Source organism: Lithobates pipiens, unplaced genomic scaffold, assembly GCF_037356315.1.
Source record: "Lithobates pipiens isolate NorthernLeopardFrog02 unplaced genomic scaffold, aLitPip1_a1.2 Scaffold_10, whole genome shotgun sequence".
NCBI lineage: Eukaryota > Metazoa > Chordata > Amphibia > Anura > Ranidae > Lithobates > Lithobates pipiens.
The window spans coordinates 93,480,045-93,552,133 of NW_027507686.1; positions in this window are offsets into that span (position 1 = coordinate 93,480,045).

The following is a 72,089-nucleotide window of genomic DNA, read 5'->3' on the forward strand; positions in this document are numbered from 1 at the left end:
ACGATTGAGCGGGAGTTGGAACAATTTTTTTTATTGAATGATACCCCAGAAATATCTAGTTCAATATTATGGGAAACACATAAGGCCGTAATAAGAGGGGTATTAATAGGGATTGGAGCAGGGAAAAAGAAAGTAAGGGAGAAAAGGAAAATCCAATTACACGACGAAATCAGGACACTAGAGCAGTGTACGAGACCAAAAGGGATCCTGGAAAGACAGGATTTGATAATAAAAAGGAAGGAACTAGAAGATTACCTAGATCAGGAGAGGAAAGCCACCTACCATATTCTCAGCAAGGATAGCTATCAATGGGGAAACAAGTCAGGTAAATGGATGGCAAGAAGGGTAAAGGAAAAAAAGAACAGAACTTTTATCTCAAAAGTAAGAGACATGGAAGGGGGGGTACAAATTACATCACCAAACATAGCAAAAACATTTCATGCATATTATAGCGCCCTTTATAATATAGGACAAACAGTTAAAGGGGAGGGTGGTTCACGAAAGGAAATAAGGGAGTATTTGAGGTTGTTAGATCTACCTAGGATCACGCAAGAAGAAATGGAAGCGTTAGAAGTCCCTATATTAAGAGAGGAAGTGGAGAGAGCAATTAAAAATACAGCTCCAGGCCCTGATGGGTTCCTCATTCTATATTACAAGAAGTTTTGCAAGCAGTTAGTACCTAAATTGTGTGACTATTTTAATGCAGTAGGGAAAGGAGAAATGTTCAGAGAAGAGACACTCCTGGCACATATAGCTTTGATCTTGAAAGAAGCAAAGGATCCCATGGCAGTTGAAAGCTATAGACCAATTTCATTACTGAACTCTGATGTCAAATTGTTTGCAAAAATTATCGCAGAACGATTGAAGCTCTATCTGCCGGAATGGATACAGAACGACCAGGTGGGGTTTATTCAAGGGAGAGAGGGGAGAGATAATGCACTTAAGTCTATAATGTTGATACAGGAAGCCACCAGGCAGGGTAACCCTACTGTCCTTATTAGTGATGGACGAACTTCCGACGGGACGTTTCGCGAACGCGAAACGCGAACGGGCACAAACGTTCGCGAAAACGACCGTTCGCCGCGGGCTCCATTGACTTCAATGGGAGGCGAATTTCGCAAACCTTTAGGTCGAATTTGCGGCCACGGGGTAATTATTAGGGGGTAGCACGTAGTCCCACCACCTGGACAATAGCATAATACATGTATGAGGTGAATTTGGGATCGATAACTACAAGCATTTTTTTTTTATTTGGGAAATTGTTCTGACAATTCAGGACTATGGAGCTAATGAAGGCAATGGAGGAGAGGGAAGGTCAGGGACCAGGGTAGGCAAACAAGAGGGTGCAGGAGATACAGAGCACTGACAGCAGCACCGTAATACAGAGCACTGACATCAGCACCGTGACATACAGCGCTGACAGCAGCTCCGTGACATACAGCGCTGACAGCAGCTCCGTGACATACAGCGCTGACAGCAGCTCCGTGACATACAGCGCTGACAGCAGCTCCGTGACATACAGCGCTGACAGCAGCTCCGTGACATACAGCGCTGACAGCAGCACCGTGACATACAGCGCTGACAGCAGCTCCGTGACATACAGCGCTGACAGCAGCTCCGTGACATACAGCGCTGACAGCAGCTCCGTGACATACAGCACTGACAGCAGCTCCGTGACATACAGCGCTGACAGCAGCTCCGTGACATACAGCGCTGACAGCAGCACCGTGACATACAGCGCTGACAGCAGCTCCGTGACATACAGCGCTGACAGCAGCTCCGTGACATACAGCGCTGACAGCAGCTCCGTGACATACAGCACTGACAGCAGCTCCGTGACATACAGCGCTGACAGCAGCTCCGTGACATACAGCGCTGACAGCAGCACCGTGACATACAGCGCTGACAGCAGCTCCGTGACATACAGCGCTGACAGCAGCTCCGTGACATACAGCGCTGACAGCAGCTCCGTGACATACAGCGCTGACAGCAGCACCGTAAGCAGCCCCAGGAGGAAGTCAGCACAGCACAGGGATGGTGTGATCCCCTCATAATAAGAACCCCCAGGAGGAAGTCAGCACAGCACAGGGATGGTGGGAGCCCCTCATAATAAGAACCCCCAGGAGGAAGTCAGCACAGCACAGGGATGGTGGGAGCCCCTCATAATAAGAACACCCAGGAGGAAGTCAGCACAGCACAGGGATGGTGGGAACCCCTCATAATAAGCAGCCCCAGTAGAAATATGACACCGCTCAACCTCTTCAAAGAGGAGGGTAGGGGCATATAGTACGGTGTGCTTTTTTGGGTCAGGGAAGTGAGCCAAATGAATTAAGAAGGTCTGTGTGCTTGATTCCAAAAATTGTTTATAGACATATACATGGTCTACTGATCACATGTGTTGAATTCCTCCGAGATCCATGCCTCATTCATTTTTAGAAATGTGAGGTAGTTAACACTGTCGTGAGCTAGGCGAGTACGCTTATCGGTCACAATCCCCCCTGCTGCGCTGAACGTCCTTTCGGACAGGACACTGGATGAGGGGCAAGCCAACAGTTCGATTGCAAATTGGGCAAGCTCTGGCCAGAGGTCAAGCCTGCCCACCCAGTAGTCTAGGGGTTCATCACTCCTCAGAGCGTCCACATCGGCCGTTAACCCAATGTAGTCGGACACCTGACGGTCTAGGCGTTCCCTGATGCTGGATCCGGATGACACCTGTCGATGGGTCGGCTGAAAGAATGACCTCATATCCGAAGTCACCAACACATCTTCAAACCGGCCTCTTCTTGCAGGCGCTGTTGGATTGGTACCCGCAAATCCTTCTCTGGGAGTGGGAATTGCTCCTCTGCCAGCGCACGCAAAAGCAGAATGCAGCATTTCTCGAAGCAAGGCCTGGAAGTGCTGCATTCTGACAGCCCTCTGCGACGGCGGTAACATTTCCGCCATTTTGTGTTTGTACCGGGGATCTAAGTACGTTGCCACCCAGTACTGGTCCTTGACCCTCATGCTTTTTATACGGGGGTCCCTATTAAAACACTGGAGCATGAAGGCCCCCATTTGCACTCAAGCGGAAGGTATGTGGTGGTGGTGGTGTTGTTGGTGGTAGTGTCTTTGGGGGTGCACATAGCAGAGAGTGAAGAAGAGGGTGCAGATCGAGAGGATGAGGAGGGTGCAGAAGAATAAGGCTGAGTGAGCCACTCAACCAAGTCTGGTGCGTCCTTTAAAGTAATTGAACGCACCTTCTGCAACTTCCCACTTTGGCTCAAGGCTGTTGCTCCTGCCCTACCCCTACCACCCCTGCGGAAGGGCCTGCCTCTTCCTCTGCCTGTCATTTTTTAAATCACCCTGTGACAAAACTCTTAGTCCCTATACCGCTGAAGGACTGCTGCAGTATAGGGCAGCGGTCAGCAGTAGTGCACGTCAACCCTATGTATTGTGGACCGATAGCGGTCCTTACAGAACAGCAGACTGTACTGCACTCAGGCCTATGTACCGTAGCACCCTATACCAAGTTACCAGTCCTTATAAGAACTTTTGTGGACCAAGCAGGTTGTGTGTTAGTGATTAGCAGACTGTACGTCAGTCCCTATACCAATGAAGGACTGCTGCAGTATAGGGCAGCGGTCAGCAGTAGTGCACGTCAACCCTATGTATTGTGGACCGATAGCGGTCCTTACAGAACAGCAGACTGTACTGCACTCAGGCCTATGTACCGTAGCACCCTATACCAAGTTACCAGTCCTTATAAAAACTTTTGTGGACCAAGCAGGTTGTGTGTTAGTGATTAGCAGACTGTACGTCAGTCCCTATACCAATGAAGGACTGCTGCAGTATAGGGCAGCGGTCAGCAGTAGTGCACGGCAACCCTATGTATTGTGGACCGATAGCGGTCCTTACAGAACAGCAGACTGTAACGCACTCAGGCCTATGTACCGTAGCACCCTATACCAAGTTACCAGTCCTTATAAGAACTTTTGTGGACCAAGCAGGTTGTGTGTTAGTGATTAGCAGACTGTACGTCAGTCCCTATACCAATGAAGGACTGCTGCAGTATAGGGCAGCGGTCAGCAGTAGTGCACGGCAACCCTATGTATTGTGGACCGATAGCGGTCCTTACAGAACAGCAGACTGTACTGCACTCAGGCCTATGTACCGTAGCACCCTATACCAAGTTACCAGTCCTTATAAGAACTTTTGTGGACCAAGCAGGTTGTGTGTTAGTGTTTAGCAGACTGTGCGTCAGTCCCTATACCGCTGAAGGACTGCTGCAGTATAGGGCAGCGGTCAGCAGTAGTGCACGGCAACCCTATGTATTGTGGACCGATAGCGGTCCTTACAGAACAGCAGACTGTAACGCACTCAGGCCTATGTACCGTAGCACCCTATACCAAGTTACCAGTCCTTATAAGAACTTTTGTGGACCAAGCAGGTTGTGTGTTAGTGATTAGCAGACTGTACGTCAGTCCCTATACCAATGAAGGACTGCTGCAGTATAGGGCAGCGGTCAGCAGTAGTGCACGGCAACCCTATGTATTGTGGACCGATAGCGGTCCTTACAGAACAGCAGACTGTAACGCACTCAGGCCTATGTACCGTAGCACCCTATACCAAGTTACCAGTCCTTATAAGAACTTTTGTGGACCAAGCAGGTTGTGTGTTAGTGATTAGCAGACTGTACGTCAGTCCCTATACCAATGAAGGACTGCTGCAGTATAGGGCAGCGGTCAGCAGTAGTGCACGGCAACCCTATGTATTGTGGACCGATAGCGGTCCTTACAGAACAGCAGACTGTACTGCACTCAGGCCTATGTACCGTAGCACCCTATACCAAGTTACCAGTCCTTATAAGAACTTTTGTGGACCAAGCAGGTTGTGTGTTAGTGTTTAGCAGACTGTGCGTCAGTCCCTATACCGCTGAAGGACTGCTGCAGTATAGGGCAGCGGTCAGCAGTAGTGCACGGCAACCCTATGTATTGTGGACCGATAGCGGTCCTTACAGAACAGCAGACTGTAACGCACTCAGGCCTATGTACCGTAGCACCCTATACCAAGTTACCAGTCCTTATAAGAACTTTTGTGGACCAAGCAGGTTGTGTGTTAGTGATTAGCAGACTGTACGTCAGTCCCTATACCAATGAAGGACTGCTGCAGTATAGGGCAGCGGTCAGCAGTAGTGCACGGCAACCCTATGTATTGTGGACCGATAGCGGTCCTTACAGAACAGCAGACTGTAACGCACTCAGGCCTATGTACCGTAGCACCCTATACCAAGTTACCAGTCCTTATAAGAACTTTTGTGGACCAAGCAGGTTGTGTGTTAGTGTTTAGCAGACTGTGCGTCAGTCCCTATACCGCTGAAGGACTGCTGCAGTATAGGGCAGCGGTCAGCAGTAGTGCACGGCAACCCTATGTATTGTGGACCGATAGCGGTCCTTACAGAACAGCAGACTGTAACGCACTCAGGCCTATGTACCGTAGCACCCTATACCAAGTTACCAGTCCTTATAAGAACTTTTGTGGACCAAGCAGGTTGTGTGTTAGTGATTAGCAGACTGTACGTCAGTCCCTATACCAATGAAGGACTGCTGCAGTATAGGGCAGCGGTCAGCAGTAGTGCACGGCAACCCTATGTATTGTGGACCGATAGCGGTCCTTACAGAACAGCAGACTGTAACGCACTCAGGCCTATGTACCGTAGCACCCTATACCAAGTTACCAGTCCTTATAAGAACTTTTGTGGACCAAGCAGGTTGTGTATTAGTGTTTAGCAGACTGTGCGTCAGTCCCTATACCGCTGAAGGACTGCTGCAGTATAGGGCAGCGGTCAGCAGTAGTGCACGGCAACCCTATGTATTGTGGACCGATAGCAGTCCTTACAGAACAGCAGACTGTACTGCACTCAGGCCTATGTACCGTAGCACCCTATACCAAGTTACCAGTCCTTATAAGAACTTTTGTGGACCAAGCAGGTTGTGTGTTAGTGTTTAGCAGACTGTGCGTCAGTCCCTATACCGCTGAAGGACTGCTGCAGTATAGGGCAGCGGTCAGCAGTAGTGCACGTCAACCCTATGTATTGTGGACCGATAGCGGTCCTTACAGAACAGCAGACTGTAACGCACTCAGGCCTATGTACCGTAGCACCCTATACCAAGTTACCAGTCCTTATAAGAACTTTTGTGGACCAAGCAGGTTGTGTATTAGTGTTTAGCAGACTGTGCGTCAGTCCCTATACCGCTGAAGGACTGCTGCAGTATAGGGCAGCGGTCAGCAGTAGTGCACGGCAACCCTATCTATTGTGGACCGATAGCGGTCCTTACAGAACAGCAGACTGTACCGCACCCAAGCCTATGTACCGTAGCACCCTAGACAGACCAAGTTACCAGTCCTTATAAGAACTTTTGTGGAACAAGTGAGTTGTGAATGATTAGCAGACTGCAGCAGAAGGGCAGCAGTCAAGTATAATATTCTTTCTATATTTGGAAGAAAGAATATTATACGTGTACAAGCCTATTACCGTACCACTGATACCAGTCCTGAAAAGAACCTTTGTGGAACTAATAGTAACAGCAAGTCTTTAAAATTATCCTCACTGCCTGACACACTGCTTCCTGCCTGTCCCTATACAAATTGGCAAAAAAGAGTAGGCTGGAACGATTAGCTGGAACAGCTCTTTTGTGGACCTGATAGTAACAGCTAATGATGATGATGATGATGATGATGAAGAAAGACTAATCTGGCTGAGCTGTCCCTAAAATAGCAGCATACAGCGCTCTGTCCCTTTATCTAAACTGACAAAAGAAACTCAGGCTGCTGACCTAACACCTATACCAGTCCTGAAAAGAACTTTTGTGTACCAAATAGCTAGCGTTTTCTCTGTCCCTACTCCACACAGGATCCTTTCCCTACAGTGACAGAAGAAAGAATGTAAAATGGCCACCGGATCGGGTGTATTTATAGGTTAGGGGGAATGTCCAAGTGTCCATGAGCTGTCATGTCTCAATTGGTTGTCCTGTAACACATGATAAACGTGTCACGAAAGGTTAAAGTTCTTGTATACATTAAACACGTAAGTCCGCCGGGGCGAACGACGGAAAAAGGCGTTCGAACCCGCGGACGGCGAAAGTCGGAAATTCGCCGCGAAACGACCGCCGGGCGAACCGTTCGGCCATCACTAGTCCTTATGTCAATAGACGCTGAAAGGGCATTTGACAGGGTCAGTTGGGAGTTCCTCTTTGTGACCCTGAAACAACGGGGGATTGGAAAGAGGATGATGGGGTGGATCAAAGGCCTCTACTCCCGTCCCAAAGCTAGAATAAGAATTAATGGGACCTTGTCCGACCCCCTCGATCTTTTTAATGGGACAAGACAGGGTTGCCCACTATCCCCGCTCTTGTTTATATTGACGTTAGAACCCCTTCTGGCAGCAATAAGGAGGAATCAAGATATTCAAGGAATATGGGTTGAAGGGAGAGAGTTTAAGAATGCCCCCTTTGCTGACTATCTGTTGCTCTATATCTCCAACCCCAGAATTTCCATACCGGTAATTATGAAGGAGTTGATAGAATTTGGAAAATTCTCAAATTTTAAAGTAAATATGGCTAAATCCGAGATATTAAATTTAAACTTACCCAAAGAAGATCAGAGGGCAATCCAAACTAAACTCCCTTTTAGGTGGTGCAAGGGAGAACTCGGATACCTGGGAATAAAGTTGACAGCAAGAATGGAACAACTATTCAAGGCTAATTACATTCCCCTTCTGAATAAAATTAAAAAGCAATTAAGTAAGATTCAATACAAATCCCTTTCCTGGGTCAGGAAAATAAATGCAGTCAAGATGTTTATATTACCAATATTTACATATACATGTCAAATGGTGCCAATCCCTCTCCCACAATCGTACTTAAATAAATTAAAATCGTTGACTATAAGATTTATCTGGGGAGGTAAACGCGCACGGATCGCATTTAATACAATAGCTAGAGGAAAGGACAGAGGAGGTCTGGCAGCACCCGACTTCAAAAAATACTATGAGGCCATAGTCGTGTCTAGAATAATAGATTGGACTTTTAACAAAAAGGGTAAGGATTGGGTAGAACTAGAAATTAATTTAAGTAGAGCAAAAACAGGGGGTGCTATATGGGTACCAGCACGATTTAGGGATCTAGGACCCAACACAAGTATTCTGACAAAAAATTCACTTCAGGTATCGGATGTAATAAACAAGAGACACAAGTGGGACTACAACTCACCATTCGATTAGTTACTCGACACAAAAATTTTCAGACCAGGGAAAGAAGAGTATATGTATTTTAGTAGGTGGGCTAAAAAAGATAATATAAGGTTATTAGATGTTATGAAAGGTAATAGATTATGCACATATGAGGAAATTATAGAGGAATGGGGGCACAACGCACTTGATAAATGGAGATATGCACAACTACACTATTTCATTCAGTCCCTACCACAACCTCTGAGAGGAAAGGAACAGCTTAGACCCCTGGAGAAGTTATTGGAGACCCCTCAAAGTTTGGAAAAAAAGATATCAAAAATATACAAAATTTTGTCAGGGGAGAATATAAATACCCTGCGTATTTAGAAAAGTGGGAAAGAGAGATAGGACCCTTAAGTAATGATGAACATAAGAACAAGATTATAAGGCGAATTTATTCAGTGGCTAAGGACACCCAAACAAGAGAAATGTCATATACCGTATATACTCGAGTATAAGCCGAGATTTTCAGCCTCTTTTTTGAGGCTGAAAGTGCCCCCCTCGGCTTATACTCGAGTCATCGCTGTCTGTCTGCCCGATCAGCGTGTCGAGCAGACAGACAGCGGCCATTCTAGGATTCAAAGGCCGCGCCTCCGTCGGTGATAGGCGGAACACTGAATTTCCCAGCAGTCTGTGTTCCGCCTATCACGGACATCCTCTCATCCTCGTCCGTAGTATGAGGATGAGCGGACGTCCATGATAGGCGGACCACTGACTGCTGGGAAATTGAGTGTTCCGCCTATCACGGACATCCGATAGGCGGAACACTCAATTTCCCAGCAGTCAGTGGGAAATTGAGTGTTCCGCCTATCACCGACGGAGGCGCGGCTTTTGAATCCTAGAATGGCCGCCGACGAAGAGCTGAAGGACGGAGGCTCGGCTCGGGACGGGCCGGGACGGGACGCAGGCTGGACGGGACGCAGGCTGGACGGGACGCAGGCTGGACGGGACGCAGGCTGGATGGGACACAGGCTGGACGGACACGCAGGCTGGACGGACACAGGCTGGACGGACACAGGCAGGCTGGACACAGGTAGGCTGCACGGACACACACACACACACACACACACACACACACACACGGATGCATGCACATACACACACACACACACAGGGATGGATGGACACACACACACACGGATGCATGGACACACACACACACACACACACACACACGGATGCATGGACACACACACACACACACGGATGCATGGACACACACAGGGATGGATGGACCCACAGGGATGGACAGGCATGTCTCACCCTCGGCTTATACACGAGTCAATAATTTTTTCCAGTTTTTTGGGGGTAAATTGGGGGCCTCGGCTTATATTCGGGTCGGCCTATACTCAAGTATATACGGTAAGCTTCTAGCTAGGTGGTATGTAACTCCACAAAGAGGGAATAAAATTAGTGGAGAAAATCCCTCCACATGTTGGAGAGGTTGCCCTGTATTGGGGACGTTCTCACATCTGTAGTGGGAATGCCCCAAAATGCAGACCTTCTGGGAGAAAATAATTGAAGCTTGCCTTAAGGTAACAGGAGTTAAGATTACGAAATGCCCTTGGGTTTGCCTGTTTCATGACTCAGAGAAGGGGGAGAAGCAATATAGGAACTCCTTGGTACCCTGTCTATTGAACTCCGCGAAAGCGCTGATACCTCGAAGATGGAAAACACAGGAAGCTCCATTAATGAAAGAGTGGATAGAAAAAGTAGAAAGAACAAGAAATATTGAAGAGGCAATTTACAAGGCAGAGGAAGCAGAGGAGAGTTACCAAAGAAAGTGGCAACAGTGGCTACAGTTTAGAAAAACGGAAAGTTACCTGGGGTTAATGGATTGTTAGAGGGTCCTGATGAAGCAGGGAGCAAGTGAGTAAGAGGGACGCAGAAAGGCAACAGGAGCCCCTGCTTCCCTTTTTTTCTCTTCTTCTTTTTTTTTTTTTTTTTTGGGAGGGAAGGGGGGAGGTTTATGGGGTAAATGTAATTCATTGATGTAAAGATATGTTATTGTAAAGATGGTAATTTGTAATATTTAAAAAAATGTTTGGAAAAATAAAGAATATAAAAAAAAAAAAAGTCTGCATCTAGGGCTATGTTGTCCTTGGTAATGGCCAGACGGGCTCTCTAGCTCAAACCCTGGGCGGCAGATCCTGCTTCCAAGTCCAAATGGTGCTGCATCCTGTATGATGGCGAGAACCTTTTCCGCGCAAAATTGGACTCTGCTATTTCTAAGGTCACTGGCGGAAAATCAGGGCTTATCCCCTCGGATAGAAAGCCAAAGCTTCAGAGGCCTCCTCCCTTTAAGCGTAACCTCCCGGAAAGGTACAGGGATGCCAAATCCTACAGGCCTGGTAGGGAGTACAGAATGAACTGGAAGGCCCCTCAAACGTCCTTCCTGAAGTTCCAGAAGCCCAGGACCCCGGCATCTACTGACCAGAAGTCCTTTTGAAGGTGCGTCCACCCAGCCAGCAGTGGTGGGGGCCAGACTCTCAAAGTTCACGCTGGTCTGGGCGGAAACAATAAGCGACCCCTGGACGTTAACCACCGTTTGTGTCGGGCACAGACGGTCATTCAGGTGACTTCCCCTGGGGGACCATTTTTGCCCAACAAACCTCCCGTCATCCGGCAAAAGAGGTTAGCCTTGACCCGATACGTTCAGGATCTGCTCCAAAAGAAAGCAATTACCGAGGTGCCCCTATCCCAAAGAGGTCGGGGGTTCTATTCCCCTCTATTTCTAGCAAAAAAGAAATCAGGGGACCTATGTCCGGTCCTGGATCTAAACTTAAACCGCTCTATCCAGGTAGAAGCATTCAAAATGGAGAGCCTCCAGGCCATAAATCTGGGGGACTGGATGCTCTCCATAGATCTACAGGATGCTACCTCCATATCCCTATCCATTCAGAACTCTAAAAGTTCCTCAGTTTTTCGCTAAAGCACAAACACTTTCAGTTCTGAAGTCTTCTGTTTGGAATTTCTACGGCTCGCAGGACCTTTACAAAGGTCCTTCTTCCCGTTATCACGCATCTGAGGGAGAGGGGGCTGCGAGTTCACCCTTATCTGGATGATATTCTCCTCCTCTCAGACGGCCGGGAGTCGCTGTTACAGCATCGAAAGATCCTCGTCTCCACTCTGCAGAATCTGGTATGGCTCATAAACTGGGGGAAGAGCCAGACTCGGCCCACCCAGAGAATGATCTTCTTAGGAGCCTAACTAGATACCCAGTTGAATACAGTGCAGCTGCCTCTGGAGGAGTCTTCCCTGTTGGTCCGGAAGGTGAAGAAGGCCATTCTAGCAAGATCCCTGTCGGCCAGAGTATGCCTCAGCCTTCTAGGTTCCCTATCAGTGACCATTCCTATGGTCTGTTGGGCTCAGTGGCACACCAGACCTCTGCAGAGCTCCTTCCTACATCAGTGGGATGGTCCATCCATGACCCAGACGATCCGGATCTCGGAGACAGTCAGGCGCTCATTACGTTGGTGGGCTCGTCCCCACAACTTAAACAATTGCAAACACATAGTCATCCCTCCTCAGGGAGGTAGTGACCACGGACGCCAGTCTAGAAGGTTGGGAAGCCCACTACCAGTCCCATGCAGCGCAGGGCCGCTGGCCTTTCGAAGTACGGGACTCGGTATCGAACGTGCTGGAGATGAGGGCGGCCCTCCAGGCTCTCCTGGCCTTCAGCTCCTTTTTAAGGGGGAAGCAGGTCCTCTTAAGGATGGACAACAAGGTTGCTGTCACCTACATAAACAGACGGGGGGACCAGGAGTCCCTCCATGATGCAGGAAGTTCTCCCTGTGATTGAAGGGGCACAGTTGAACCTGTCAGACCTGAGGGCGACCTACATCCCGGGGGTTGAGAACATCTTAGCCGACACGCTCAGCAGGGAGTTCGCCTCCAACAACGAGTGGTCCCTGAGCCCTCAGGCCTTCTCCCTCATCTGCCAGACCTGGGGTCAACCAGACATAGACCTTGCTGCGACTCCGGCAAACTCCAAATGGCGAAGGTTCCTGTCGAGGTTTCCCTTTCACTTAGCGAAGGGGACAGATTGCCTCCAGCATCCCTGGAACTTCTATCTTGGGTATATCTTCCCTCCGACTCCCCTGATAGCGAGATTTCTCTTAAGGCTCAAGAGATCAACGGCATTGGTGATAGCGGTGATTCCTTTTTGGCCCAGGAGGCCATGGTTCACCACCCTCCTACAACTGAGCACGGCAGACCCTCTTGCTCTTTCCCTGTCAGCCGACTTGCTCTTCCAGGGCCAGCTACTACATCCAGATTCGGGGAAGCTGCACTTGATGGCTTGGGGGCTGAGAGGGCTAGGTATCTATGTCAGGGCTGCTCCCAGAAGGTAGCTGATACCCTGCTCCAGGCCAGAAAACCTACCACCAACTGCACCTACCGCAGGGTCTGGGAGAAGTTTGTTGCCTTCTCTCAGGACCTTGGCCGGGATCTGTCCTCCCTTTCGGGTCCTCTGATCCTAGAGTTCCTGCAATAAGGCTTAGACAAAGGTCTTAGCTCTAGTACTCTGAAAGTTCAGGTGTCAGCTCTATCCGCCCTGACAGGGGTTAAATGGGCCAACGATCCCCTTGTTATGCAATTTCAGAAGGCCTGTCTTAAACTAAGACCACCTAGGAAGCCTTCCTTTCCAACATGGGACCTATTAGTCATCTTAGAGGTACTATCCAAAGAACCCTGTTTTCCGCTGGAAAACATCTCCCTCTGGCACCTGACACTAAAAGTCACCTTCCTGGTCACAATCACATCAGCGAAGAGAGTTTCAGAGATGCAAGCATTACTGATTAAGGAGCCGTATCTGATCATTCATCCGGACAGGGTAGTTCTAAGAACCTTGGATCACTTTATCCCAAAGGTGGCATCCTCTTTTCACTTCAACCAGGAAATCAACTTGCCAGCTCTTAACACAGACCAGGGTGACCCTCATCCTCTGGATGTAAGGGGCAACATCATAAAATATCTTTCCCTGTCCAAATCCTTTAAAAGATCGGAGAACCTCTTCATCATTTCCTATGGCCTTAGGAGAGGTCAAGCAGCGTCGGCCCAAACCATTGCCTCCTGGTTGGTGAAGGCCTACTTGCTGAGTGAGTTGCAAATTCCTGAAGACCTGAGGGCTCATTCCACCAGAGCAGTGGCCACCTCCTGGGCAGCGTATTGTAGGGTCTCAGCGGAAACCATCTGCACAGCGGCCACTTGGTCCTCCAGGAACACCTTTATCTCTCACTACAAGGTGGACTATCAACAGAAATTGGGAAAGTCCATTATTCAAGCCAACTCTTCTATTCCTTGCTAATAAACGTTTACCTTTGCATCTCCCACCCAGTCTGCGAGTTAATCCCCAGAGTGTATGCTGCCATGATGCGACAGGAAACCGGAAAATTGTATAGTTACCTTTCCGTAATTTTCCTTTCCTGTCGCATCTTCATGGCAGCATACAATATCCCACCCACAAAGGTGATTCATATATACAGAGAATACCGGGCGGGGGGAGTATCTTCATCTTATAGCTATGTGGTCCTATCAGGTTGTGGGGGCGGAGTCACAACCCAGAGTGTATGCTGCCATGAAGATGCGACAGGAAAGGAAAATTACGGAAAGGTAAGTATACAATTTTCAGTTTTTTCACTTACTTAGGGGAACAATATTATGGCCATTTATTTGGTTGAATATACATGCCTTTCTCCCGGTGAGGCTGAGTTTGCATTATGTAGATTCACCACTAATGAACCTGATGAGAGATCAGGGATTAATACATATTTATACATATTTCTAAATAATTCAGTTAGATGTTTGTGATATATATTTTTAGGTCTTTTTGCTGCTTTAGAAGTCCCCTCATTATGCTTTATATATTTATGGATTTTTGAACGCATCCATTGGATATAATTTTACAAATAGGTATCCAATGCCCATAACTATGATGGCGCTGAATATCTTTTGTATGGCAATTTTCTTTTCTAGTCATTTGGTTTATATTTGCCGCTTTGTTATGTCTCAGAATGAGGTCTGGCTCTATATAAGGTGGTGTGTCATTGCGTTGCCCGATCCCCATTGAAAACGTCACCTATGACGAAACGCATCTGAGGGGGGGAACTCATTGACATCACTACGCTGTTCGAGAGGAGGAGGGGCTCCTGTGTTTGCCAGGCAGCATTTGTTTTATGCAAATCAATAATACACTCAATAATGCCCTTTCACCTGTGTATTTACCACTGCGCTTCCAGCAAAAGAACCCTTCCCCACTAAGCAGCCACTTAAAATAATGTGTAATTTCTGTGTATTTGTTCCTATTATAAATAATTGAAACACGTGGCGCTAAACCAAGTGACTATTACACCACTAAATATTATACTACAAAGTGCATCAGATAAAGCTAAAAAAAAAAATTGTATACATAAATTAAAAATTAAAAAATTCTTAATAGTAAATAAACATTAAATACAAATAAATAACCCAGTGAATAAGTGATAGTTCACACTATACATTTAAACACTCCCCAGGGAGTATTGCAGAGCATATGCAGTGTTCATACAATGTTGCAAAAGTCCGTGAGTCTCCAAAACATATTTCACTTTAACAAGCAATATTGATCCGTGTTTTTCTCTCTCTCAAACCGCCTTTCCTTCACCACACCGCTGTGAAATGTGATTCCTCTCCCCCTTATGTGAATTAACTCACCGACTAAATCAGCCTCACACTCAACGTGTTTGGCAGAAAAGCGCTTTCCAAACCCTTTTTGTAGGAATGTGGATGACAGGCATACAATCCTTCACTTCAGCAGGAGAAAGGCTGACCCAATTGACACTTTCATAGACAGTGCTCTCATGAAATAGAAAAAAGGAAATGCTCCCATAGCGTGATACCGTAAAAAAAACGTTTAATCACGCATAAGAAGATCCTTCGCGAGGCTTCTTAATAGGGCACAAAAGACACACCAATCCTGTCAGCTCAGCCCACTGGAGTGTCCTGGGCTGTTTTTTCGGATTAAAGCGGTCCACGGATGCCCGAGTTTTGCAGACCTCCGGACACTCGTGGCCGCCGCCATCTTGCCTCCCTAAGGTCTCCCAGAGAAACTAATCTAAAAAAGTCCCCTCCCGCCACCCAACTACCAGTCTGGGGCATTCCAGGGGTTGTGCGGGGCCTCCGTGACGTTCGTGGAGACCGTGGCCAGGCCCAGCCTGGTGCGGCCTAGTGGGGCCTGTGGATCCCCGGTGTTTCCTGAGGCCGCTACCCGCCGGAGAGCTCCACTGAGGTTCCGGCCTACCGACGGGGCTATGTATCAACTATTTCCACCAGTTTGGTCGCCTATTCAAGGCCCTGCAGCGTTGGAGGGGGCTGCGGGGTATTTACTGATAGTGATGGACGAACTTCCGACGGGACGTTTCGCGAACGCGAAACGCGAACGGACACAAACGTTCGCGAAAACGACCGTTCGCCGCGGGCTCCATTGACTTCAATGGGAGGCGAATTTCGCAAACCTTTAGGTCGAATTTGCGGCCACGGGGTAATTATTAGGGGGTAGCACGTAGTCCCACCACCTGGACAATAGCATAATACATGTATGAGGTGAATTTGGGATCGATAACTACAAGCATTTTTTTTTTATTTGGGAAATTGTTCTGACAATTCAGGACTATGGAGCTAATGAAGGCAATGGAGGAGAGGGAAGGTCAGGGACCAGGGTAGGCAAACAAGAGGGTGCAGGAGATACAGAGCACTGACAGCAGCACCGTAATACAGAGCACTGACATCAGCACCGTGACATACAGCGCTGACAGCAGCTCCGTGACATACAGCGCTGACAGCAGCTCCGTGACATACAGCGCTGACAGCAGCTCCGTGACATACAGCGCTGACAGCAGCTCCGTGACATACAGCGCTGACAGCAGCTCCGTGACATACAGCGCTGACAGCAGCACCGTGACATACAGCGCTGACAGCAGCTCCGTGACATACAGCGCTGACAGCAGCTCCGTGACATACAGCGCTGACAGCAGCTCCGTGACATACAGCACTGACAGCAGCTCCGTGACATACAGCGCTGACAGCAGCTCCGTGACATACAGCGCTGACAGCAGCACCGTGACATACAGCGCTGACAGCAGCTCCGTGACATACAGCGCTGACAGCAGCTCCGTGACATACAGCGCTGACAGCAGCTCCGTGACATACAGCGCTGACAGCAGCTCCGTGACATACAGCGCTGACAGCAGCTCCGTGACATACAGCGCTGACAGCAGCTCCGTGACATACAGCGCTGACAGCAGCTCCGTGACATACAGCGCTGACAGCAGCTCCGTGACATACAGCGCTGACAGCAGCTCCGTGACATACAGCGCTGACAGCAGCTCCGTGACATACAGCGCTGACAGCAGCTCCGTGACATACAGCGCTGACAGCAGCTCCGTGACATACAGCGCTGACAGCAGCTCCGTGACATACAGCGCTGACAGCAGCTCCGTGACATACAGCGCTGACAGCAGCACCGTAAGCAGCCCCAGGAGGAAGTCAGCACAGCACAGGGATGGTGTGATCCCCTCATAATAAGAACCCCCAGGAGGAAGTCAGCACAGCACAGGGATGGTGGGAGCCCCTCATAATAAGAACCCCCAGGAGGAAGTCAGCACAGCACAGGGATGGTGGGAACCCCTCATAATAAGCAGCCCCAGTAGAAATATGACACCGCTCAACCTCTTCAAAGAGGAGGGTAGGGGCATATAGTACGGTGTGCTTTTTTGGGTCAGGGAAGTGAGCCAAATGAATTAAGAAGGTCTGTGTGCTTGATTCCAAAAATTGTTTATAGACATATACATGGTCTACTGATCACATGTGTTGAATTCCTCCGAGATCCATGCCTCATTCATTTTTAGAAATGTGAGGTAGTTAACACTGTGGTGAGCTAGGCGAGTACGCTTATCGGTCACAATCCCCCCTGCTGCGCTGAACGTCCTTTCGGACAGGACACTGGATGAGGGGCAAGCCAACAGTTCGATTGCAAATTGGGCAAGCTCTGGCCAGAGGTCAAGCCTGCCCACCCAGTAGTCTAGGGGTTCATCACTCCTCAGAGCGTCCACATCGGCCGTTAACCCAATGTAGTCGGACACCTGACGGTCTAGGCGTTCCCTGATGCTGGATCCGGATGACACCTGTCGATGGGTCGGCTGAAAGAATGACCTCATATCCGAAGTCACCAACACATCTTCAAACCGGCCTCTTCTTGCAGGCGCTGTTGGATTGGTACCCGCAAATCCTTCTCTGGGAGTGGGAATTGCTCCTCTGCCAGCGCACGCAAAAGCAGAATGCAGCATTTCTCGAAGCAAGGCCTGGAAGTGCTGCATTCTGACAGCCCTCTGCGACGGCGGTAACATTTCCGCCATTTTGTGTTTGTACCGGGGGTCTAAGTACGTTGCCACCCAGTACTGGTCCTTGACCCTCATGCTTTTTATACGGGGGTCCCTATTAAAACACTGGAGCATGAAGGCCCCCATTTGCACTAAAGTGGAAGCGGTGTGGTGGCCTGGCTCCTGCTCATCATCCAGGATAATGTCGTCCTCTTCATTCTCCTCTCCCCATCCTCGCACAACAGGGATCCCAGAAAGGTTTAAAGCATGCTCTTCTTGCTCCTGCTCATCCGCCCCGGCACCATCCTCCTCTGACTCCTCATCAGACTCCTGTTGTTGACTTGTCTCAGATAGAGTAGCCCCCCCTGGGAATTCATCCAGCATTGCGACTTCCTCATCTTCCCGCTCCTGCTCCTCCACAGCCTGATCAATGACACGACGCAATGCACGCTCCAGAAAGAAGGCATAAGGTACCATGTCACTGATGGCGCCATGGCTGCGACTGACCAGTTTGGTGATCTCCTCAAATGGCCGCAGAAGTCTGCATGTGTCGCGCATGAGCAGCCACTGGCGCGGTGAAAAAAAACCCAGCTCCCCAGAACCGTTTCTTTCGCAGAGTTCATACAGGTAGACGTTAACTGCACGTTTCTGCTGGAGCAGCCTATCAAGCATATAGAAGGTTGAGTTCCATCGCGTCGGGCAATCGCAAATAAGACGTCTGACCGGCAGATGGTGTCGCCGCTGAATGTCAGCAAGGCGAGCCATGGCCGTGTAAGATCTTCTGAAATGGGCCGAGATTTTCCTTGCCTGCCGCAAGATGTCCTGGACCCCAGGGTATTTGACAAGGAATCGCTGCACGACCAAGTTTAAGACGTGTGCCATGCACGGCACGTGCGTGATTTTGCCCTGTTTCAATGCGCTAAGCAGATTGGCACCGTTGTCACACACCACTTTACCAACTGTCAAATTGAGCGGTGTTAGCCACTCATCTGCCTGTGAACGCAAAGCTGAAAGGAGTGCCGGGCCAGTGTGGCTCTTTGCTTCCAGGCACAACAGACGCAGCACGGCATGGCAACGTCTCACCTGGCATGTGGAATAGGTTCTGGGGAGCTTGGGCGGTGCAGTGGAAGAGACGCTAGCAGCGGAAAAGGAGGAGGCAGCTGAGGAGGAGAGGGAGGAGGATGGAGTAGGAGGAGGAGAAGAAGAGTCAGGCCTGCATGCAATCCGTGGCGGTAAAACCAAATCTACACGGGTGCCACGGGTTACATGCTTGACGGCCGTCAGAAGGTTCACCCAGTGGGCAGTAAAACTGATATACCTTCCCTGCCCGTGTTTGCTAGACCACGTGTCTGTGGTCAGATGTATCTTGGCACCGACACTGTGTGCCAGAGATACATTCACTTGCCGCTGAACATGGCCATATAGCTCTGGGATGCCCTTCTCTGAGAAATACTTCCTTCCTGGGACCTTCCATTGTGGTGTTCCAATGGCCACAAATTTGCGAAAGGCCTCCGAGTCCACCAGTTTATATGGCAGTAGTTGGCGGGCTATGAGTTCTGACAAGCCAGCCGCCAACCGTTGGGCAAGAGGGTTATCCGGCGTCATCATTTTTTTACGCTCAAACATTAGGCCCACGGAAGCCTGCCTTTTTGCAGAAAAATGTGAGCTTGGCGTGATGGAAGGTGGAGTGGAGGACAATTGTGAGGAGAGAGGAGAAGGAGAAGTAGAAGACGAGGCTGGACGGTGAGAGCCTGCAGTGTGGCTTTGTGTGTTCCGTTGCTCCCACTGGGCTCGGTGATGGCTGCTCATGTGCCTTCTTAAGGCGGTCGTCCCTAGGTGAGTATTGGGCTTACCGCGACTAACGCGTTGACTGCAAAGATTGCAGATGGCAACGCTATTGTCAGCAGCGGACACGTTAAAAAAAGCCCACACTGCGGAGCCATGTGCCGGTGTCCTGGGAGCGCCAGATGTGACCGTACATGGTCGATGACTCGCTCCTGATACATTTGCAGTCTGCTTTGTCCCTGCTGTGCAATGTAAGTCATTGCTGCTTCTCCTCCCTATCTGCTGGTCCATATCTCCCTCTGAACTCCCCTCCTCTTCCTCTCTTGTGGGCACCCACGTGACATCACTAGACACGTCATCATCAACGTCACCTTCCCCACCGCTATAAGTAGAGTAGGCAGCAACACCGGGGACCAACCTCCTCCTTGGGCTGATCTGGGTACTGGCGTCAGACTGCTGAGTAGCGCTTGTTGCTACCTCCTCTTCCTGATCCAATACCAAGAGTGGCTGCGCATCAGAAATGTCCTCTTGATATGGATCGGAAAATAATTCCAGTGACTCAAGCGGAAGGTATGTGGTGGTGGTGGTGGTGGTCGTGTTGTTGGTGGTAGTGTCTTTGGGGGTGCACATAGCAGAGAGTGAAGAAGAGGGTGCAGATCGAGAGGATGAGGAGGGTGCAGAAGAGTAAGGCTGAGCGAGCCACTCAACCAAGTCTGGTGCATCCTTTAAAGTAATTGAACGCACCTTCTGCAACTTCCCACTTTGGCTCAAGCCTGTTGCTCCTGCCCTACCCCTACCACCCCTGCGGAAGGGCCTGCCTCTTCCTCTGCATGTCATTTTTTAAATGACCCTGTGACAAAACTCTTAGTCCCTATACCGCTGAAGGACTGCTGCAGTATAGGTGAGCGGTCAGCAGTGGTGCACGTCAACCCTATCTATTGTGGACCTATAGCGGTCCTTACAGAACAGCAGACTGTACCGCACTCAAGCCTATGTACCGTAGCACCCTATACCAAGTTACCAGTCCTTATAAGAACTTTTGTGGACCAAGCAGGTTGTGTATTAGTGTTTAGCAGACTGTACGTCAGTCCCTATACCGCTGAAGGACTGCTGCAGTATAGGGCAGCGGTCAGCAGTGGTGCACGTCAACCCTATCTATTGTGGACCGATAGCGGTCCTTACAGAACAGCAGACTGTACCGCACTCAAGCCTATGTACCGTAGCACCCTATACCAAGTTACCAGTCCTTATAAGAACTTTTGTGGACCAAGCAGGTTGTGTATTAGTGTTTAGCAGACTGTACGTCAGTCCCTATACCGCTGAAGGACTGCTGCAGTATAGGGCAGCGGTCAGCAGTGGTGCACGTCAACCCTATCTATTGTGGACCGATAGCGGTCCTTACAGAACAGCAGACTGTATCGCACTCAAGCCTATGTACCGTAGCACCCTATACCAAGTTACCAGTCCTTATAAGAACTTTTGTGGACCAAGCAGGTTGTGTATTAGTGTTTAGCAGACTGTACGTCAGTCCCTATACCGCTGAAGGACTGCTGCAGTATAGGGCAGCGGTCAGCAGTGGTGCACGTCAACCCTATCTATTGTGGACCGATAGCGGTCCTTACAGAACAGCAGACTGTACCGCACTCAAGCCTATGTACCGTAGCACCCTATACCAAGTTACCAGTCCTTATAAGAACTTTTGTGGACCAAGCAGGTTGTGTATTAGTGTTTAGCAGACTGTACGTCAGTCCCTATACCGCTGAAGGACTGCTGCAGTATAGGGCAGCGGTCAGCAGTGGTGCACGTCAACCCTATCTATTGTGGACCGATAGCGGTCCTTACAGAACAGCAGACTGTACCGCACTCAAGCCTATGTACCGTAGCACCCTATACCAAGTTACCAGTCCTTATAAGAACTTTTGTGGAACAAGCAGGTTGTGTGTTAGTGATTAGCAGACTGTACGTCAGTCCCTATACCGCTGAAGGACTGCTGCAGTATAGGGCAGCGGTCAGCAGTAGTGCACGTCAACCCTATGTATTGTGGACCGATAGCGGTCCTTACAGAACAGCAGACTGTAACGCACTCAGGCCTATGTACCGTAGCACCCTATACCAAGTTACCAGTCCTTATAAGAACTTTTGTGGACCAAGCAGGTTGTGTATTAGTGTTTAGCAGACTGTGCGTCAGTCCCTATACCGCTGAAGGACTGCTGCAGTATAGGGCAGCGGTCAGCAGTAGTGCACGTCAACCCTATGTATTGTGGACCGATAGCGGTCCTTACAGAACAGCAGACTGTACCGCACTCAAGCCTATGTACCGTAGCACCCTATACCAAGTTACCAGTCCTTATAAGAACTTTTGTGGAACAAGCAGGTTGTGTGTTAGTGATTAGCAGACTGTACGTCAGTCCCTATACCGCTGAAGGACTGCTGCAGTATAGGGCAGCGGTCAGCAGTAGTGCACGTCAACCCTATGTATTGTGGACCGATAGCGGTCCTTACAGAACAGCAGACTGTAACGCACTCAGGCCTATGTACCGTAGCACCCTATACCAAGTTACCAGTCCTTATAAGAACTTTTGTGGACCAAGCAGGTTGTGTATTAGTGTTTAGCAGACTGTGCGTCAGTCCCTATACCGCTGAAGGACTGCTGCAGTATAGGGCAGCAGTCAGCAGTAGTGCACGTCAACCCTATGTATTGTGGACCGATAGCGGTCCTTACAGAACAGCAGACTGTAACGCACTCAGGCCTATGTACCGTAGCACCCTATACCAAGTTACCAGTCCTTATAAGAACTTTTGTGGACCAAGCAGGTTGTGTATTAGTGTTTAGCAGACTGTGCGTCAGTCCCTATACCGCTGAAGGACTGCTGCAGTATAGGGCAGCGGTCAGCAGTAGTGCACGTCAACCCTATGTATTGTGGACCGATAGCGGTCCTTACAGAACAGCAGACTGTAACGCACTCAGGCCTATGTACCGTAGCACCCTATACCAAGTTACCAGTCCTTATAAAAACTTTTGTGGACCAAGCAGGTTGTGTGTTAGTGTTTAGCAGACTGTGCGTCAGTCCCTATACCGCTGAAGGACTGCTGCAGTATAGGGCAGCGGTCAGCAGTAGTGCACGTCAACCCTATGTATTGTGGACCGATAGCGGTCCTTACAGAACAGCAGACTGTAACGCACTCAGGCCTATGTACCGTAGCACCCTATACCAAGTTACCAGTCCTTATAAGAACTTTTGTGGACCAAGCAGGTTGTGTATTAGTGTTTAGCAGACTGTGCGTCAGTCCCTATACCGCTGAAGGACTGCTGCAGTATAGGGCAGCGGTCAGCAGTAGTGCACGTCAACCCTATGTATTGTGGACCGATAGCGGTCCTTACAGAACAGCAGACTGTAACGCACTCAGGCCTATGTACCGTAGCACCCTATACCAAGTTACCAGTCCTTATAAGAACTTTTGTGGACCAAGCAGGTTGTGTATTAGTGTTTAGCAGACTGTGCGTCAGTCCCTATACCGCTGAAGGACTGCTGCAGTATAGGGCAGCGGTCAGCAGTAGTGCACGTCAACCCTATGTATTGTGGACCGATAGCGGTCCTTACAGAACAGCAGACTGTAACGCACTCAGGCCTATGTACCGTAGCACCCTATACCAAGTTACCAGTCCTTATAAGAACTTTTGTGGACCAAGCAGGTTGTGTATTAGTGTTTAGCAGACTGTGCGTCAGTCCCTATACCGCTGAAGGACTGCTGCAGTATAGGGCAGCGGTCAGCAGTAGTGCACGTCAACCCTATGTATTGTGGACCGATAGCGGTCCTTACAGAACAGCAGACTGTAACGCACTCAGGCCTATGTACCGTAGCACCCTATACCAAGTTACCAGTCCTTATAAGAACTTTTGTGGACCAAGCAGGTTGTGTATTAGTGTTTAGCAGACTGTGCGTCAGTCCCTATACCGCTGAAGGACTGCTGCAGTATAGGGCAGCGGTCAGCAGTAGTGCACGTCAACCCTATGTATTGTGGACCGATAGCGGTCCTTACAGAACAGCAGACTGTAACGCACTCAGGCCTATGTACCGTAGCACCCTATACCAAGTTACCAGTCCTTATAAAAACTTTTGTGGACCAAGCAGGTTGTGTGTTAGTGTTTAGCAGACTGTGCGTCAGTCCCTATACCGCTGAAGGACTGCTGCAGTATAGGGCAGCGGTCAGCAGTAGTGCACGTCAACCCTATGTATTGTGGACCGATAGCGGTCCTTACAGAACAGCAGACTGTAACGCACTCAGGCCTATGTACCGTAGCACCCTATACCAAGTTACCAGTCCTTATAAGAACTTTTGTGGACCAAGCAGGTTGTGTATTAGTGTTTAGCAGACTGTGCGTCAGTCCCTATACCGCTGAAGGACTGCTGCAGTATAGGGCAGCGGTCAGCAGTAGTGCACGTCAACCCTATGTATTGTGGACCGATAGCGGTCCTTACAGAACAGCAGACTGTAACGCACTCAGGCCTATGTACCGTAGCACCCTATACCAAGTTACCAGTCCTTATAAGAACTTTTGTGGACCAAGCAGGTTGTGTATTAGTGTTTAGCAGACTGTGCGTCAGTCCCTATACCGCTGAAGGACTGCTGCAGTATAGGGCAGCGGTCAGCAGTAGTGCACGTCAACCCTATGTATTGTGGACCGATAGCGGTCCTTACAGAACAGCAGACTGTAACGCACTCAGGCCTATGTACCGTAGCACCCTATACCAAGTTACCAGTCCTTATAAGAACTTTTGTGGACCAAGCAGGTTGTGTATTAGTGTTTAGCAGACTGTGCGTCAGTCCCTATACCGCTGAAGGACTGCTGCAGTATAGGGCAGCGGTCAGCAGTAGTGCACGTCAACCCTATGTATTGTGGACCGATAGCGGTCCTTACAGAACAGCAGACTGTAACGCACTCAGGCCTATGTACCGTAGCACCCTATACCAAGTTACCAGTCCTTATAAGAACTTTTGTGGACCAAGCAGGTTGTGTATTAGTGTTTAGCAGACTGTGCGTCAGTCCCTATACCGCTGAAGGACTGCTGCAGTATAGGGCAGCGGTCAGCAGTAGTGCACGTCAACCCTATGTATTGTGGACCGATAGCGGTCCTTACAGAACAGCAGACTGTAACGCACTCAGGCCTATGTACCGTAGCACCCTATACCAAGTTACCAGTCCTTATAAGAACTTTTGTGGACCAAGCAGGTTGTGTATTAGTGTTTAGCAGACTGTGCGTCAGTCCCTATACCGCTGAAGGACTGCTGCAGTATAGGGCAGCGGTCAGCAGTAGTGCACGTCAACCCTATGTATTGTGGACCGATAGCGGTCCTTACAGAACAGCAGACTGTAACGCACTCAGGCCTATGTACCGTAGCACCCTATACCAAGTTACCAGTCCTTATAAGAACTTTTGTGGACCAAGCAGGTTGTGTATTAGTGTTTAGCAGACTGTGCGTCAGTCCCTATACCGCTGAAGGACTGCTGCAGTATAGGGCAGCGGTCAGCAGTAGTGCACGGCAACCCTATGTATTGTGGACCGATAGCGGTCCTTACAGAACAGCAGACTGTACCGCACCCAAGCCTATGTACCGTAGCACCCTAGACAGACCAAGTTACCAGTCCTGATAAAGAGCTTTGTGGAACAAGTGAGTTGTGAATGATTAGCAGACTGCAGCAGAAGGGCAGCAGTCAAGTATAATATTCTTTCTATATTTGGAAGAAAGAATATTATACGTGTACAAGCCTATTACCGTACCACTGATACCAGTCCTGAAAAGAACCTTTGTGGAACTAATAGTAACAGCAAGTCTTTAAAATTATCCTCACTGCCTGACACACTGCTTCCTGCCTGTCCCTATACAAATTGGCAAAAAAGAGTAGGCTGGAACGATTAGCTGGAATAGCTCTTTTGTGGACCTGATAGTAACAGCTAATGATGATGATGATGATGATGATGAAGAAAGACTAATCTGGCTGAGCTGTCCCTAAAATAGCAGCATACAGCGCTCTGTCCCTTTATCTAAACTGACAAAAGAAACTCAGGCTGCTGACCTAACACCTATACCAGTCCTGAAAAGAACTTTTGTGTACCAAATAGCTAGCGTTTTCTCTGTCCCTACTCCACACAGGATCCTTTCCCTACAGTGACAGAAGAAAGAATGTAAAATGGCCACCGGATCGGGTGTATTTATAGGTTAGGGGGAATGTCCAAGTGTCCATGAGCTGTCATGTCTCAATTGGTTGTCCTGTAACACATGATAAACGTGTCACGAAAGGTTAAAGTTCTTGTATACATTAAACACGTAAGTCCGCCGGGGCGAACGACGGAAAAAGGCGTTCGAACCCGCGGACGGCGAAAGTCGGAAATTCGCCGCGAAACGACCGCCGGGCGAACCGTTCGGCCATCACTATTTACTGACTGTTATGAGCCATCCAGGGCCTGGTGCATCCAGTCTGTTTCCATCTCACTGCCCCCTTCCCTGCACTGACACTGCCTGCCCCATATTATTACCACTGAGCCCCTGCCTGGGTGACTGCTATACAGAAAGTGACTACTGGGTAACATAAATTCCTTACTTGCCTCCTTGGGGCTGGTGACCCACAACCCACAGCCTGCTTGGGTCCCATACGGGCCAACAGCCCTGGTATCACCAATTGGACTGTGATCACGTGCACTGCGGCTGTCTTGGCGCACCTCGGCTGAGTCTCGGGACCGCCTGTCCCTTTGGAGCCTTATTCAAACCCAGCCCCATTGCAGGAGCCCCCTGTACCCCAGTATTGAGGGGAGTCTCCTCCCCATAGGTGGCGTGAACAGCAGCTGCAGCCTGGACCCCATAGCCTCACAGGTCAATCACCTCGCTACAACCTACCCCAGTATTCCAAAGGCCTCCCTTTCCCCTCTGCAAACAACTTTCTTTCTATTTCACTATTAAAGTAATCCAGCCGGGAAAACTATTTCCAGAAGTCACCACCAGAAAAGCCCTTTCCGGTTTCGTGGCCACATACATCCACAATCCCTGGCAGCAATCCGGTGGAGGACTGTCATTTTTCTACACAACAGCAGTCTCCAGTTGTCCTACTTGATTCCTCTGTACCTGTCCCTAGCCCCATCTGGGTACCACAATTCTCAACCCAGACACTTTGTTTCCACACATCGGGGTGGCAGCATGTACAACTCTTAATCTGTAGAGGGGTCAATGTGATGAACTGAGACCTCACTCCTAAAAGGGGGTGCATGTTGGGCGAGATGCAGATCAGCGGCAGTACGTAGGAGCTCCATCAGTCTAGCAAAGATTTTAAGCACACTGCAAGGGGGATTTTTAAAATATTAAAATACAACAAATCACCACTCTTTCAATTACCTTCCCTGCAGGTCAACTCAGTGCATGCCGTCGGGCAAGAAGGCGCCCCGTCACCATTCTCAACAACACTCTTTGACCACATATCTTTTGCGCAACACGGAGCAGAGGAAAATGCCTCAAAAAGGTACCGGTTCCCCAAAGCACATACAGTCTCCTGTAATAGCGGCTGTCCCTCTACAGGAGAATGCTTCCACCCAAATTAACAGTGAAAACCCAGCTACAAAAGCCGATTTAGATGCCAGCCTAACTAAGATTTATGAAAAACTTGTGGATAAAATACAACATGAGCTCCAAAAAACAACAAGCACACTTACACAAGAAATATCCACCCTCGGGGGTCGCACAGACATACTAGAAACAAAACATGGCGAGCTATCACTTGCACACAACGATCTTAGAAAAGACTTTGAACTTTTATCTGAAAACTACTCATATCTGCAGTCACAAGTAGAGGATCTGGACAATCGAAACCGCAGAAACAACCTCAGGATTCGCGGTATCCCAGAATCAGTATCTGACCTGATGCCTGCTGTTTCCAAATTATTCCACAATCTTCTACCAGAGTCACCACCGTCTTCATTTGCTTGTGACAGAATCCATAGAGCTTTGCATCCCAAACCACCACCAGACAAACCCCCACGGGACATAATTTTATGCATGAAGGACTTCATCACAAAGGAGAGCATTTTAAGAGCTTCCAGAAACATGTACAACATTGAATTGCACAAAATCCAAATATTTCCTGACATTTCCCAGGCCACCCTAGAAAGAAGACGCAAAATGAAGGAAATAACCTCAGTGTTACAATCAGCTCACATAACATACAGATGGGGATTTCTCTTTAAACTAACAGTGCCCCACAATGGCACTACCTATACCATCTTTAATGTCTCGGAAGGTAAAGACCTCCTGGTGAAGTTGGGACTTTTGGATGCGTTTGCGGAGGCAAGACCTACTACTCCCCATGCTTCACCTATCTGGGCTACTCCTGCAACACTTCGAGACCAAAGAAGATGGCGACAATCCTTCAGAAATATGGATGCATAATTTAAGTTGCCTCTTTCCCTTGGTTAGCTTGTTTTCCTACCTCTTTAAATACATCAAAGAAAGGACAGGAACTTAAACGAGATAGTGATCCAAGATTTCTACTTACTCTATCTAGTTAAAGGTTGCAAGTTAGTATAGCAATTCAAAATTAACAGTTGATATACCCCTCTGGAGGGTTACTTGTTGGTATTTTATATTACCTTTTATATGAAGTTATATACTTCTTTATTTTTTTCACTTTCTCAATATATGATACAATGCACGCACATACTTTTTCTGTTTTATAGAATCTTCGCGGAAGCTGGTCTGCTCTGCCTCAGTTAGTTTGTTCCCCTACTCACATTGGGTTCCCAAAATATGGTTCTGTCAGGGCTGGCTTAGCCCTTCCTCCTCTGGGCTGGCCGCTCAGCTGTCGGCTAATTGCCAGCTCTCTTCTCTCTCTTCAGTTACCAGCTGTTTCCGATGATGCTCGTCTGGCCTGCCTATATATAAGTCTTCCAGCTCATTTCTCCTTTGCCTTCACGTTTGGTCACATCACTAGGAACCATCTCCTGCTGTTGTTTCAAGACTGGCTTGCTAAGATCCCTCCTGGCTTCCATCCTGCTTGCAGTTGCTCTCCGTGGATCCCTGACGTCTGGACTGGCTGATTACCCGATCTGGCTTATGAACTTTGGACTGGCTGACTACCCGATCTGGCTACTGGACTCTGGCTTGCTTGACTACGCTTTTTCCTATTTATCTTTTTATTTTTATTAATAAACAAGTGGGATTAGATTGTACTTCTGTCAATGTCTGTTTCATGGTTCCTGACAGGTTCAGTCCTCATCGTTTCTTACGCAACTGATCATGTAATCTGTTATTCTTACAGATAGGGCTCTCTTTGTGAGTTATGGACAATTTTGCCCACACTGAAATGTTTTTTGGTCAGGTGGTGTTCCACACCTTGACTCCCTACCATATAGTAAATGTTCTTACAAGTTATCTTATAAAAGAAGGTCATCCATAGTAAATCCACAATTTAGTTGGTTATATTTTATAATGTTGTACACAAGTGACGGGTTACACTATATCATAAAAAATAATAATTTGATCTCTTTCTCTAATCTTTTTATAACCCTAAGGCTGAAGGTCATGATAACAATGGTAACCCTGGGTCCCTGTGCAGATGTGCTGTGCCCTGGGCCTCGTGAGTCCTCTCTTTCACCCTATAACTACTACAGTCTCCCACCATCTATCCAATGGGCTTAGGGTGATATCTCACAATGCCCAGGGCATTAACTCTCCACAAAAGAGGAAAAAAGCTTTCCGTCACTATAAGAGATTAGGGGCAGACATTATTCTGTTGCAGGAAACTCATTTTGCAGCAGATAAACATCCTACATTTTTTGACAAAAGTTACAGTCAATTCTATTGTACAACATTCATTTCTGAATCTAGAGGCATAGCAATCTTTGTAAGGAACTCAGTGGTTTTTGACACCCAAAGTGTCTTTAGCGACCCAGACAGTCGATATTTAATCCTAAAAGGCTCAATAAAAGGATGCTCGGTCACTATTGCCTCAATATACGCCCCCAATGATGCACAAACATGCTTTTTTTCTAAATTCTTTGAAACCTTAGATAGATTTCACTCCACACACTTAATAGTAGGGGGTGATTTTAACCTTGCTGCACATTCAGCACTAGATAGAAGTCAAGTAGTTCCATCCTCTAAAGCATTCCCTAAATCACTAAATCGTTCATTACACAATCACCAACTAATAGATACATGGAGAGACCACAATGTAGGTATCAAAGCATACACATTCTACTCTCTCCCACATGATAACTATGCACGGCTAGATTATATTTTTTGTACCCCAATCTTATTAGCCAATTCCTCTAAAGCAGAGATCCACCCATGTCCCTGGTCAGACCACCATATAGTCTCCTTTAACACTCCACATATAGGCCTAGCATCCACAACGCACAAATGGCGAATAAATGATTCCCTACTAACTGACCCAACAATCACTCAAGAAATCATAACTCACCTTGAGCAATACTTTGCATTTAACATAGCCCCAGACATGCCACCCACAACTTTATGGATGGCACATAAGGCGGTCATGAGAGGCCATTTGATAAAAATTGCCTCATCCAAAAACAAATCTAAACTCGCTGATATAAAATCTCTTACCAGAAATCTAGATCTCCTATATCATAGGAACAACCAAAACCCCTCTAGCGACCTCTCCAAACAAATTCAAGAAAAATGCATAGCCTTAGACTCATTACTTACATCAGATACAGAAAAAGCCCTTAGATGGTCTAAATCTAGATTTTTGCTTAATAGCAATTCATACTCTGCTATGTTTGCCAGAAAACTAAATCAAACGACAAAACCTCCTCACACCTATAAATTACAGAACTCATCAGGCAACTTAGTATCCCATCCCAAAGAAGTTATGAACATATTTTTAGACTTTTACAAAAAGCTTCTCTCCACCCCCCCATCCCTACCTAAACAATCTTCCCTGAACTGGCTTAATGATATTTCACTGCCCATTCTATCTGATCAACAAATAGGGATGCTCAATGCTCCCTGTACAGACATAGAAATTAACAAAATCATAAGCTCATTAAAAAACTCTACTGCTCCAGGCCCTGATGGATATTCCTCATCATACTATAAAAAAATTGCCTTCACACTAACCCCACACCTAACAAAATTATACAATCATATCCTACAAGGAAACCAGTTCCCATCAGAAATGCTCCTAGCAAACATGTCCCTCCTTCCCAAACCTAATAAAGATCATTCCACCCCACAAAACTATCGCCCGATTTCAGTTATTGATAATGATCTTAAAATATTCGGCCGAATGCTAGCTGACAGATTAGCTGCAGTTATTCCCCCACTAATATATCCAGACCAAACAGGATTCATCCCAAACAGACAAATAACAGATAACATAAGACTAATCACAAACATCATTTAAGACTCTAATCAACACTCTAAATCTACACTCCTACTCAATCTTGATATCCACAAAGCCTTTGATAGTGTCAGCTGGTCATATTTAGACATACTACTCCCTAGATACGGCATAAACAGAGAATTCCTACACGGTTTCAAAGCCCTCTACCATAACCCACAAACACGCATCAAACTCCCTGGCAACAATTCTGACTTTTTCCCTCTGAGCAAGGGCACCAGGCAAGGATGCCCACTTTCCCCGCTTCTTTTTGCCCTGGAAATAGAGCCCCTTGCCTGTTCGATTAGAAACAACACAGATAATAAAGGATACACTAAAGGGTCCAAGGAATTTAAACTAAGTCTCTATGCCGATGATGTCCTTCTCTTTCTAACAGATCCCCTCATCTCCCTACCGAATTTGTCCAAAACTCTGGACATTTTTCACGACCTGACTGGCCTTAGTGTAAACTTGTCTAAATGCTCAGCCCTACCCATTAATATCCCCCCAGCCTTAATAACAACACTCAAAGACAAATTTCCATTCAATTGGTGCACAGACTCATTTAGATACCTAGGAATTCAAATTACACCCTCTTACAAAACACTATTTCACGCTAATTATCCACCATTATTTAATAACATTAAAAATATAATGAAATTATGGTCTTCATACCAGATATCATTCTCCGGCAGAATAGTGGCAACGAAAATGGTTATACTACCCAAACTTTTATTCTTTTTCAGAGCCCTTCCCCCTGTACTGCCCAAAAACACATTAGATTCTCTTCAAAGAGAAATCAACAAATTAATTTGGCAAAACAAAAAACCAAGGTTCAGTTACTTAATGTTTAGGCCCCAACTAAAAGGAGGTCTAAATATCCAAAATTTATGGATATACTTTCTGCCAGCCAGATTTAACCAACTAGCATAATGGTATGCCCCAGCCTCCCAAATTCCCTTGCTCCTGTTCGAAGAACAATCAGTCCTCCCATACCATCTACAAGGACTACTTTGGTCCAAGTCTATCTCACCACAAAAAATAAGACCGTTGAATATAATTGTAACACATACTTTACAATTATGGAACAGACATAATACCAAATTTATCTTGTCCTGCGACAACCCTCCCCTAGCATCCTTTCTAGGAGACCCTCACTTCGCTTCTATAGATAATAACCAAAACACATTAACAACATGGAAACAACATAATCTAACAAATTTAAAAGCACTTACCCATAACAATACATTTTACTCCTTCTCCGAACTACAAACACAATATGACCTAGCACCTACAGAATATGAAACTTATATTAAGATAAAACAATTCTACCAAAAATACTACTCACTCACTCTACACACCCCCCTATCACAATTCGAACAGATTTGTATTTCCTCCCCACGAGACAAAGGATTAATCTCCAAAATATACAAAAATCTAAACTAATTCAATATGCCTTAAAAATCACACCCCATGCTTCAATGGGAATCGGACCTAAACATTTCATTTTGCCCCGAACAATGGGATACCATATTTGAAAACTTAAACAAATGTACCAAAACTACCACCATCAGGGACTCTGCCACCAAACTGCTTTATAGGTGGTATCTTACCCCTGCCAAACTTAACTCATTCTACCCATCAACATCTCCACTCTGTTTCAGAGGCTGCCCTACACATGGAACACTACTACATATATTTTGGGATTGCCCCCACCTGAAAAACATTTGGCACAATGCTAATCTAATAACCGATCGAATTTCAGGCAGAAAGATCCCACTAATACCCCAAATGTGCCTTTTATTCTCCCCCATACAGGATATTCCAATAGCAAATTCTAGACTTCAGCTCTATCCACTGGACCATTGCCTTTAACTGCCGTTCATCCAACGTACCATGGCCACAGGTTCTCAATCGTATGGCAAACATCAAATTATCAGAAAGAATACACCACATGTTATATGATACAATGCATATATACCAAAAAAAATGGACTCTATGAGAAACCTCACTACTAGTGTAATGTTTACTATGGCTATATTACTTAAGCACTTCTATAGATTCTTCCCCAAAAATATTGTATAGATTTATAATCCAATGTGTGTAGCTTGTCATTTGATTTGTCTTTACTCAAGCTATAATGTATTACCCAAATAAATCTTTCACTTGTACATCGCATACCACTGTCAAAATCTTGTACTATGACCTTACCCATAATAAAAACCGTTTGTAAACAAAGAAGATCCTTTGCATACCCTGGGTCCACTAAAAATCACCAATGCTTTGGAAATCAGCTGTGTTAAAGTGTGCTGTGGCTTGACTTATTTTGGCGTGGTTACAAGTTTTTAAATGTGAGTGTAACTTAAGAGGATCTTCTTATGTGTGATTAAAAGTTTTCTTACGGTATCACGCTATTGGAGCATTTCCTTTTTTCTATTGCAAGTGTCAATTGGGTCAGCTTTTCTTCCGCTGAAGTGAAGGATTGTATGCCTGTCATCCACATCCCTGCAAAAAGGGTTTGGAAAGCACTTTTCTGCCAAACACGTTGAGTGTGAGGCTGATTTAGTCGGTGAGTTAATTCACATAAGGGGGAGAGGAATCACATTTCACAGCGGTGTGGTGAAGGAAAGGCGGTTTGAGAGAGAAAAAAACACTGATCAATATTGCTTGTTAAAGTGAAATATGTTTTGGAGACTCACGGACTTTTGCAACATTGTATGAACACTGCATATGCTCTGTAATACTCCCTGAGGAGTGTTTAAATGTATAGTGCGAACTATCACTTATTCACTGGGTTATTTATTTTTATTTAATGTTTATTTACTATTAATAATTTTTTTATTTATTTTATTTTATTTATGTATACCATTTTTTTGAGCTTTATCTGATGCATTTTGTAGTATAATATTTAGTGGTGTAATAGTCACTTGGTTTAGCGCCACGTGTTTCAATTATTTACAGGCATTTGTTTTATGCAATTTCTACTGTGTTTTCTGTAATTGCAATTCCAAACTTTTTACTATTAAATGATAAAGCTGTGGGGGGCGTGGTCTGGACCCGGCAGAAGATGGCTGCTTGAACTCTCTCCTCCGCTACTCCGAGGTCCTTCAACTTCTTTAGCGGGACACACACTCGCCCATCATGGGGAAAACGGACAAAGATCACACCGCCACTCGTTTGCGCTCTCCGCGGCGCCACGAAGCACAGCTGACCGGCAGCATTCCGGAGATTTTTAGGTCCTGATCGCGGGAGCCCGCTCCGACATCTCAGGCCTCCAGAGAGGTAAGCTGCAGCCCCACGAGGCACACAGGCGCTCGTACAAGTGGCACACCGCCCTCTCCTAGAAGCAGCCTGAGCTTAGAGGACCTCAGAGCAGTGGCTGCCGATATTAAAAACACCTTGTCTGCAGCAATCTCTGAGCTCAGATTAGACTTGCATGCTGTGGCTGGTCGCCTTGAGGAAGTGGAGGATATTGCTGATCGTCATGAAGTGGCCATTACTGCTGCGCAGAGCTCTCTGAACACACAATATGTCCAAATGCAAAATATGCAAAGGCACATCGAAGATTTGGACAACAGGGGCCGTCGACACAACATCAGAATCAGAGGTCTTCCTGAAGCGATTGATTCTGAACACCTGCCCCAAGCAGTGTTAAGCATTTTCAATGACCTCCTGGGTAACCCCCTTGATTTTCCTATAGATATGGAACAGCTTCATAGGGCTCTGCATCCCAGAGGCAGGGACACGGACCCTCCAAGAGATGTCATCGGCTGTCTCACTAACTTCAGATTGAAGGAAGACATCATGCAACAAGCTAGGCTCAGAAGACATATTCTGTTTCAAGGGGCAGAAATCAACTTATATCAAGACCTATCTCAAATCACCCTGTAGAAGAGAAGAGCCTTACGCCCGATTTTAGACGTCCTGAGGGAGAGAAATGTCCCCTATAGGTGGAAGTTCCCCTTTTGCCTACAGGCGGGTTCTGGAGACGATTTGCGTCCATAAGACACCCCGGAGACGCTACCACATTCTGCAAAAGTTTGGGTATTCCGCCAATCGTCATCCCAGATTGGCACTACGAAACACGCTCTGACGCTCCGCAACGTGAAGAAATAATGGAGATACAACACCGTGACAACCCTTCAGCGTCCAGACGTCGAAGACTCTCCAACCGCGCATCGCCTGCACCAGCGAACCGACGCTCTCAGAGAGAAGGTAGTGTCCCGGCATCCCCGGTGCACAGAAAGGCTAGGAAAGACTGAACCTCGTTACCTCTTGCATTCAGCTGAGTTTACCCCGAACTTAAGGTATGTCAAGCTCCATTTTGACACACGTGCTATAACAGTATCTCCTCAAACTGGAGAAATCCTACACTCTCTACGTCTACACATTCAGAGATGACTTCTCTGTTATTGGACACGAAATGCACTTCTTCCAAAGCCTCTACCGCTAAACAGGCCAGGGGAGTGCCAAATCTCTCCTTGTCTTGTCCAATTCATTAGAGTACCCTAATAATGAGACTTGGACCAGATTGAAACGGCTTGATCAGTCGCAATTCAAAATCTGCTTTCCCCGCAGAATTGGAACTCTTACACTCGTTACTACAGGCCAAGAAGGTGCAGCCTATTAAAAGGGGGTTAAGACTATTTAGTTGGAGTACAAAATCAAACTGCTGAATCCCCCCCCCCCTTTTTTTTTTTTTTCACACCCTACACACGCAGGGAAATAACGCATCCCTTTGTAGCAGTACAAAAGAGTTCCGGAACACCGAGTTTGACCTGCAAATATTGTTAGCCGGTTACCTCTACCAATTACATGTTCCATTTCTGAGACATCCTAAAGAACATATGTCTCTAGAGGTATGTCCTGTCACCCAGACACCTAGTAGGACACAATCTCTACCTATCCACTTCCCGTTCACGAGACGGTAATATTTTCAGTTGTCCTCCCGTTTGAGTAGCCACTACACGATGCTGGAGGCTGGGGTGACATGGTCTACCATTCAAGATGTTTAGCTATTCTGTTTAATACTTTTGAATGTGGACTTTGAATTTCTTTGAATCTCTTGGTTCTTCTAGTTGGGTTCCTTCTCCTTTATAAGTAGTGTCTGTTCAATATAAAAGTTATAAGTATACGCATCTATTTCAAGACGGTACTGTATTTTATATAGCTCCATTCAGTTGATAATATTTCTTTGTTCCTGATCTTAATTTTGCATCGGTATAGGGGTATCCTTTTGGAGTCCATAAAAATTTGGACCTAGACGCTATTTTCTTTCCTGAATGTTAGCCTTACACCATTTACTAAATCAAGCGCAACTTAGACATATTGAAAACCTGTGACCTACAAAGTGCCTTAATATCCCCCATGTATGTATCCCCCTTTAATGAATATGTTAGTCCCCTTAAATTTCTCACTGCCTGTAATGACCCTCTGAGTAGCTACGGATTGCTATTTCTACATCTAACACATATATCCTAAACCCATCTTCACTAGTCCTACCGCTCCCAACAACAGTACAGTCCTCAAAGCTGTACTGACTCCCCCCCGACAGGAGACAACTCCTTCAAGGCTGGATAGCGGGACTATCCTTGCAGTCGGTCTTATCCACATTCCCCCTCCACATTCCCCTTTAATATCTATACCGCAAATTATTAGCCCTTTTTATACCTACCCACCCCCGCCCTCCCCCATCCCCTCTCGTTTTTCTCTCTTTAAACCAGCCAGACGAAACACTTATAAATTACTTGACACACTATAAGCATTTTGTAACACGTGCCAGAATGCCTATGACAAAAACAACCTCCATCAAGAACAAGCTGAAAATAATATCTCTTAATGCAAAAGGGTTGAACATCCCAGAAAAAAGAACACAACTCCTGACATATATGAAAAAACTTAAAGCTGATGTCATCCTTCTCCAGGAGACACATTTCAAATCTGAACAAGTACCCAAATTTTCAAATAAAGCGTTCCCGACATCCTACCATGCAACGAATCCAGTCGCGAAAACCAAGGGGGTCTCTATTCTAATTTCAAAACGCATACCCTTAGACATCACTGGCTCACTAATTGACGAAAATGGCCGTTACGCCTTTATCAAAGGTACCATTTGGAATAATCCTATTACGATAGCTAATATATACAGCCCGAACTCAAAGCAGGTTAGCTTCTTTCAAGTCAGGCATCCTCCTGCTTGGCGGCGACTTTAACGTAGCTCTAAACCCGCTGGAGGATGCCTCGTCTGAAACGTCCTCAATCCCGTTTAGAGCCCTTAAACAAATTAAAACCCAACTTCAGGATCAGCTCCTCCATGATTCCTGGCGTACACTTCACCCCAGAGTCAGAGATTTCACCTTCTATTCTGTACCCCACAACCGTCATTCCAGAATTGATTACCTCTTTTTAACACAAAGGGACTTACCACTGCTATCAGAGGCTACAATTGAACCGGCTTTCCTATCTGATCACAATCCAATCACAGTTACTCTGGAATTTCCAGAGTACACACAGAGATCCAAAATTTGGAGACTAGACGCATCTCTTATAACAAATGAGCTATACCTGAACACGGTCATGAAGACCATCCAGGATTTCTTTGTAAAAAATGATACTCCGGATACGTCGCATCTGATGCAGTGGGAGGCCCACAAATGTGTGGTCAGGGGAGAGCTAATAAAACTTGCGTCTCATCGCAAACGTGTACAACAGGATATCACGAATGCATTGCTAGACCGCATTCGCAAATTAGAACGCATACACAAACTTACCCTAGCCCAAGATTCCCTACAAGAACTGGAGCAAGCCCGTAATCTTCTCAGAGAAGAATTAGGGAAAAAAAACAGGAAAAATTTAATCCCATCCCAAAAATTATTTTATGAGCACAGCAATAAAAGTGGTAAACTACTGGCTAAGGCTATACAAACAAAAAAAGCAAACAACACAGTCCATAAACTCAGATCGTCTGCGACAACATCTATTACTAGTAGTGAGGAAATAGCGAGCCATTTTGCTCGTTATTACGAGGACCTTTATAACCTCCCCCCTCAACTCAAACCACACAAACACAGCAGAAGCCGGGGAGATATAATTGCTGATTTCCTCCAACACAATTGCCCTACTCCTATTTCCCCTGAGCAAGCTAAATTAATAGACGGCCCAATAACAGAAAGTGAGTATCTCATGGCCCTTAAAAATTTGAAAACAGGCAAAAGCCCCGGCTCAGATGGATTCTGTCTGACATATTACAAATCCTTCTCAAACCTTCTAACATCGCCGTTCCTGAAAGCTTTTAACCTACTAGCAAAACCTAACACAATCTCTAACTCCCTATTAGACGCACACATTTGTGTTGTCCCTAAGCCGGGTAAAGACAAAGAATTGGCCTCTAGCTATCGCCCAATTTCCCTACTAAATACCGATTTGAAACTTTTCGCAAAAATTATAGCCAATAGGATTCTCCCCTTAATCCCTATGCTCATATCACAGACCAGGTGGGATTTATCCCTGGAAGAGAAGCCAGGGATAACACCCTTAAGGCTATCAATATTCATCACTGGCTCTCTTCCACTAAAACCCTGGGATTCTTCCTATCTTTAGACGCGGAGAAGGCCTTTGACAGGCTAGCCTGGGACTATCTTGAAGCGGTTTTAAGAACTTTTGGCTTTGGGGATCGCATTATAAGCCTTATTCTATCCCTATATATATAAACCCCAAGGCAAGAGTCAGAGTAAATGGCACCCTGTCAGAGGCCTTCAATATTAACAACGGTACACGTCAAGGCTGTCCCCTATCCCCCATCCTATTTATTCTTACACTTGAACCCTTCTTACGCAGACTGAGAGACAATCCCGATATACACGGAATATCCATAGCACAGAAAAGTTACAAAGTGGACGCTTTTGCGGACGATATCCTCCTTTTTTTGTCCAACCCACTGATAACGATCCCCAACCTCTTAAAAGACTTTGCTATATTCCAATACATAGCCCACCTTAAAATTAACTTCGCTAAATCGCATGCCCTTAATATCTCACTACCAGACCCACAAGTAGCCCTCAGTAAGCAAAACTTCCCATTCATCTGGAAATCAGACGCTTTGACTTACCTGGGGATCCAATTACCCGCTAATTTATCTGATATCTTCCAAAAAAATTATCTCCCATTACTAAAAACCTTCAAAGAGGATCTTACAAAATGGAACAAGGCCCACTTCTCATGGTTCGGAAGCGGCAATAGTAAAAATGAATATCTTACCACGCATCCTATACCTCTTACAAACAATCCCCATCCAACTCCCTAAGCCCTTTCTAAATAACATCTCCAAAATATGTAGAGAATTCATTTGGAATCTCAAACGGCCCAGAATCAGTTATACACAGCTGATTAAACCAAAAACCAAAGGGGGAATTGGATTACCAGACATTCAACACTACTACTGGGCTTGTCAGTTACAACGTGTTATAGACTGGCACACGAATCAAAAATCAAAAGACTGGATAGCTTTAGAAAATGCATTCTCTGACCACCCCATAGCCGGGTTCCCCTGGACCAAGTACGAACTTCTACCAGAAAACATTAAGAATCACCCAACAATAAGCGCCACACTGAAATGCTTTAAACAAACCAATCGCCTATTTCATCTCTCAAAAAACCCAGGCCCCCTCTCGCCAGTCCTCTCTAATCCACACTTCCCACCTGTTATGGATCGCCACCCGTTTACACATTCGCAACCAACTATAGGTATAAGATTGCATCACAAGTAGTGAATCACAACGTCATATTATATCCAAAATACAGAATATGTTCTGGTGGAACGTCCAATCCAACGAAGGCAGGGCCTGTGAAAACTGGGCAAGAGATCTGAGTTTAGAGTTAACAAAAGACTCTTGGGACATAATATACCGAAACACTCATAGAGGATCTATAAACGTCTCCACCCAAGAGACAAACTTTAAAATAATTTCACGATGGTACCGCACCCCTTACCTTTTAAGCAGATTCAACACATCCCAGTCAGACAAATGTTGGAGATGCCAAGGGGAACGGGGGACACTCCTCCATATCTGGTGGTCATGCCCGTACATACAATCATTCTGGATTCAAGTCCACAAACTGATCTCAAAAATTACCACATATGAACTCGAATTCTCACCTGCCCAATTCCTACTCCATCTCCATACCTCCGGAAACTTACCCTACTTTAAATCATTGGCCATGATGCTTGTTAATGCTGCAAAATTGTGTATACCCCCTCTTTGGGGTTCCCCAAGAGTTCCTTCCATAAGGGATTGGTTTATGAGAGTTAACAAGATTGCAGAAATGGAAGAACTCATAGCAATCTCACACAACTCACCTCAAAAATTCACTACCCTATGGGCTTGCTGGATACACTTTAAATTAACTGATGAATACAAATGAAGATTTCACACTTGAGATAATTATCGGCCATTTACTAGACCCCCCAAGATACAATCTAGTATTGGTAATGTGGCCACCTGCCCAACTCAAAAGAATGACAGATCGACATGATTACTTTGACCTCTATACCTTCTATAGGTTACGATGCTGAGACACATCCTCAAATGGGCTATTCCTTTCACTCTTTTTATAATATACACCTACTATGGAACCTGGCAGTTACCCACCCCCACTCTAATTTTTCCCCTTTCTTTATACCCCCCACCCCTCCCCCCCCTCTTTAAAAATGTTGGTGGTGTGCTGGACACACACACCAGTTATAGCCTCAGACAACAACCTATGTAAAACATATTAAATACGGTTATCTAAGCTTATTATAAATTATTATACCATACCAGTTTCCTTAGGTAACTGCTTCAACAACGGTAACAACTCATATTTTTTCATCAGTTACCCTTGGGTTGTCCAACTGACCCGCTGCCCTATCAGGTATTCAGTCACTACACAACGAAACCCACTTATGCCCCTCTAGCTTTATAGTAGCCATCAGGATGATTAGTATCAAGGGTTTTATTGTTATCCCTCCCAAGGTTGTTCAAAATGTTGTAATTGCTATTATAACCAGTCATGTGTACCATATACACCTTATTCCATGGTATATATAATGTCTTGTTATGTCCTGTTCTTTTTTTCAATAAAAATATATTTATAAGTGAACGGCTGTGGTTGGGTACAATTAAATGCCCTTTTTGCTTGCTATTTGGTAAGCAGGCCTTTTGTACGGTGGTCGGCACTTTTCCTTGTGTGTGGAGTCACTGGAAAACTGGACTACATAGACTATTGTTTTTATCTTTGTTTTTATTAATGTTTATAACATTGGCGCAGCTCTCCTCCATTTTTATTTGTATTTGTGTGTATCCCACATTTGAGTTGCTGCCTCTTTTTTGGTTTATTTGTTATTATTAAGTCTAGCACGGTTTCTTTCTTCTTTTATACCACAAATGACGCCCCAAAATACATTCTGCTACTCCTCCTAAGTATGGCGATACCACATGTGTGGGACTTTTTCACCGCCTAGCCACATAGAGAGGCCCAACGTGCAGGGAGCACCATCACATGTTCTAGGAGCATAAATTACACATCTAACTTGTTGACCACCTATTACACTTTTGAAGGCCCTAGAACAACAGGACAATGGAAACGCCCACAAAATGACCCCATTTTGGAAAGCTAACACCCCAACGTATAATTTATGAGGCATATTGAGTCTTTTGAACAGTTAATTTTTTTCCAGAAGTTTTTGGAAAATGTGCAAAAAAATGAAAACGCATTTATTTTATACAAAGTTTTCCATTTATAAGATATTTCCAACACATAACATGTACATAGCAAAAATGACACCCCAAAATACATTCTGCTACTCCTCCTGAGTATGGTAATACCACATGTGTGAGACTTTTACACAGCCTGGCCACATACAGAGGCCCAATATTGAAATAGCACCTCCAAGGGTTTTAGGAGCATAAATTACACATCTCATTTCTCAACCACCTATTACAATTTTGAAGACCCTGGAGCACCAGGACAATGGAAACGCCCACAAAATGACCCCATTTTGGAAAGCTTTGGAAACACCCCAGCATGTAATCCTTGAGGCATAATGAGTTCATTTTTTCCAGAAGTTTACATAGCAAATTTGACACCCCAAAATACATTCTGCTACTCCTCCTGAGTATGGCGATACCACATGTGTGACACTTTTGCACAGCCTGGCCACATACAAGGAACACTGTCAGGATGCACATACCAAGAATTATACCCCAAAATACATTCTGCTGAGCAAAGGGTAAACAAAAGATTACCTGTGGTTTTAGTAGCACAGTTGTCTACAGGAGGATAGCACTGGTCAGTCAGTACAGGCAGCAGCCAGGGATACTGTCCATATACAGGCAAGGGTCAGTGCAGGCAGAGATTGTCAGCAATGCCAAAATATTGGTCCTGGTATTAGGCAGGAACATGGTCCATCCATGTGGTGTGGTCAGTTCATGCGACAGGCAGAGGCATGATGGCATAGGTCCTACAGGCAGCAGGCAGAAGTAGGGCCTCATTCAGGACAAAATGGGGACAAGTGCAGAGGCTTCTCCCACCCAAATCTCTTTGAAGCCTCTGAGTCTCCAAGCTAGGAATAAGAAACCAAAAAAAAGTTTTCTTCATCCACAAAAACAATTCTGGAGCCCTTCACATATGTGAGACCCCTGTGTTATGAATCCCACTAGTCCAGTGGCACGGTACAAGATCAGTCCAAGAGGCAGGAAATAAGCATGGTCAAACAGTCCAGGGTCAGTTCCAGATCAGCAGAGGTATGAACAGAATCGGTAGGCAGAAGCGGGGGGGTCAAATAACAAGCCACGGTCAGTTCCATATCAGGTAAAGGTATGAACACAATCGATAGGCAGAAGCGTGGTGGAATAACAAGCCAGGGTCAGTTCCAGATCAGGCAAAGGTATAAACAGAATCATTAGGCAGAAGTGTGGTCGAATAACAAGCCAGGGTCAGTTACAGAGCAATTAGAGGCATAAGGGGTGTGAAGGTAAATGACAGGAAGGGAGGGTTATGTTTACCATACTTCACTAATAATTTAGTGAAGTATAGTAACGGCAGAAACAGTCAACTATGCAGAGGCCTGGTTGGGAAGGACATTGAGCACAATAAAAAGTGGTGTCTCTTCTCACTCCTCCTTTGGTGCACACCCAGCATTTTCTCTGCCGTTTTTGGCCTGTTGGTCTGGGAGGGATTTTTTCGGGAAAGTGGCGTTCGGAGAGTCTGCTAATCCCATCGGATTGAATGGTTTCTGGTGGGCCTTTCGGGAATACAAGGGCAGTAGTGATTTCCTCCTGGTAGCCAAGGAAGAATTTGGGGCTTTCAGTGGATTTGTGATAAATAACGTAGCTGTTATATATGGCCAAATTAAACAAATAAATTGAAACTTTTTTTATACCACTGGTATGACCGTCTTGTGACTAGTTAGGGTTTGAGCATTTGGTCGTAGAAGTCCACACCCCCCATGAACATATTGTATTCGTGGATACATGTTGGTTTTTGGATTGGGCCTTTCCTCCTGGTGATCTCAATGAATGAATTGTTGTAGATCAATGAAAGCACGTAGACATCCCTTCTGTCCCTCCACTTCACAGCCAGAATTTCCTCATTCCGTAAACTTGCCGCCTCCCCTCTTCTTAGCTTTTTGTTGAGGAAAGTCCATCCAGTTCATCCTTACGGTGCCACATACTGGAGTGTTTTTTCTGTAAAGGTTGCGGAACAGGGGCTAACTAGTATAAAAGTTGTCCACATACAAATGGTAGCCTTTCTCCAGGAGTGGGTTTATGAGTTCCCAAATGACTTTCCCGTTTGATCCGATGTGGTCTGGACAATTAGGGGGATGTAGCCGGGTGTCCTTCCCTTTGCATACCATGAAGGCATAGGTATATCCTGTGGCTCGGTCGCACAATTTATAAAGCTTCACCCCATAGCGGGCCCTTTTATTGGGAATAAATTGTTTTATGCCCAACCTGCCAGAAAATTTGATAAGGGACTCATCCACGCATATGTGTTGGTCTGGGGTAAACAAGTGGGGGAAGATTTCAGAAAAATTATTTAGTAGTGGCCGAATTTTATAAAGCTTGTCAAAATTTTGGTCATTTTGGGGAGGGCACTGGGTATTATCATTGTAGTGTAGGAATCTCATAATCATGAGATATCTGGTTCTGCCCTCAATGGCACTCATCAATCGAAAGCCAGACTTTCTAACACACACCCAATTTCAATTAATTGTCAATTTATTCACCGCAGCAAAACAAACACTTGCAAGAGCCTGGAAACCCCCTTCATTGATTGTGGATGAGGTAGTGAATAGGATGAACAACACTAAGACGCAAGCCAAAATGGCAGCTCTTGAAGCTGACACGCTTATCAAATTTGAAAAAGTATGGCATCCGTGGATAAAAAATTATTTACCATCAAATTTTAACAAAGAAGTTCTATTACCATGGTAGCTGACCCGATGGGTAAGTGATTACAGTATATGGATTCTGAGTGATATGACGGCCCTCGACTCGACCCTGGGGACCTCTCTTCTTCCCTTCCTAGTTTCTTCTCTTCCTATCTTTCCTTTCTTCTCTATCTATTCCTATTATCATTTTGAAGCTCTTTCCTACTTTAGAATCCTCTAATAAACCATACCGTTAATATGTGTTATTGTTATAGTAGTAATTATAGTTGAATATATAATTGAATATATAATTCTGAGCTTCATTACTTCTGTTGTATATTATGTACTTAACCTATTGTCAAATACTCTATTGTATGTTCAATAAAATCTTTTTGACAAGAGATATCTGGTTCTGGGCATTACTGAGGAAAAGATGGGCATGTGGTGGATGGGGAGGGTAGACCAATATGAACGTAATACATTTTTTTTGGTTAGTCCCATACAGAATATGAGGCCCAATTTTTTTTTTAACTCCTCCATTGTTAGGGCTCTTCACAATAGGATATTGGGTTACATGCTATATATTGTTGGGCATATAGGTTGCACTGGGCCACAATTGATGTTCGCATGCCCTCAGTAAAAATGAAATTGAAAAAAATCAACTGGGGAAAAATTTTCTGTGTCAGTGAAAGGGGGAATGATAGCTTCTCCTGAATTAGGAGGAAGCCACAAGTGGTTCTGCAGGAAATAGGGAAGGCTGGCATGGGACCTAACCATTTGGGACTGAGCTGACACCCCCCTTGTACGTGGCCTTTGCTGAGGTACTGCGGTGCTGATGGATGGCACTGCCTCCTCACCAGAATGCCTTCATCTAGCGGGCGGACTCTCATCCTCCTCTGAGGCTGTCAGTGTTCTACTGGTTAGGACAGGCTCGTAGTCCACGTCAGACTCAAAATCTGAATATGAGGAATCTGAAGCGGAGAGCTCCCCATTGCTCTCGTCGGCCACAAGAATATTGTACGCCTCCTCGGCTGAAAATAATCTTTTAGGCATTCTTGGTAGTGACAAATGGCACTGATATGTGACACTGATGTGGCACTGGCGAAACGTGACACTGATGTGGCAGGGGACACTGACAGGTGGCACTGATGACAGGTGACACTGGCAGATGGCACTGATGACAGGTGACACTGGCAGATGGCACTGATAACACGTGACACTGGCAAATGGCACTGATACATGGCACTGAAAAAACGTGGCACTGATGTGGCAGGTGACACTGACAGATGGCACTGATGACACGTGACACTGGCAGATGGCACTGATATGTGGCACTGATGACAGATGGCACTGACAGATGGCACTGACAGATGGCACTGTGACAATAACAGTGATGAGCACTGTGGCACTGTATGGGCACTATTTGTGTGTTTTCACTGTATGTTGATGATCACAAAATGGCTGGCACTCACAGATCTGCAGCAGGAAGCTCTTCCTCCTCACACACGGTCTCTGTGTGAGGAGGGAGAGCCGGCAATGAGAGATGATCTCATATGTTTACATATGAGATCATCTCTCATTAGACACTCAGATCGAGTGCTAAATCGCCGCTGTGATTGGCCATTTAGCACGATCTGTGATTGGCTGTGTCCAAGGGACACGGCCAACACACAATTTCCCCAATGCGCGCCCGCGGCGGCGTGCAGAGGGGAAATAAACAGTAGGACATCCAAGGATGCCCTCCCAGCAATGGGGCGCCACACTGTAGCCATCTTTCGGTTATAGCACGGATGCCTAGTGGTTAGAGAACTAAGCATACATCCTGGTATATATACACATGCATCAAAGTAATCAAGACAAATGAAAATAAAGCATATGAGACACGGATTGTTAATAGAAAACAGAAAACACCTGTGGACATTGGACTGCAGATGCAGTCAGTCAATGAGGACATTGAGATGGGGGTGTGGAGAAGGAGCGGGGGGAGAGAGGAAAAAAGGGGGAAGGGGGGGAGAAAAGAGGGGGAAATATTAAAAATATAGAAAGACAAGGAAAGGCAATGCAGCCACCAAACATCAAATAATGTGGTGCTGCAATCTTTCATCGTAGAAGTGTGAGACACCCCACTCAAAGTTGAGCTTTCTGGTATTGAGATAGAAAATTCAATACACTTCTCTTTTGCACAATAGTCTAAATGTGTTGCCTCCCCTCCTAGATAACACCATCTTTTCTACTCCCTGAATACACAAACTACCGTATATACTTGAGTATGAGCTTATTCAGCAAATTTTTTAGTCTGAAACCCCCGGGCTTATACTCAAGTGAGGGTGCCCATCTGCAGCTGTACCTGTCATTACTAAAACAGCAGGTGTCTCCCACTGTGCCATGCCCCTCTGCAGCTGTACCTTTGATAACGAAAACAGTGAGTGTCTCCCGCTGTGTCATGCCCCTCTGCATCTGTACCCTTGATAACTAAAACAGCGGGTGTCTCCTGCTGTGTCATGCTGTGTGTTTGGCGACCATCCATTGTAACAAATCCCCACCTCCTCCTGGTCCGTGATAGACAGAACACTGATACAATGCTGTGAAACTGTATCAGTGTTCCATCTATCACGGAAAAAAAGGAGGAGGCGGGGCTTTGTTATAATGGACGGCCGAACAGACTGCGTGAAACATCCACTGTTTTAGTTATCAAAAAAGTATTACCAGACCCAGATCTACAATGTCTGGAAACATGCCTATCCCTATTAACCACTTTCAAGCCGGACCATTTTGCTGGCTTAAGACCAGACCAGACGTGGCTCCCAAACAAAATTGACGTCCTTTTTTTCCCACAAATAGAGCTTTCTTTTGGTGGTATTTGATCACCCCTGCGGTTTTTATTTTTTGCGCTATAAACAAAAAGAGAGCGACAATTTTGAAAAAAAATGCATTATTTTTTACTTTTTGTTATAATAAATATCCCCAAAAAAATATAAAAAAACATTTTTTTCCCTCAGTTTAGGCCGATACGTATTTTTCTGCATATTTTTGGTAAAAAAAATCGCAATAAGCAATTATTGATTGGTTTGCGCAAAAGTTATAGCATTTACAAAATAGGGGATAGTTTTATGGTATTTTTATAAATTTTTTTTTTTTACTAGTAATGGCGGCAATCAGCGATTTTTATTGTGACTGCAACATTATGGCGGACACATCGGACAATTTTGGGACCATTGTCATTTATACAGCAATCAGTGCTACACAAATGCAGTGATAAATGACACTGGCAGTGAAGGGGTTAACCAGGGGAGGCAGTGTAGGGGTTAAGTGTTCCTAGGGGCGTGTTACTAACTGGGGGGGCTGGGCTTTGTGTTAGTGAACACTGATCTCTGCTCCAATCACATGGAGCAGAGATCAGTGTCACTTTTTGCTAGGCAGAATGGGGAGATGCTGTTTACAACGTCATCTCCCCATTCAGCCGCCCCGTGAGACGATCGCGGGTATTCCCGCGGCGATCGAGTCCGCGGGACCCGAGACCGGACTCATGGGGGTCCGGACTGGCGTGCACGGGATGGCAGGGCGGCATATAAAAATGGACGTACCTGTACGCCAATATGCCTGCCATGCCATTCTGCCGACGTACATCGGCGTGCGCCGGTTGGGAACTGGTTAATGGATCTGCCTGTGATCTCACAGAGAAGACTGCTTCTCCCAGTGTTGCTGTCAATATTAAAAGTTCTGTTAAGAGCAGACTCGGTGTACCCCCTGTTTTTAAACTGTTATTTTATATTTTGTGCCTCCTCAATAAAATCAGGTTGATTACTACACATGCGTCGTGGCTTCAAAAACTGGCCAAACTAAATGCCCCTAATGGTATGTTTAGGGTGACCCGAGCCAGCTCTTAGCAGAGAATTAACAGCTGACAGTTTCCTATAGAGTTTAGATGAAATACTAGCTCCTTCACCTATAAGAACAACATCAAGGAATTCCACCTATGATCCATAGTACCCTTGAATTTTATATTGAGACTATTGTCATTGAAGTACATAAGCAATTCGCCAATGTCTCCTACATCTCTGGTACACATAAAAAGCAAATAATCTGTGTAGCGACGACAAAATCTAATTTTACAACGATGGGGACAACCAGTGGCAAAAATGCGGGACCTCTCCCACCAGCCCATATACAAATTTGCAAGGGAGGGGGAAAATTTGGCACCCATAGAGGCCCTGCAGTTCTGGAGATAGTAGTCCCAATCGAACATAAAAAAAATTGTGAGTCAATAAATACTCTAAGCAACATAGAATGAGCTCCCGGTGGACCAGAGAGTAATTGTTGGTATACTTCCAAAAATCGTCTACTGCTTGTATATCTAAATAATGCAGGATTGAATAATACAGACTTGCTACATCGCAACCATGACCTCAGGGATAAACATCTCTCTCTCATCCGCAGAAAAGATTCCCGCTGCTACTGCTCTATCCAATAATGAGCCCAAATCCTTCTTAAATGTGGGATCCCCCTTAGAAACTTAGGGTATGTATTATCATCCGACAACTGCCGGGTGGCTTCACCTCTGTATGTGTCAGAATTCAAAACTACTATGGAACCCCCTTATCAGCATTTCTTATAACTATATCATTATCTTTACTGATATTGTTCAATGCTTCTCTCTCTGGGCCAGTAAGGTTGTCTGGTCCATAATCACCCCTACATCTACGAGCCAGGTGAGTCAAGTCCTTTTCTATCAACCTCTGCAAAAGGTCTATGTTTTTGCCATGGGAGCTGGTAGAAGATCTCAACCAAAAGGGGATGTTCGTACAGGACTCAATGGCAAGGTCCTATAAATCACAAAGTGCACATAGCTCTGTAAAATCAGGGGGAAAAGCACAAGACTCACCTGGGATGGCAACAGCATCACAATCACCTTAATTCATATCTAGCTCATCTGCTGAACCACTGAAATAGCCTTTTTTAAGTGTAACAGTACATACAAATGTATTTATATATATAAAAAAATAAAAACAGGGTGGTACAGTGGTGTAGTGGGTAGCACTCACACCTATCAGTAAAAAGGGTCGCTGGTTCAAATCCCAACCATGACACTACATGCCTAGAGTTTGCATGTTGTGCCTGCATGGTTTCCTTCGGGTACTCTGGTTTCCTTCCACACTAGAACGACATGCTGGTAGGTTAATTGGCTTCTGTCTAAATTGGCCCTAGTATATGAACGGGGACCTTGGATTGTAGGCTCCTTGAGGGTAGGGACCGATGTGAGTGTGCAATATACAGCGATAGGGGCAATTGTAGACACTCACTCAGGTTGAACTGGATGGACTGGTGTCTTTATTCAACCTTACTATGATAACTATGAACAGTTCCAAATGAATCAAAATGTCAATCTGGGCAGAAGTTCAAACCTTTCAATAATAACGACAATTCAGGTGGACTAAGAGTCCTCCATGATAGATTCAAAACATTTGATGTTACTTCCGAGGCTTATCCTGCAGTTGATAATGATCTTTATTGGTTTTGTTTATGTCTCTGGCCATCCCTTCTTGTCTTCTTGCGGGCTTTTTCATAGTTTCATAGTTAGTAAGGTTGAATAAAGACACCGGTCCATCCAGTTCAACCTGAGTGAGTGTCTGCAATTGTCCCTGTACATTGCACACTCACATCAGTCCCTACCCTCAAGGAGCCCACAATCCAAGGTCCCCATTCATATACTAGGGCCAATTTTGCACAGAAGCCAATTAACCTACCTGCATGTCTTTGGACTGTGGAAGGAAACCGGAGTACCTGGAGAAAATCCACGCAGGCACAGGGAGAACATGCAAACTCCAGGCAGGTAGTGTAATGGTTTTCTTTTTGTTGGATCCCTGAGTGCCCTTGTTTAAACCCTGTAAGCCTGTGAGTCTGTCTAATGATTGCTACTCATTGACCTATTTGCTACATCGGGAGAAGAATCCGACGCTGTGGCTCCTCGGTCCTTGAATCGATAATGATTTGTATAAGCTTGAAGGAACAGGCAGCCAGGGTATTGATTCACTCTTTTTTATAATTGTCATTAAACAATTCAAGCAAGGAATTTCTTTACTCGTAGCCCTTGAGGAATCTGTTCCAACCTGTTATATTCTGTCAGGGTTTTGACACTCCAAAACGATCTGATTTCTTGGGCCATGAGATTCTCCAATCTCCAGAATAGTATTTTCAGTGAAACAACCCCATCATAAGACAATTGAGACGTATGAGCTTGTTGTCCTGATCTTAACCACTTTAAAATAATAAAAACAGTGTAGCGCTTCAATGATAATAAATGTAATCAACATAAATGATAAAAATAATAATGATATAACAAAAATCGTTAAAAGTCCAACATTAGGCGCTCATTCCACTATGTAGATGGCATAGGAGTGACCAAACCGTCACAGAGAAGGAAAATGTTGTACTAGACGAATGTATTCATGTGGGTCTACTTGATTGTAAACATCAGAGAAAAGTAGATAAATACTTCTTACCGGAACAGTTGGACTCACACAGTCATATGACGGTTGAGTCTAGAAGGCTTGAGGTCACAATCTGGGACCAAGGAGTGTAAGGAGAGAGGTCTGTTGAGCTGATGGAAGAGCTCCGGGCGGTTGTAGGCTCAATGATGGATCCTTTCAGATGGAACGTCAAAGTAATCAAGCTCAGACGCAGCCCGTTGTCCCAATACTCCAACCTCCCCCGGATGAGGAGGGGGGTGTTGTGAAGTTTTAAACCAAAACAATGGAAAAAAAGAAGAAAAGGCTCCACATGGTGCGGGTCAAACGATATAAAAAATGTTGGTTTATTGAAGTCAAAAGGTAATTAATGACTTGGTGATCACATAAAAAAACAAAATAAAATTAAAAGCAATGTGGGGTGCCAACAGCTCGCCCGACGCGTTTCGACATATGTGTCTTCAACTGGGGCATGTTGGAACCCACCACATTGCTGACAAATATATAGAGAATGAGAGAGAGGTTCCACCTAGCAAGAGGCGGGGAATCCAATCTCAGACAGCCTCTTAAAGCTACAGTGAACAATTTAGTCAAATCAGAATAAACTTATTCAGACAATATAAGCAAATACAAATAGCATCTAGAAATATCACTCATACAGACTGTTAGATAGGTATTGATGACAATAAAATCTAAAAAATATGTAAAAAATATACCACCATGCTCACGCGTGGATAGCACTAAATAGATTACATTGTTCATAGCCTAATCAGGTATATAGATGCAGGATGATTCAATTCACTTATAAAGCATATGCAGAGAGCACATCAAGCACTAATACAAAAGGATCAGACATGCGTTGTTAGTTATACATAAATTACATTATACCTTCACCTGAAACTACCAGTTTACATTTGCATTATTCATAGCCTCATCAGACTCATAGAATGCAGGAAGCTTCAATGCACATATAAAGTGTATACAGAAAACACATCCAGTTCAAGTACAAAAAATCAGACATGCATTGTCAATTATACATAGGCTGCATTGTACTATCCCATAAACGGACTAGTTTATTTGTATTATATCATGAATGGAGCTGTGAAAGTATCAGTAATAATGTCTGATAGAGATCTATCATTATGTAATTTAGATGTCTCTTACTTGTTGTACCAGCAGTGTGTAACCTGGAGATATGCATGAGTAACCATGGTGACAATTCGCACGTGTTGATCAGTCTTTTTAAGTTCAGATCAGATGATCTAAAGTGTCATGACGTACAATGACACAGAAAGACTACACCAATAACTCAATGTGTATGTCATGTGACTAAATGTGGGAGTGGTTGAAAGAAGCTCGCAACTATAGAGTAGAGGCGTGTATGTTTGCACATCATTATGCAGGAATGTAAGGAGGGGGTGTCATTCAAAACTTGGCGCCAATTACTCGTTATTATGCGTTCCACGCTGCGGATCAAAACGAGCAGCGTGAGCGCTTATCAAGTGCATGACGACAAAGTGGGGCGTGTGTGTATAAGCGTCACATGTTGCGTAGTTATGCAAAGGAGTAAAGGGGGCGTGTAAGCGTGAACGTCACGCTCTACATCTCTCCACAAAAGTATAGGAGAGGAGGAAACATCTGAGCCTGGCGCCAATTTCGCACATGGAGACCGTCACACGCCACAGGGCGTGGCCGGCAGCATGAGGGCCAATCCGAGAGTGCGTCACTCTGCACATGCGCCATGACTAGTGACGTAATTACGTCATGTCATGCGCAGTGGTGGATCGAGGGCAAATATAACAAGAGGAATATAAAAGATGTGACAACATCACGTCGCGTCCAATAGTAAGGCCCGACGCAACCATGACAACCACAAAGGCGTCATGGCATTTAGGGTCGAAAAGATACCGCAAGTAAAGGGACGCAAATAACAGGAAAAAAGTAAAAGGAAAAAACAAATATCGCTCCATAATCAGAATATACATCTTACTCAGGGGATTTTACAACTAATAACCAAAAGGTCATGTGTAGTAAAAAAATATATAAGGAATAGTGTCGTGGGTCAGATGCAATGCATGCAAATTACGCACGTATTAACCTAAAAAAATATTTTGAGGTACCTGAAACCTGGGAGTGAACTTAGAATATAATGAATGTGGCATATTCTCAACTAATGCCAAAAGTAAGACTAAACATTAGTGTGAAGTGAGTGTGTAAAGGGATGTCCGTCCCCGATCCCACGTGATCTAGAAAGAATGCATAATCAACGCATATATCTAGATTCAGGCAAGGGACAGAAATTTGAGAGGAGGGTATGTGAAAAGAAAAATATAATGGGAATGCAAAGTGTATAAAGTAAATTAAGCATTGTGTCACAGAGAACACAGATTGGGGAATGGAATGAAAAGTATAACTGGAGTGCCCTAAAAATAAATATTGGGTATGTTGGTGTGTAAAACCAAAAAAAGAAGAACTGGAGAAGTAATAAAGATATAAATCAAATAAATAACAGAGATAATATGAGGCACTAGTAATCCAAAGTAAGATGAATTAGGCCTGATTAATAAAGCTGTTGATGTCCCAGTCTGTATTCATGCCGAAGGGGGAGTAGCACCTCAATTCATAAATCCAGAATGTCTCGAGGCGCGAGACCCCCCTCAGGCATGAATCGCCTCTCCAGTTTGGGACAAATTTGTCAATGATTTGAAAGCGGGTACCCGTGGGGTCTCTATTGTGTTTTTCAAGATAATGTCTCGGAACCGGGTGTTTATCGCACCCTTTTTTGATTTTACTAAGATGTTCGTTGACTCTAATGGAGAAATTGCGAATAGTGCGACCAACGTATTGTTGGTTGCAGGGGCAAGTAATCAAATAAACAATGTACCTAGTGACACAAGTGGTGAAGTGTTTCATAAGGTATCTACGTGCAGTGGTTGAGGATGTAAAGGAGTCACTTTTCCCCTTACCCAGCATGTTATGTAGGCAGACGTTGCATTTTCTGCAGGGAAAATAGCCCTTGCTCTGTGGGAAAAATTGTATTGATTTGGGGATATCTATTACATTAGGAGCGATATCATTTTGTATAGATCGGGCTCCCCTGTAGATGGTTCCAGCTTTGTCTGGAATAATCCCACCCAAAACTTTATCACTTTGTAGTACCTTCCAGTGCCTGTTAATAATTCTCTTTATGTCATTGTGTTGTGTGGAAAAAGTTGTGAAGAAGGACCATTTATATTTATCACTTGTTCCTGTTTTGACTTTTTTTTGTGTGAGAGAGGCCCTGTCAGTGTGTAAAGCTGCTTGAATCTCAACATCAAGGGTGCGTGGATCATAGCCTTTGTCCTGGAACCTCTTGCGAATGGTGTAGGATTGGGAAATATAATCACTGACATTCGTGCAGTTGCGCCTGAGCCTGAGAAACTGACTGCGTGGGATGGAATTAAGCCATTGGCGATGATGGCAGCTGTCAACAGGAATATAACCATTCCGATCCGTTGGTTTAAAGAAAGTTTTCAGGACCAGGCGTTTCTGCACTACTATAACTTCTAAGTCAAGAAAATGGATATTGGTTGTACTGGCCTCAAAGGTCAGCTGTATGCCACGGTCATTGGCGTTAAGGGTTGCCATGAAGGAGTCAAGAGAAGGCCGACTGCCCCTCCATAGGAGGAGGATGTCGTCTATATACCTAGCCCACAGTACCAGTTCAGGCCTGTTGAGGGCATAGACGACATCCTCCTCCCACTGGGCCATAAACAAATTGGCCAAGCTGGGTGCATATTTGGCCCCCATGGCAACCCCTCTGTTCTGGGTGTAAAAAGTGCCCTGGAACCAGAAATAATTGTGAGACATAGCAAACTCTAATAGCTGCATAAGGAAATTCCTATGTATCACTGGAAGTGTGGAATCCCTGGAGAGAAACAGTTCAGCAGCTCTCAGGCCCAAATCCTGTGGGATACAAGTATATAGTGCAGAAACGTCTGCTGTAACTAGAATAAGATCGTCATGGTACTCTATATTTTCAAGTAGTCGGATTGTATCACCTGTGTCCTGTAAGTAGGAAGGTATATTCCTTACTAGGGGCTGTAGATAGGAATCTATATATTTCCCTATTCGCGAGGTGATGGAATTTATACCGCTCACAATAGGGCGGCCAGGTGGATTCACAGAGTCCTTATGTATCTTAGGGAGTTGATATATTGTCGGAATGCGTGGAGCCAGTGGGATCATAAATTCTCTTTCTTTCTTATTTAGAATATTCAGAGAAAAACCTTCGTCTATGATCTGCATGAGTGTTTTTTTGTATTTGAGGGTAGGGTCCCCTGGTAAGGGGCTGTAAGTGGTGACATCGCTCAATAATCTATTCATTTCCCCTATGTAGCGAGATTTGTCTAAAACCACTATACCCCCCCCCTTGTCTGCAGGGCGAATGATGAGATTTTTCCTTTCACATAAAGATTTAAGGCCCTGTGCTATAGAAGGGTCTTGATGTGTCCTTTTTATGGGTAGCTTGTCTAAATCGTTTAAAACAAGATTTTTAAAAACATTGATAGATGGAGGTAAGATACCTGGGTTGAACAAAGATGGATTGCTCAAACCAGAATGTCTAACTGATGTAGAATTAGAGATCTTATTAGTTGCACTTGGGAGAGACAAAAAATGTCTCTGAATATGTAACTTGCGAATGAACTTATGCACGTCAATGAATGTGTTAAATTTGTTAAGTTTTCTAGGTGGGACGAATTTAAGACCCTTATCTAGAATACATTTTTCACTCGCTGATAATGTTGCTGTGCTTAAATTAAAAATGCCCGCACCTACTGTGTCCTTTTTCTTTTTATGCTGGATGCGCCTCCCCCCTCTGGTGCCTCGTTTAGTTTTTGGTTTCCTCCACGTATGGGGGTATCCCTGTGAAAATCCTGATGATAAGGGGGCCCTGATGGATGATTACGGTTATATGGGGGTCTGAACGGAGGCTCATCATTGTAAGTCATGTAAGGGGGAGGGTCACGTTGAGAATCATAATGATCCTCATCCCTAAGGGGTAGGTAACGATTGTAAGTACGAATTGGAGTACTATGTGGGTAATCCTCCCTACTGCGACTATAATTGTCATCCCTCCGAGTTCTACTATGTTCACGGGAAGTGTGTTGGTAGCCACCATTGTTATTTCCATGGTGTCTATCTAAGCCGTGACTCTGATTGTTTCTGCCTTTACCCTTATGCCGGGGTTTGGAGCCTTTCCCTTGGTGGTTAGGGTATTGGACTTGGGCAGGGGATCTATATACATAGTCATTTGTTCTAGGAGGTCCGCTGGGCCTAGGCGGAGGTGGAGGGGGTTCATATATTAACCTTCTTTCCGTCTCCATAGCCTCAGGTTGCATAATGTCTGATGGCGGATCGTTACCCGGTTCTAAACCAATTTTTTTCTGCCAATTAAAGACAGCATTGGATTTATAATCGTTAACATCACGATTATACTTTTTTTGTTTTTTAATACGTTGATCTTTTTCCTCTTTCTCCAGATGGTTTCTTAGATTGGAGGATAACGTATTATACTCTGGTGTACCCAATGCTGGTGTAAGTTTTTCTTTGATATCTTTGATTTCTTTGTCAATGAGGGGTAGCCTGGCCTGTTTCTTATCTATCAAGAAATTTAACAGTTTAATACCCATATCATTGAAAAAGATGAACCAGGCATCAAACTCAACCTCTCCTTGTTGGGGATGTATGTCCCAACGTAAACCCCGAGGGACCATTTTCTCTTTAATATATTGCCTCAAGAAGGCGATGTCCCATTGAAGATGAACTTCTGAGACCATCACGTTCTTGAGTCTGATAAAGAGACCACTAACTTCAGTATTAGTGGAATTAGGTGTAAACACACCATCAGTATTGAGGGATCTAGAGGTCCTATATTCAAAAATATCCATGTAAAGAAAAAAACAATATAACAAAAAGATTTATATGAAGAACAAAAAACAAAAGAAGCTGCAGTGGATAATGAGTCACAAAGAGAAATACAAAAAGGGAAAACACTGCGCTATAGTTTGTGAAGAGATGGCCACAACAGCCACAACAGCAGCCAACACCAAAAACAAACAAAGTTCAACGGATAAAATAATAAAAACAGTGTAGCGCTTCAATGATAATAAATGTAATCAACATAAATTATAAAAATAATAATGATATAACAAAAATCATTAAAAGTCCAACATTAGGCGCTCATTCCACTATGTAGATGGCATAGGAGTGACCAAACCGTCACAGAGAAGGAAAATGTTGTACTAGACGAATGTATTCATGTGGGTCTACTTGATTGTAAACATCAGCGAAAAGTAGATAAATACTTCTTACCGGAACAGTTGGACTCACACAGTCATATGACGGTTGAGTCTAGAAGGCTTGAGGTCACAATCTGGGACCAAGGAGTGTAAGGAGAGAGGTCTGTTGAGCTGATGGAAGAGCTCCGGGCGGTTGTAGGCTCAATGATGGATCCTTTCAGATGGAACGTCAAAGTAATCAAGCTCAGACGCAGCCCGTTGTCCCAATACTCCAACCTCCCCCGGATGAGGAGGGGGGTGTTGTGAAGTTTTAAACCAAAACAATGGAAAAAAAGAAGAAAAGGCTCCACATGGTGCGGGTCAAACGATATAAAAAATGTTGGTTTATTGAAGTCAAAAGGTAATTAATGACTTGGTGATCACATAAAAAAACAAAATAAAATTAAAAGCAATGTGGGGTGCCAACAGCTCGCCCGACGCGTTTCGACATATGTGTCTTCAACTGGGGCATGTTGGAACCCACCACATTGCTGACAAATATATAGAGAATGAGAGAGAGGTTCCACCTAGCAAGAGGCGGGGAATCCAATCTCAGACAGCCTCTTAAAGCTACAGTGAACAATTTAGTCAAATCAGAGTAAACTTATTCAGACAATATAAGCAAATACAAATAGCATCTAGAAATATCACTCATACAGACTGTTAGATAGGTATTGATGACAATAAAATCTAAAAAATATGTAAAAAATATACCACCATGCTCACGCGTGGATAGCACTAAATAGATTACATTGTTCATAGCCTAATCAGGTATATAGATGCAGGATGATTCAATTCACTTATAAAGCATATGCAGAGAGCACATCAAGCACTAATACAAAAGGATCAGACATGCGTTGTTAGTTATACATAAATTACATTATACCTTCACCTGAAACTACCAGTTTACATTTGCATTATTCATAGCCTCATCAGACTCATAGAATGCAGGAAGCTTCAATGCACATATAAAGTGTATACAGAAAACACATCCAGTTCAAGTACAAAAAATCAGACATGCATTGTCAATTATACATAGGCTGCATTGTACTATCCCATAAACGGACTAGTTTATTTGTATTATATCATGAATGGAGCTGTGAAAGTATCAGTAATAATGTCTGATAGAGATCTATCATTATGTAATTTAGATGTCTTTTACTTGTTGTACCAGCAGTGTGTAACCTGGAGATATGCATGAGTAACCATGGTGACAATTCGCACGTGTTGATCAGTCTTTTTAAGTTCAGATCAGATGATCTAAAGTGTCATGACGTACAATGACACAGAAAGACTACACCAATAACTCAATGTGTATGTCATGTGACTAAATGTGGGAGTGGTTGAAAGAAGCTCGCAACTATAGAGTAGAGGCGTGTATGTTTGCACATCATTATGCAGGAATGTAAGGAGGGGGTGTCATTCAAAACTTGGCGCCAATTACTCGTTATTATGCGTTCCACGCTGCGGATCAAAACGAGCAGCGTGAGCACTTATCAAGTGCATGACGACAAAGTGGGGCGTGTGTGTATAAGCGTCACATGTTGCGTAGTTATGCAAAGGAGTAAAGGGGGCATGTAAGCGTGAACGTCACGCTCTACATCTCTCCACAAAAGTATAGGAGAGGAGGAAACATCTGAGCCTGGCGCCAATTTCGCACATGGAGACCGTCACACGCCACAGGGCGTGGCCGGCAGCATGAGGGCCAATCCGAGAGTGCGTCACTCTGCACATGCGCCATGACTAGTGACGTAATTACGTCATGTCATGCGCAGTGGTGGATCGAGGGCAAATATAACAAGAGGAATATAAAAGATGTGACAACATCACGTCGCGTCCAATAGTAAGGCCCGACGCAACCATGACAACCACAAAGGCGTCATGGCATTTAGGGTCGAAAAGATACCGCAAGTAAAGGGACGCAAATAACAGGAAAAAAGTAAAAGGAAAAAACAAATATCGCTCCATAATCAGAATATACATCTTACTCAGGGGATTTTACAACTAATAACCAAAAGGTCATGTGTAGTAAAAAAATATATAAGGAATAGTGTCGTGGGTCAGATGCAATGCATGCAAATTACGCACGTATTAACCTAAAAAAATATTTTGAGGTACCTGAAACCTGGGAGTGAACTTAGAATATAATGAATGTGGCATATTCTCAACTAATGCCAAAAGTAAGACTAAACATTAGTGTGAAGTGAGTGTGTAAAGGGATGTCCGTCCCCGATCCCACGTGATCTAGAAAGAATGCATAATCAACGCATATATCTAGATTCAGGCAAGGGACAGAAATTTGAGAGGAGGGTATGTGAAAAGAAAAATATAATGGGAATGCAAAGTGTATAAAGTAAATTAAGCATTGTGTCACAGAGAACACAGATTGGGGAATGGAATGAAAAGTATAACTGGAGTGCCCTAAAAATAAATATTGGGTATGTTGGTGTGTAAAACCAAAAAAAGAAGAACTGGAGAAGTAATAAAGATATAAATCAAATAAATAACAGAGATAATATGAGGCACTAGTAATCCAAAGTAAGATGAATTAGGCCTGATTAATAAAGCTGTTGATGTCCCAGTCTGTATTCATGCCGAAGGGGGAGTAGCACCTCAATTCATAAATCCAGAATGTCTCGAGGCGCGAGACCCCCCTCAGGCATGAATCGCCTCTCCAGTTTGGGACAAATTTGTCAATGATTTGAAAGCGGGTACCCGTGGGGTCTCTATTGTGTTTTTCAAGATAATGTCTCGGAACCGGGTGTTTATCGCACCCTTTTTTGATTTTACTAAGATGTTCGTTGACTCTAATGGAGAAATTGCGAATAGTGCGACCAACGTATTGTTGGTTGCAGGGGCAAGTAATCAAATAAACAATGTACCTAGTGACACAAGTGGTGAAGTGTTTCATAAGGTATCTACGTGCAGTGGTTGAGGATGTAAAGGAGTCACTTTTCCCCTTACCCAGCATGTTATGTAGGCAGACGTTGCATTTTCTGCAGGGAAAATAGCCCTTGCTCTGTGGGAAAAATTGTATTGATTTGGGGATATCTATTACATTAGGAGCGATATCATTTTGTATAGATCGGGCTTTTAACGATTTTTGTTATATCATTATTATTTTTATAATTTATGTTGATTACATTTATTATCATTGAAGCGCTACACTGTTTTTATTATTTTATCCGTTGAACTTTGTTTGTTTTTGGTGTTGGCTGCTGTTGTGGCTGTTGTGGCCATCTCTTCACAAACTATAGCGCAGTGTTTTCCCTTTTTGTATTTCTCTTTGTGACTCATTATCCACTGCAGCTTCTTTTGTTTTTTGTTCTTCATATAAATCTTTTTGTTATATTGTTTTTTTCTTTACATGGATATTTTTGAATATAGGACCTCTAGATCCCTCAATACTGATGGTGTGTTTACACCTAATTCCACTAATACTGAAGTTAGTGGTCTCTTTATCAGACTCAAGAACGTGATGGTCTCAGAAGTTCATCTTCAATGGGACATCGCCTTCTTGAGGCAATATATTAAAGAGAAAATGGTCCCTCGGGGTTTACGTTGGGACATACATCCCCAACAAGGAGAGGTTGAGTTTGATGCCTGGTTCATCTTTTTCAATGATATGGGTATTAAACTGTTAAATTTCTTGATAGATAAGAAACAGGCCAGGCTACCCCTCATTGACAAAGAAATCAAAGATATCAAAGAAAAACTTACACCAGCATTGGGTACACCAGAGTATAATACGTTATCCTCCAATCTAAGAAACCATCTGGAGAAAGAGGAAAAAGATCAACGTATTAAAAAACAAAAAAAGTATAATCGTGATGTTAACGATTATAAATCCAATGCTGTCTTTAATTGGCAGAAAAAAATTGGTTTAGAACCGGGTAACGATCCGCCATCAGACATTATGCAACCTGAGGCTATGGAGACGGAAAGAAGGTTAATATATGAACCCCCTCCACCTCCGCCTAGGCCCAGCGGACCTCCTAGAACAAATGACTATGTATATAGATCCCCTGCCCAAGTCCAATACCCTAACCACCAAGGGAAAGGCTCCAAACCCCGGCATAAGGGTAAAGGCAGAAACAATCAGAGTCACGGCTTAGATAGACACCATGGAAATAACAATGGTGGCTACCAACACACTTCCCGTGAACATAGTAGAACTCGGAGGGATGACAATTATAGTCGCAGTAGGGAGGATTACCCACATAGTACTCCAATTCGTACTTACAATCGTTACCTACCCCTTAGGGATGAGGATCATTATGATTCTCAACGTGACCCTCCCCCTTACATGACTTACAATGATGAGCCTCCGTTCAGACCCCCATATAACCGTAATCATCCATCAGGGCCCCCTTATCATCAGGATTTTCACAGGGATACCCCCATACGTGGAGGAAACCAAAAACTAAACGAGGCACCAGAGGGGGGAGGCGCATCCAGCATAAAAAGAAAAAGGACACAGTAGGTGCGGGCATTTTTAATTTAAGCACAGCAACATTATCGGCGAGTGAAAAATGTATTCTAGATAAGGGTCTTAAATTCGTCCCACCTAGAAAACTTAACAAATTTAACACATTCATTGACGTGCATAAGTTCATTCGCAAGTTACATATTCAGAGACATTTTTTGTCTCTCCCAAGTGCAACTAATAAGATCTCTAATTCTACATCAGTTAGACATTCTGGTTTGAGCAATCCATCTTTGTTCAACCCAGGTATCTTACCTCCATCTATCAATGTTTTTAAAAATCTTGTTTTAAACGATTTAGACAAGCTACCCATAAAAAGGACACATCAAGACCCTTCTATAGCACAGGGCCTTAAATCTTTATGTGAAAGGAAAAATCTCATCATTCGCCCTGCAGACAAGGGGGGGGGTATAGTGGTTTTAGACAAATCTCGCTACATAGGGGAAATGAATAGATTATTGAGCGATGTCACCACTTACAGCCCCTTACCAGGGGACCCTACCCTCAAATACAAAAAAACACTCATACAGATCATAGACGAAGGTTTTTCTCTGAATATTCTAAATAAGAAAGAAAGAGAATTTATGATCCCACTGGCTCCACGCATTCCGACAATATATCAACTCCCTAAGATACATAAGGACTCTGTGAATCCACCTGGCCGCCCTATTGTGAGCGGTATAAATTCCATCACCTCGCGAATAGGGAAATATATAGATTCCTATCTACAGCCCCTAGTAAGGAATATACCTTCCTACTTACAGGACACAGGTGATACAATCCGACTACTTGAAAATATAGAGTACCATGACGATCTTATTCTAGTTACAGCAGACGTTTCTGCACTATATACTTGTATCCCACAGGATTTGGGCCTGAGAGCTGCTGAACTGTTTCTCTCCAGGGATTCCACACTTCCAGTGATACATAGGAATTTCCTTATGCAGCTATTAGAGTTTGCTATGTCTCACAATTATTTCTGGTTCCAGGGCACTTTTTACACCCAGAACAGAGGGGTTGCCATGGGGGCCAAATATGCACCCAGCTTGGCCAATTTGTTTATGGCCCAGTGGGAGGAGGATGTCGTCTATGCCCTCAACAGGCCTGAACTGGTACTGTGGGCTAGGTATATAGACGACATCCTCCTCCTATGGAGGGGCAGTCGGCCTTCTCTTGACTCCTTCATGGCAACCCTTAACGCCAATGACCGTGGCATACAGCTGACCTTTGAGGCCAGTACAACCAATATCCATTTTCTTGACTTAGAAGTTATAGTAGTGCAGAAACGCCTGGTCCTGAAAACTTTCTTTAAACCAACGGATCGGAATGGTTATATTCCTGTTGACAGCTGCCATCATCGCCAATGGCTTAATTCCATCCCACGCAGTCAGTTTCTCAGGCTCAGGCGCAACTGCACGAATGTCAGTGATTATATTTCCCAATCCTACACCATTCGCAAGAGGTTCCAGGACAAAGGCTATGATCCACGCACCCTTGATGTTGAGATTCAAGCAGCTTTACACACTGACAGGGCCTCTCTCACACAAAAAAAAGTCAAAACAGGAACAAGTGATAAATATAAATGGTCCTTCTTCACAACTTTTTCCACACAACACAATGACATAAAGAGAATTATTAACAGGCACTGGAAGGTACTACAAAGTGATAAAGTTTTGGGTGGGATTATTCCAGACAAAGCTGGAACCATCTACAGGGGAGCCCGATCTATACAAAATGATATCGCTCCTAATGTAATAGATATCCCCAAATCAATACAATTTTTCCCACAGAGCAAGGGCTATTTTCCCTGCAGAAAATGCAACGTCTGCCTACATAACATGCTGGGTAAGGGGAAAAGTGACTCCTTTACATCCTCAACCACTGCACGTAGATACCTTATGAAACACTTCACCACTTGTGTCACTAGGTACATTGTTTATTTGATTACTTGCCCCTGCAACCAACAATACGTTGGTCGCACTATTCGCAATTTCTCCATTAGAGTCAACGAACATCTTAGTAAAATCAAAAAAGGGTGCGATAAACACCCGGTTCCGAGACATTATCTTGAAAAACACAATAGAGACCCCACGGGTACCCGCTTTCAAATCATTGACAAATTTGTCCCAAACTGGAGAGGCGATTCATGCCTGAGGGGGGTCTCGCGCCTCGAGACATTCTGGATTTATGAATTGAGGTGCTACTCCCCCTTCGGCATGAATACAGACTGGGACATCAACAGCTTTATTAATCAGGCCTAATTCATCTTACTTTGGATTACTAGTGCCTCATATTATCTCTGTTATTTATTTGATTTATATCTTTATTACTTCTCCAGTTCTTCTTTTTTTGGTTTTACACACCAACATACCCAATATTTATTTTTAGGGCACTCCAGTTATACTTTTCATTCCATTCCCCAATCTGTGTTCTCTGTGACACAATGCTTAATTTACTTTATACACTTTGCATTCCCATTATATTTTTCTTTTCACATACCCTCCTCTCAAATTTCTGTCCCTTGCCTGAATCTAGATATATGCGTTGATTATGCATTCTTTCTAGATCACGTGGGATCGGGGACGGACATCCCTTTACACACTCACTTCACACTAATGTTTAGTCTTACTTTTGGCATTAGTTGAGAATATGCCACATTCATTATATTCTAAGTTCACTCCCAGGTTTCAGGTACCTCAAAATATTTTTTTAGGTTAATACGTGCGTAATTTGCATGCATTGCATCTGACCCACGACACTATTCCTTATATATTTTTTTACTACACATGACCTTTTGGTTATTAGTTGTAAAATCCCCTGAGTAAGATGTATATTCTGATTATGGAGCGATATTTGTTTTTTCCTTTTACTTTTTTCCTGTTATTTGCGTCCCTTTACTTGCGGTATCTTTTCGACCCTAAATGCCATGACGCCTTTGTGGTTGTCATGGTTGCGTCGGGCCTTACTATTGGACGCGACGTGATGTTGTCACATCTTTTATATTCCTCTTGTTATATTTGCCCTCGATCCACCACTGCGCATGACATGACGTAATTACGTCACTAGTCATGGCGCATGTGCAGAGTGACGCACTCTCGGATTGGCCCTCATGCTGCCGGCCACGCCCTGTGGCGTGTGACGGTCTCCATGTGCGAAATTGGCGCCAGGCTCAGATGTTTCCTCCTCTCCTATACTTTTGTGGAGAGATGTAGAGCGTGACGTTCACGCTTACACACCCCTTTACTCCTTTGCATAACTACGCAACATGTGACGCTTATACACACACGCCCCACTTTGTCGTCATGCACTTGATAAGCGCTCACGCTGCTCGTTTTGATCCGCAGCGTGGAACGCATAATAACGAGTAATTGGCGCCAAGTTTTGAATGACACCCCCTCCTTACATTCCTGCATAATGATGTGCAAACATACACGCCTCTACTCTATAGTTGCGAGCTTCTTTCAACCACTCCCACATTTAGTCACATGACATACACATTGAGTTATTGGTGTAGTCTTTCTGTGTCATTGTACGTCATGACACTTTAGATCATCTGATCTGAACTTAAAAAGACTGATCAACACGTGCGAATTGTCACCATGGTTACTCATGCATATCTCCAGGTTACACACTGCTGGTACAACAAGTAAGAGACATCTAAATTACATAATGATAGATCTCTATCAGACATTATTACTGATACTTTCACAGCTCCATTCATGATATAATACAAATAAACTAGTCCATTTATGGGATAGTACAATGCAGCCTATGTATAATTGACAATGCATGTCTGATTTTTTGTACTTGAACTGGATGTGTTTTCTGTATACACTTTATATGTGCATTGAAGCTTCCTGCATTCTATGAGTCTGATGAGGCTATGAATAATGCAAATGTAAACTGGTAGTTTCAGGTGAAGGTATAATGTAATTTATGTATAACTAACAACGCATGTCTGATCCTTTTGTATTAGTGCTTGATGTGCTCTCTGCATATGCTTTATAAGTGAATTGAATCATCCTGCATCTATATACCTGATTAGGCTATGAACAATGTAATCTATTTAGTGCTATCCACGCGTGAGCATGGTGGTATATTTTTTACATATTTTTTAGATTTTATTGTCATCAATACCTATCTAACAGTCTGTATGAGTGATATTTCTAGATGCTATTTGTATTTGCTTATATTGTCTGAATAAGTTTACTCTGATTTGACTAAATTGTTCACTGTAGCTTTAAGAGGCTGTCTGAGATTGGATTCCCCGCCTCTTGCTAGGTGGAACCTCTCTCTCATTCTCTATATATTTGTCAGCAATGTGGTGGGTTCCAACATGCCCCAGTTGAAGACACATATGTCGAAACGCGTCGGGCGAGCTGTTGGCACCCCACATTGCTTTTAATTTTATTTTGTTTTTTTATGTGATCACCAAGTCATTAATTACCTTTTGACTTCAATAAACCAACATTTTTTATATCGTTTGACCCGCACCATGTGGAGCCTTTTCTTCTTTTTTTCCATTGTTTTGGTTTAAAACTTCACAACACCCCCCTCCTCATCCGGGGGAGGTTGGAGTATTGGGACAACGGGCTGCGTCTGAGCTTGATTACTTTGACGTTCCATCTGAAAGGATCCATCATTGAGCCTACAACCGCCCGGAGCTCTTCCATCAGCTCAACAGACCCCTCTCCTTACACTCCTTGGTCCCAGATTGTGACCTCAAGCCTTCTAGACTCAACCGTCATATGACTGTGTGAGTCCAACTGTTCCGGTAAGAAGTATTTATCTACTTTTCTCTGATGTTTACAATCAAGTAGACCCACATGAATACATTCGTCTAGTACAACATTTTCCTTCTCTGTGACGGTTTGGTCACTCCTATGCCATCTACATAGTGGAATGAGCGCCTAATGTTGGACTTTTAACGATTTTTGTTATATCATTATTATTTTTATAATTTATGTTGATTACATTTATTATCATTGAAGCGCTACACTGTTTTTATTATTTTATCCGTTGAACTTTGTATGTTTTTGGTGTTGGCTGCTGTTGTGGCTGTTGTGGCCATCTCTTCACAAACTATAGCGCAGTGTTTTCCCTTTTTGTATTTCTCTTAACCACTTTAGCCCTGGAAGGATTTACCCCCTTCCTGACAAGAACACTTTTTGCGATTCGGCACTGCATAGCTTTAACTGACAATTGCGCGGTCTTGCGACGTGGCTCCCAAACCAAACGACGGGGCAATAAACAAAGAGCGTAAATTTTGAAAAAAAAATGCATTAAATTTTACTTTTTGCTATAATAAATATCCCCCAAAAATATATAAAAATACATTTTTTTTTACTCAGTTTAGACCGATACGTATTCTTCTACATATTTTTGCTAAAAAAAATAAAAAAATCGTAATAAGCGTTTATAGATTGGTTTGCGCAAAAGTTATAGCATCTACAAAATAGGGGAAAGTTTTATGGCATTTTTATTATTTTTTTTTTACTAGTAATGGTGGCGATCAGCGATTTTTATCATGCCTGCGACATTATTGCAGACACATCGGACAATGATGACACATTTTCGGGACCATTGGCATTAATACAGTGATCAATGCAATAAAATTGCATCGATTACTGTAAAAATGTCACTGGCAGTGAAGGAGGTTAACCAATAGGGGGTAGCGAGGGGTTAAGTGTGTCCTAGGGGAGGGTTTCTAACTGTCTGAGGGATGGGATAGCAGTGACACAACAGCAGACGATCAGTGTTCTGTCACTATGCAGAACGGGGAGATGCTCCGTGACACGATCGCGGGTATCCCCACGGTGATCAAGTCCGCGGGGTCCCACGGGCACTGAGCTTGTGGCAGGTGCGCCGCTGGTGGCACGGGTGCACGCACATGGTGGGAAATGCAAAGTAACCTACGGCTACGTTACTTTTCCCAGCCGTGCCATTCTGCCTGTGTATATTTGCTGATAGCGGTCGGCAAGTGGTTAATGGGTTGTCTGATAATGCTGTAAGGGTTCCGCTGAAATTGGTTTCCGTCACAGAGGATGCAGGAACATTGTCAACCATAACAAAATGGAAACTGTGAATATAGCAGAGAAGTTGTATGAAGTATTTCAAAATTCAAGGCAAGAAAACTGAAGGAGCGGCGTGTCTGAGCAGGTAAGCAAGCCAAAAAAGTCCAGACTGCTGAGAAACAGAAATTACCGCTCTAATCTCCTGGTCGCCTTAGATCAATCAAGACTCCAGGTCCATAGCAAGGAAGAAACTTTATTCATCTGTATTGATACATATGGGTGAAATCCTTACATGTATAGATTCAAGCGAGGAGTCACACCCAGTGACCACGGGCTCAGCCTTTAATAGTAGTAAAAAGAGGAAGTTACAGGAGTCATAAGTCTCTAGGTGTATGTTGGCAGCTCATTGAACTTAACTTTATTGACTGTGTCAGCAAACCTTATAATCTTAGAATATTTCCATGTATAAGAAAGTTATAAGAAAGAAAAACAACACTTGTGTGTGCAGGATATAATCACCACCTTGCAATACTTCTTCAGTGTCCTTAATTAAGCCTATAAGATGGAGAACAGGCACAAACAGTTCTTGATAACTCCAACATTTCCCCCTTTTTTGGGCTGTTCTTCATCTGCAGTGGTTTTCAAACACAGTGCCTGTGTTGGACACACTTTCAGCCTGGTCATCATCAATTGCAGTTTCAGTTCCAACATCATAAGTCTCATCTGAGGCAGGGAATGTCTGATACATAGTTCTTGTCATTGCCGTCTCAATCAGTTTTTGTGATAGTCCACAAATGCGAGGGATGCAACAGTATCCACAGGTTACCATTACGGCTAACATTATGGCAATGGAGATCAGTGCTGACATGATCAATCCGGTCCATTTTCCGAACCATCCTTCCAACCAGGATGAAAATGGGTCATTTATTCTGGAGTTCTCGGCCAGTTCATTCGATAATGTGGTGAGGCCCTCAATTGCCCGTGTTACATTTCCACCTGGAGCTGTATTATTGGGAATGAAAGTACAGCACAGGCTTCCAAACATTTTACAAACACCTCCTCTTTCTGCTAACACCATGTCTAGTGCTATTCTGTTTTGCCAAGCTATAAGTGATATGGGAGATATTTGTTCAGTTATACCTTTAACTGCATCTCTAGTATAATTTACCAATCTCTGTAATTTATCCAGTCAACATTCTTATTTATCATACTCCACCAGAAGAAGAGACTCAAACCCTGTTGCCACTTGGTTCCTGGCCTTCAACTCATGCGGCACTCCCCACAGGACCTCTATCTCATCAATATAGACCTGGGAATCAAAACACCCTTTTGGAGAGGCGTCTCTCCGCTCTCGTGGGTGGCTTTCCTTCCACAGGGATTCTGAAAGGAGGTGTATGGGCATAGCTAGCTGGACCAAAGAGCAATCCCCTCAGGCATTGGCTGGGATCCTGGCTCTCAGCTTCCTGTTACCACACAACCACCAAACATCAGCCCTCTGGGTGTCATGTTCAACCCAGCCACCTTCTTTTGTGACCACTCTATTCCTACATTAGTCATCCGGTAATTGTGCCAGGTCTGTTCTGCTCTCATTCCCTGGGAGTGCAAAACAAGAATAGTTACCAGGATATACCATGACCACTGGGGGTATTTGAGGTCTCTGAACCTGAGGAAACAATAAACTCAAAGTATGACAGGATGTATTAATATTAGGTGTGTAACCCTTTTTGTACAGTTTCATGCATTGTAGTCCTTCAGGATCAGTTTGATCATCTAATGGAAAAGGTAGTGTAGCCAAGTGAGGCCCGTCTTTAGCACATACCAGGCAATTTTCCCTTTTTAGTGTCCTAGCTGTATACCTCAGCCATTCAAGCCACTCATTCTTATCTTGGTATCCTGTCTCCAGAGCAAATTTATCTTCCAAAGTCAGATAAGTGAACCTAACCACAGGACCCATTTGCTCTACTACTGTTTTTGGTGGGCTTTCTTTCTCTTCAATCTGGGGCCCTGCCTCATTTTTCCTTTTAACTGCAAGCAAGAAACCCCCCCATGGGATCAGTTCCAGTGACATATATGCCGATGGCAAACAGTTTCTGGTCCCCTAGTTGGGGTCCTGTCAGTGAAATCAGATACAGTTCCTCTGGTGATTGCAAGGGGAGTTTGCAGCTCTTGTTACTGATTGTCTGGTCTTTAGTGCTCTAGTAGGTTCTCGTACTCCTGCATAGGGCTCCCATGGGTTGGTATACCCCCAATCTGGGTTGGCCATTGTCCATAGAGCGTAATTCCAGAAGACACAGTTTTTTTATATCTGACCCCACTAGGTTCTGTGCTTGTTGATAACTCCCACAGTCCACCAATTGACACGTCAACCAGTATTGTACTTGTCACCCCCTCCTCAAAAGTTAGATTTAAAAAGGGTGTTTGAGATCCACATTAAACTCACCAGAGTCCCTACAATAAACACTGTCCTTTTCATCCTGATTGTGGCTTCCCAAGGGGTAGGGTGGTGGAGACTTCACCGGTTGTACCTATTGTTCAACCCCATGCCCCCCCCCCCCCCCCCTTTGTAGCCGGATATGCTGGGTTGCTACAGTAACATTTTCCTACTTTGCCTGATAAACCTTTTTTACAGTGGGACTGGTGAATCTAAGTGGATCTTTCTGCTATCCTTACTGCAGTGGGGTGGTCTGAAGGACCTGGGAAGGCCCTTCCCATCTGGGTGTGTGCCAATGCTTCTTCTTAAAGACCTTGATCAGTACCCAATCACCTATTGAACGTTCTCATCTGTCTGTACTGGTCCTGCTGAAAATAAACAACATCATTAATTTGTTTCTGTTTCAACAATTTAGTGATATATTCTGCCAAACTGTGTTCTGCTTCTTCCCCTGATATTTGGAAATAAGGGTATTTTATATGGCCTACCATGCATCATTTCAAAAGGATTCAATCCTTCCTTATTAGGTGTCACATGCATGCTGAGAACAACTAATGGTAAGCAATGCATCCAATTCTTCCCTGTTTCTTGCATAGCTTTTCTTAGTTTTCTTTTTAGTATACCATTGAGTTTCTCTACCAGCCCTGCTGACTGTGGGTGGTAGGCAGTTAAGTGCGTACTTATTTTGTTCACAAAGTTTGGGCCATTGCCACTGTATATTTTCTCAGGGATCCCAAACCTTGGGATAATATCTCTTAACAGTGCTTTTGCTCAGGGGTCAAGTCCTGGGGAAAAAAGTGTGGGAACTCCCACCTAAGATCCACTCCCCCACCAAAAATAAAAAATGATACGCTCATATGCACGAACGCTTCAAAAGTGGTATTTTTCATCCAATTTTCGTATTGTGTGTATGAAGCTTAACTGTTAGTACATAAAAAAAAAACAATCCTCAATAAACATAAATATGGTAATTCTCTGAATAATCAGCATTCATTCAATTGTGCTTCCACGCAAATGTGGACATCATGTTCTGATCTTTATTGGGGAATGTTATTTTGTATATAGAGTGTTTATGTGGTGAGTTTACACTTTTCAATTAGAGTTTGGATAACACAGGGTTAAACGGAAAGGTCATAAATTAACTGCACATTATCTGGACAGAATGCTTAGGAAGATAGTGATGTGTTCCTGCTTAGGAGATGTATGTTAGCTTGGGGATCTGCAAACTCTGCAGGGCTCCAACACACACTCGCTGCTATTCCAACCCTTCACATATTTCCTCATAAACTTCCCTCCTGGAATTAAACTTTGCCAGGTATTGTGCTCAGCTTACCACCCCAAACTGATGTTCCTCCCTCAGTTCACCTCTCCCCCTGCATGTCCTGTGAGCAGAATAGCTGTGCTCCTCCTCTGGGTTCCCTCATCATATGGCACTGAAGATAGAGGAGGGGGGATTCAGTGGGACACAAAGAGAAAGTATGCAGGGGGGGGGGGAGATGAGGAGACAGAAAATCAGGAGGGGCAGGCGGGGAGGAGTGCATCACGAGAGGTCTGACTAAATACTAAATACAATCTCTTAGCAGCAGGGACCTGATCTACCCGTCAGCTAGCTGTAATTGACAGTTAGATCGAAGCGGAAGCTGTCATGGGGCCCCCTATTGGCAATGCCTGAATGGTCAGTCCACCCCTGGTGAGTGGCACTTACTATTGCGAGCTGTGTCGGCAGCTTCTGGTGTAGCACCTGCCACACAGCTCGCATACTTCAAAGTCTTGCAGGACACGGCTTCTAACGGGAACTGAGTTCCTGTTGTGGAAAAAGTACAGGAAATCCATTCCCATAGGACTTGAGCCCTGCTTTTGCTTCTCTATGTACGTAGTGTAATCTAGTATAACTTGATAAGGTTCTGTACCCCATATCATTGTAAGTTGTGTGATGGCTGCCTCATCTGCTCTCCTATTCCCCTTTGAGACTGTCTGTTTTATTTGTATATGCTTGGCATATAGCTGTTTGGGAAGTTGAATGCCATCCAGCAGTCGAAGGATGAAATCTCTATGTGTAATAGGTTTTCCACCAGAGATCACCATTCCCCTGTTCTTCCATTGCTGCATAAATACATGTACTGTGGAAAAAGCATACTGACTGTGTAGCTCATCACTGCCTTACCG